At 43.9% G+C, this 61,386-nt stretch overlaps 1 protein-coding gene across 3 annotated transcripts; it reads right to left on the reverse strand.

The window, feature by feature from the left end:
• Positions 1–6,369: 6,369 nt before the first annotated feature.
• On the reverse strand, positions 6,370–46,319 carry LOC115650596 (NACHT, LRR and PYD domains-containing protein 3-like). Of its 3 annotated transcripts, XM_030560782.1 has the most exons (11): positions 46,252–46,319; positions 45,657–45,924; positions 44,416–44,512; positions 43,526–43,829; positions 37,254–37,391; positions 33,853–35,584; positions 28,493–28,582; positions 26,430–26,603; positions 22,937–23,107; positions 22,420–22,590; positions 6,370–7,734 (listed from the first exon to the last, which is right to left on the reverse strand). In XM_030560782.1, the coding sequence occupies exons 3-11, from the start codon at positions 44,416–44,418 to the stop codon at positions 7,461–7,463; spliced, it is 3,057 nt and encodes a 1,018-aa protein (XP_030416642.1). In that variant the 5' UTR covers positions 44,419–44,512; positions 45,657–45,924; positions 46,252–46,319; the 3' UTR covers positions 6,370–7,460. The 3 variants fall into 3 exon arrangements, with proteins under 3 accessions (XP_030416642.1, XP_030416644.1, XP_030416643.1); XM_030560784.1 differs by lacking the exon at positions 22,420–22,590; XM_030560783.1 differs by lacking the exon at positions 46,252–46,319 and having other exon boundaries at positions 45,657–45,979.
• Between the last annotated feature and the right edge of the window lie 15,067 nt (positions 46,320–61,386).

The raw sequence follows: 61,386 nt of genomic DNA on the forward strand, positions 1-61,386 counted from the left end.
TGTGATTAACAGAAATTCTGTGTCTGTGCTGGGAATCCCTTTGTGTGTGGCACGGAAGCAAATTCCCCAAGGTGCAAACACATCCAGAATGAAGCACCCATAGGGACACTATTCGAAGAAGAACAGGAATTTCTGCCTATGGTTCTTGCTTTCCTGGAGTGCTGCCAGAAGGACATGTGAGCAACTTGGTCATAAACATGACACTGAGCCTGTGGGTTTCACTTCACTTCTCCACTTTCAGCTGCCATTTGTAATAGTTTCTTCCCACCAGGTCTCTCTCACGCCAGGACAGGGAGTCTCAAGTTGCTTTATCCTGTCAAGCTTATTACAGCAATCATAATAATGGAACTGAGCCAATTCCAAAATTGACCACTTTTGAAATTGCTAATACACGAGACAAAAAGGGTAAAAAAAAAAAAAGAGTAGACAGAAAATAGAAGGGGGGGAAATGATACACTAGTGTAACCCTTTTTCCAGGTGGAGTAGGCAGCAACAAGGGCCAGATTCAATATCTAGGGGTCTCTCTTAGCAATCCAATAAAGAGCCATTTCCAGCCCCCAACTAGTAATCTAGGGATATTAAACACCAGCCCTGGGTGCATTGAAAAGGCTGTACTTCCTCTCTCATGAGCACTGAGTCTGTGTATAGCAAGAAAACTTTTAATAGAAAGGAAGCAGGCATTAATTTAGGAAAAAAACATAATAATGATTTAAACTTATCTGACCATGAACAAAACTCCCACCCCAGAATATGTTGGGCAGTGTCTTTTGGCTCCGTTCTCACCTTGCAATGTGAAAGTCCAGCAAACAGATGTCCCTTTAAAATGCTACTCTCCTTTCCCTTCACCACACCCCACTTGCAGCAGCTGTGCATGGTTGGTGGAAACTCAGAGTCCAGAAGTGCATTCACAACTCCGTGGGACTGGAGAGGGGGGAGGAGGATGAAAGATGTTAAGCAATGCCTTTGCTGCTGCTGCCGCCACAACTGGCTCACCGTTGTCTCTGCTAACTCGGTGTCTCTGCTTGCTTCCACCATGTCATCGTTCACTGTGCTGCTGTCGTTCGTCATGCCACTGTTCAGTACACCGCACCACTGTCTGCTTCATTGCCTATGTGCACCCTGTCACCTCCTGCTGCCACCTGCCTTTCTACTGTTAATTCTAAGAGTTGGTTTCTTGAGGTTCCACCCGGTGCCAGCCTTAAGGGTCGGCCACATAGGCAATTACCCAGAATGCTTTTGTCAGGGTGTGCTGTGAGCACTGCAGAGGTGCAAGGAATTACATGGAGATGCGTGGGAGGGCATGATCACACTAGTGGCCATGCTGGAATGAACAGGACCAAAGACCATTTGGGGGAAGTTATTCCATTGGGAGGGGATGGGCAAGGATGTTTCTACCTATATGTGGCATTGTGAGATGTGCCAGAGGGTGTGAAAGCCCCAGGACCAGATTATGGCCCCTCTCCAGCCACTCCCCATAATTGAGGTTCCATTTCAGCATGTAGCTGTGAATATTCTGGGTCCTTTCCCTAAGAAGACACCCAGAGGAAAGCTGTACATATTGACTTTCATGGATTTTGCCACTCGATAGCCAAAAGCAGTAGCTCTAAGCAACACCGGGGCTAATAGTGTGAGCCAGGCATTAGCAGACATTTTTGCCAGGGTAGGTTGGACCTCCAACATCCTTACTGATTCTGAAACTAACTTCATGGCAGGAACTATGAAACATCTTTGGGAAGCTCATGGGGTGAACCCCTTGGCTGCCACCCCTTACCACCATCAAACGAATGGCCTAGTGGAGAAATTTAATGGGACTTTGGGGGCCATGATATATAAATTCATGAATGAGCACTCCAATGATTTGGACCTAGTGTTGCAGCAGTTGCTCTTTGCCTACAGGGCTGTATCACATCCCAGTTTGGGATTTTTACCATTTGAACTCATTTATGGCCATGAATTAAGGGGCCATTACAATGGGTGAATCAGCAAAGGGAGGGGTTTACACCTTCTTCAGGACTAACATTTTGGACTTTGTAAACAACCTACAAAACATTCTCTGAGACGCCTTAGCCCTTGTTAGAGAAAACCTAAAAAATGCTCAAAAAGAGCAAAAAGTCTGGTATGATAAACATGCCAGAGAGCATTCCTTCAAAGTAGGGGACCAGGTCATGGTCTTGAAGGCACTCCAGACCCATAAGATGGAAGGACCATTTACGGTGGGAGCTCTTAACTATCACATAGCATCCCCCACCTCAAACCTAAAGTGTACCATGTTAATTCTCTAAAGCGATTTTATTCCAGGGAATTAAAGATTTTTCAGTTTACAGTCCAGGGATGAGATGATGCTGAGTGGCCTGAAGGTGTCTACTATGAAGGAAAAAGTGAGGGTGGTGTGGAAGAGGTGAACCTCTCCATGACCCTTGGACATTTTCAGAGACAGCAGATCAAGGAGCTGCGCACTAGCTTTGCACTGATGTTCTCAGCCACCCCAGGACGGACCGTACTGGCATACCACTCCAGTCACACAGGTAATCCTCGCCCAATTAGAGCCCAACCTTATCGGGTGGCTCCTCAAACCAAAATTGCTATAGAACAGGAGATTCAGGACATGCTACAGATGGGTGTAATCCAGCCCTCTGAAAGTGCATGGGCATCTCCAGTGGTTCTAGTTCCCAAACCAGATGGGGAAATACGCTTTTGCATGGACTACCATAAGCTAAATGCTCTAACTCGCCCAGACAACTATCCAATGCCATGCACAGCTAAGCTATTGGAGAAACTGGGATGTGCCCAGTTCATCTCTACCTTAGGCTTAACCAAAGGGTACTGGCAAGTACTGCTAGATGAATCCGCCAAAGAAAGGTCAGCCTTCATCACCCATAAGGGGCTGTTTGAATTTAATGTGCTCCCTTTTGGGCTGTGAAATGCACCCGCCACCTTCCAGAAACTTGTAGATAGTCTCCTAGTGGGATTGGGAGACTCTGCAGTCACCTACCTTGATGATGTGGCCATTTTTTCTGACTCACGGGCAGAACACCTGGAGCATCTACAAAAAGTCTTTGAGTGCATAAGGGAGACAGAACTAACTGTTAAGGAATGGTTATAGATTCTTAGATTCATAGACTGTAGGACTGGAAGGGACCTCGAGAGGTCATCGAGTCCAGTCCCCTGCCCTCATGGCAGGATCAAATACTGTCTAGACCATCCCTAGCCTCTGTTTGTCAGAGAGTGGAGATGGATGACAGGAGAGAGATCACTTGATCATTGCCTGTTGGGTTCACTCCCTCTGGGGCACCTGGCATTGGCCACTGTCGGTAGACAGGATACTGGGCTAGATGGACTCTTGGTCTGACCCAGTATGGCCATTCTTATGTTCTAAGTCCAAAAAGTGTCAAATAAACAGAGTGACTTACCTTGGACACCAGGTGGGTCAAAGAATTATCAACCCCCTACAGACCAAAGGAAATGCGATCCAGAAGTGGCTTGTCCCAAAGTCAAAGAAACAGGTCCAATCCTTCTTAGGCTTGGCTGGATATTACAGGTGATTTGTACCTCACTACCATCAAATCGCTGCCCCACTAACAGACCTAAACAGAAAAAAAATCCAAATGCAATTCAGTGGATTGAAGAGTGTCAAAAGGCCTTTAACCAGGTTAAAATGACACTCAGGTCAGACCCGGTGCTAAGGGCCCCAGACTTTGGCAAAGCTTTCCTAGTAACCACAGGTGCATCTGAGTGTGGCGTAGGAGCACTTTTAATGAAGGAAGGACCGGATCAAGAATTCCATCTGTCATGTTTCTCAGTGAAAAACTATCTGAGAGGGAAAGCCACTGGTCAACCACAGAGAAAGAATGTTGTGCCATTGTGTACACTTTGGAGAAGCTATGCCCATATGTTTGGGGACGGCATTTCCACCTGCAGACCAACCATGCTGCACTGAAATGGCTTCATACATTCAAAGAAAATAACAAAAAACTTCTTTGGTGAAGTTTAGCTCTCCAAGATTTTGATTTTGAAATACAACACATTTCAGGAGCTTCTAACAAAGTGGCTGACGCACTCTCCCATGAAAGTTTCCCAGAATCAACTGGTTAAAATTGTCCTTAAAATGTGGGAAATACTGTTTAGTTTTTATATAATCCGTAGTATGTCTAGTGGTGCATATGTCTTATTAACTCTGTTTTCTCCTAGAGCTCCAGGAAGAAATCACAGCAAGTGTGGAACAGGCTGTCCAGCACCATCTGTGATTTGGGGGGAGGGGCATGTCATAAATATGGGTGGAAGGGTAGCAACCTTTATGTATGCAGTAGCATAAAATCCCTCCTTGGCAGCTGTACTGGATTGCTTTTCCTGTAACGGGTTAAACAGTCCAAATAACCTAGTTGGCACCTGACCAGAAGGACCAATGGGAAAAGAAGATACTTTCAAATCTGGGGGGAGGGGGAAGGATTTGTTGTTGCTCTCTTTGTTTGTTCCCTCTCTGGATGGAGAGAGAAGCCAAGAAGATACAACATCTCCTGAAAATATACCTGGAATAATCCATCTAAAATCACAGAAATTGTAAATAGGGCAAGGAAATGCATTAGGTTCTATTTTGTTTTAGATTGTGAATTCTCCTATGCTACAGAGATATTTTTATTCCTGTTTTGTAACTGTGAAGCTGAGCCAGAGGGGAATCCTCTGTGTTTTAAATCTTTTTATTTACACTGTAAAGCAGGGGTGGGCAAACTTTTTGGCCCAAGGGCCACATCGGGGTTGCAAAATGGTATGGAGGGCCAAGTAGGGAAGGCTGTGCCTCTGTAAACAGCCTGGCCCCCACCCCCTAGCCACCCCCTCCCACTTCCCGCCCCCTGACTGCCCCCCTCAGAACCGCCAGCCCATCTAACCTGCCCTGCTTCCTGTCCCCTGACTGCCGCGACACCTATCCACACCCTTGCCCCATGACAGGCTCCCCAGGACCCGGACCCATCCAATCCCCACATACACATTCTTTGTCCCCAGACTGCCCCCTCCTGGGACCCCCATCCCTAACTGCCCCCCCAGGACCTCACCTCCTATCCAACCCCCCTGCTCCTTGTCCCTCTCTTCCCGGGAGCTCCCAACCCCCCAGGACCCCACCCACTATCCGAACCCCCCTTCATCCTGTCTTCTGACTGCCCCCACTCGAACCTCCACCCCATCCAACCACCCCCTGTCCCCTGACTGCCCCTGGGACCTCCTGTCCCTTATCCACTACCCCTCTCCCCACCCCCTTACCATGCCACTCAGAGCAGCAGGACAGGCTTATTGAAAAGCCTGGGAGGTGGGCAGGTGCAAGCCACGCTGCCTGCACGGTGGCATAACTACAGGAGAGGGGGGACAGCAGGGGAGAGGCCAGGGGCAAGCCTCCCCTGCTGGGATCTCAGGGGCCGGACAAGACGGTCCTGCGGGCCGGATGTGGCCCATGGGCCATAGTTTGCCCACTTCTGCTGTAAAGTTACCTTCCATCCTCATTTTGCAGGTGTGATTCTTTTCTTTTTTCCCTTATAAATAAAGTTCTTCTTTTAAGAAACATTGATTTTCAGTGTCTTGAAGACAAAGGGTCTGGTATGTGCTCATATTGCTAAGGCAATTGGTTAGTATATTATTCTCAAGCCTCCCCAGGAAAGGGGATGAAGAGGCTTGGGGGGATATTTTGAGGGGATAGGGATTCCAAGTGACCCTTCCCTGAATTTTTGTGTAAATCACTTGGTAGTGGCAGCAATATACCACCTAAAGACAAGGAAAGGAATTTGTGCCTTGGGGAAGTGGAGGGGGAAACCCTGACAGCAAGTCAGTGGCCATGAGGAGAATGAGTTCACTATATCAGACTTAACTAGAGGAGCATCTTTCTGGGTACATGGGACTCCTGCTGGGACTTCTGAAAAAGCCAAGGGACCAGCCATGTCCTTAACCGTCTCTCTGTCCTGCTCCTCTGTTTGTCACACTCATCTGGATGTTCAGGATCTTTTGTGCACACTTACATCACCTTTCTGAAAAAACCAGGAGAACCCAGAGAATGGAGACAAAACAAACAGCACATCTACGCACACACACACACTTTAGCCAGACAAATTGTCACTTTGCCAGCACACGCTTCTGAAAGTGTTGACTGGAATGGATAAGAAACTGCAACCATGAAAAAATGTCTGTGAAACATGCCTGTAGAATGGGAAAATTATTGTGCATTAGCACAATGAGACCAGCAAATTCCCAGTCCCTGCCTGGTCCCTCAGAAATATGCCAGCACAGCTCCTAGAAAGTCCATCTTTTCATCAAAGGAAAATGATATGCACAGACCATGTTTTCTCAAGTGATGGTTCCCAAACACTTCAGTCCAAACACTCTGATTTAGATAAAACTATAAAATGAGTTTATTAACTAGAGAAAGGTAGATTTTAAGGGACTACAATTAATGAGGCATAAAAGTTAGAATTGGTTACAAGAAAATAAAAGTAAAACACAACAAATGCCTAACTTGACAAGCTAAGTGAATTCAAAGCAAAGTCTCTCTCATCACATGTTTCAAAAGTCTTACAGGCTGAATTTCTTTCAGTCAAGTCCCTTACCCTATCCAGTGCTGCTTCCTTTGTTCTTCAAGTGTTGTCAGTGCAACAGAGTGTCTGCTCTCCCTTCCTATAGTTCTTTCTATTCTTCGAGAATCATCTCCAGCTGAGGTTCAGGAAGTAGAAAGTATGTACACAGGAACCTCAAGCTCTTTCTTTGTCAAGGGGTAAATTTTTCACCCACATCCTCTTTCCTGATGAAGAGTGGCCACTTAAACAGGTGATGATGCATTTCATTTTGTTGACACCTGGCTGAAGAATCAGATTCCTTTGGTCTCTGAGGGACTGGTGTGTGGCTGTTTCTTGTCTTAATAATACCATACAGAGGAATCTTACCTCTTTACATGTAATATTGACACACATTTTACCAGGATAATAATGATCATCAAATTATGAGTTTTCAAATGATACTGCATAAGGCATACTTTGTACAAAATTTATCATATTCCAGTAAAGGAGTGAACATAGGAATACATACTGCCACAGAGTCCCAATGTTTGGGAGAAAAAAGAACCCTGAATCTGTACAAAGGATAGAAGCCCCCACTTCTTGGAGAGCCCCCAAGTTCTGTAAGGGTTGGTAGAGCCCCTTAGGTATTTTGGAGGCAGGAAGAGAGGCGCTCCCGATGGTTTTGTAAAAGAAAGTTATTTTTAAAAAGTGAATTAAGAAAAGCTTAGATTCTATAGAATCTGAGTATGTGATGCAGCAACAAAATACATCACATGAACCATGTGTTTGACACCACAGCTTTAAGGGGAAATCAATTCCCACTTAACACCTCTTACACCATTAAGATTTCTTTAAGAGAATCAAAAACTGTTTCAAGATTAATTAATCCTCTATATGGCCTTGTGTTTCATTTTCTTAAATATTTATCAATCAGAGAAGCCAATATGTAGCCATGCTTAACAGCAGAACAAATCCAATCTCCCAGTGCAACACAAAAATATACCACAGAAATTCTTCAATCCCAGACCGCACTCTGGAGGTGTATGTATGGCGCTGAGATAGAAGCAATGCCATCCAGCTTTGTTTTGCACCTAGGCTCTCAGGGCTCAATGCTGCATTATGCACAATCGACAAACCAGGTTTTATCTTCTGCAAAATGTCTAACTCCATGGTTGTTCTTTCATCTATGTGGTTTTCAGACAAGCTGTGAAAACAAAAATGAACCATGACAAAAACTATCAACCTAAAGCCAAGATTGTAATTATTTATCAACAATATAATTCAAATGAATCTTAATAGATAGGCTGATCATATTTCCCAAAGGGAAAACAAGACACTGTGTGAGGCAGTGCTGACCCAAGCCACTCACCCAGGTACCCACCACCACTAGGGCTGGATTAACTCTCCTATGGGTCCAGGGCTATTATATTTGTGGGGCACCCAGGCCAGGAAAAGGGGTTGGGGTGCAGGAGAGAGTGTGGGATCTCGGAGGGAGTTTGAGTGCAGGAGGGGATTCTGACCTGGGACAGGGGGTTGGGAGTGCAGGAGGGGATGTGAGGTGCAGGCTCTAGCCAGGAGGTGCTTACCCCAGGTGGCTCCCAGCCTGCGGTGCAGCAGGGCTCAGGCAGGCTGCCTGCATGCTGTGGCCCTATGCGGCTCCTAGAAGCGGTTGGCTGCTGGCATGTCTCTGCACGCGCCAGGGGCAGTGGGATAGCATGTCTCTGTGTGCTGCCTGCATCCACAAGCGCTGCCCCCACAGCTCCTATTGGCTGGTTTCCCAGCCAATGGGAGATGCAGAGATGGTGCTGGGGGTGGGAGCAGCATGGTGAAACATCCTGCCCCTCCTCCCCCCGCCCGCCAGGCTCTAGTGTCACATATTTTAGGACTGAACGGAATTTTTTTTAAAAAAAGTTATTGGTTGCTTTGAATCTGTGCTCCAATCCACAGATGACATTGTCCAAAGTTGCATCAAAAACATTCCTTTAGAATAAAGACTCTGGTTCATTTTCAGAGATGGTAGAACATGATTCCTCAGGCTCAGATGTTTCATCATGAAATCTTTTCTGTTTCATTCCTCTCATCTTTGACTATTGCGCCAAAATTCCCATGCCTTCTGCTACAATACATGCTTCCTGTAGAGTTCCGGGCCACTGATCTCTAAGTTGTTTTATTTCTTCAATCAGCAATGAGAACTATCTCTGATTCAAGAGATATTCCTCTGGCTTGTAAAAATCTTGTTTCTGTCCTCAGTCAAAAGGCATAAAAATGAGCTGAAGTACCTTTTCAGTGCTTCTACTTGTGATTGAGCTTCAAGTGTCAAGTTTAATTCAAGAGCACATTCCAGTGCTCCCAGAATACCTGGAAGATGCTTTGTGAGTGGACAGACAGCATCAGCACGTGCACTCCAGCGTGTGTCTGACACAGAGTGGAGTTGGCTGCATATCCTATCTGTTATAATCCTACACCTTACAGGGTTGTCAGTGAATAACACAATAAGTTCCTGAACACAACCAAAAAATGTTAATGTTTCAGTACAAGCTGCAGCAGCATTAACCCCTACAAGATTTAGTGAATGGGAACCACAAGCAAATTCATTCTTGGACATAATTCGGACCTGAACACCTTTTAATTTCCCTGGCATATTAGAGCCATTATCAAATCATAGAATCATAGAATATTAGGGTTGGAAAAGACCTCAGGAGGTCATCTAATCCAACTCCCTGCTCAAAGCAGGACCAACACCAACTAAATCATCTCAACCAGGGCTTTGTCAAGCCAGGCCTTAAAACCTCTAACGCTGGAAATTCCACCACCTCCCTTGGTAACCCACTCCAGTGCTTCACCACCCTCCTAGTGAAATAGTGTTTCCTAATATCCAATCTATACCTCTCCCACTGCAACTTGAGACCATTGCTCCTTGTTCTGTCATCTGCCACCACTGAGAACAGCCTAGATCCATCCTCTTTGGAACCCCCCATCAGGTAATTGAAGGCTGCTATCAAATCTTCCCTCATTCTTCTCTTCTGCAGACTAAATAACCCCAGATCCCTCAGCCTCTAGTTGTAAGTCATGTGCCCCAGACCCCTAATCATTTTCTTTGCCCTCCGCTGGACTTTTTCCAATTTGTCCACATCCCTTCTGTAGTAGCGGGCCCAAAACTGGACACAGTACTCCAGGGTGCCTCGTGAGTGCTGAATAGAGGGGAATAATCACTTCCCTTGATCTACTTGCAATGCTCCTACTAATACAGCCCAATATGTTGTTGGCTTTCTTGGCAACAAGGGCACACTGCTGACACAGATCCAGCTTCTCATCCACTGTAATTCCCAGGTCCTCTTCTGAAGAACTGCTGCTTAGCCAGTCGGTCCCTGGCCTGCAGCGGTGCATGGGATTCTTCGTTCCTAAGTGCAGAACCCTGCACTTGTCCTTGTTAAGACTCATCAGATTTCTTTTGGCCCAATCCTCCAATTTATCTAGGTCATTCTGGACCCTATCCCTACCCTCCATCATATCTACCTCTCCCCCTAGCTTAGTGTCATCTGCGAACTTGTTGAGGGTGCAATTAATCCCATCATCCAGATCATTAATAAAGATGTTGAACAAAACCAGCCCCAAGACTGATTCTGGGACACTGCTTGATACTGGCTGCCAACTAGACATCGAGATGTTGATCACTACCCATTGAGCCCAACAATCTAGCCAGCTTTCTATCCACCTTATAGTCCATTCATCCAATCCATACTTTTTTATCTTGCTGGCAAGATTACTTTGGGAGACCGTACCAAAAGCTTTGCTAAAGTCAAGATATATCACATCCACCACTTTCTTCATATCCACAGAGCCAGTTATCTCATCACAGAAGGCTATCAGGTTTGTTAAGCACGAATTGCCCTTGGTGAATCACCTTCCTCTCCTCCAAGTGCTTCAAAATGAATTCCTTGAGGACCTGCTCCATGATTTTTCCAGGGACTGAAGTGAGGCTGACTGGTCTATAGTTGCCCGGATTCTCTTTTTTCCCTTTTTAAAATATGGGCACTATATTTGCCTTTTTCCAATTATTCAGAACCTTCCCTGATCACCACAAATTTTCAAAGATAATGGCCAATGGCTCTGCAATCACATCAACCAACTCCCTCAGCACCCTTGGATGCATTAGATCTGGACCCATGGACTTGTGCATGTCCAGTTTTTCTAAACAGTCGTTAACCTGTTATTTCACCACTGAGGGCTGCTCACCTACTTCCCATGCTGTTTTGCCCAGTGCAGCAGTCTGGGGGCTGATCTTGTCTGTGAAGATGAAGGCAGAAAAAGCACTGAGTACTTCAGCTTTTTCCACTTCATCTGTCACTATGTTGCCTTCCCCATTCAGTAAGGATCTCACACTTTCCTTGACTTTCTTCCTGTTGCTAATATACCTGTAGAAACCCTTCTTGTTACCAAATTTCCACTTCTTGTAAGCTTCCTTTCTGAGTTAATGCTCACAGAAGATTTCACTGTTAAGCCAAGCTGGTCGCCTGCTATATTTGCTATTCTTTCTGAACTTCAGGAGGGTTTGTTCCTGCACCCTCAATAAGGCTTCTTTAAAATACAGTCAGCTCTCCTGGACTCCTTGCCCCCCACATATTAGCCTCCCAGGGGACCCTGCCCATCATTTCCCTAAGGGAATCTAAGTCTGCTTTTCTGAAGCCCAGGGTCTGTATTTTGCTACTCTCCTTTCTTCAGGATCCTGTGCTCAACCGTCTCATGGTCACTGCTGCCTAGCTTCCCATCCACTTCTACTTCCCCTACCAATTCTTCCTGTGATCTGGAGACTTCAGTTACTTGTCTGAAGAAAGCCTTGTCTATCTCATCTTTCTGATCCAGTGGTCTATAGCACATGCCCACCATAACATCACCCTTGTTGCTCTCGCCTCTAAACTTAACCCAAAGAATCTCAACAGGCTTTTCTCCAGCTTCAAACTGGAGCTCTGAGCAATCATACCTCTCTCTTACATACAATGTAACAAGCCAGTCTCTTGGTATCTTTTCTCTCTTGTTGGAAGTTTTATACCTTTCTCCCATACCTGTCCTTCCTGAACAGTTTATACCCATCCATGACAGTGCTCCAGTCATGTGAACTGCCTCACCAAGTTTCTGTTATTCCAATCACATCACAGTTTCTTGATTGCACCAGGACTTCCAATTCTTCCTGCTTGTTTTCCAGGCTTTGTGCGTTCGTGTAAATGCACCTAAGAAAACTAGCCGAATGCCCTACTTTCTCAGTATGAATCAGGCTATCCGTCTTGTACCCTCCTCCTTGTGTTTCCTCCTGGTATCCCACTCCCCTACTTACCTCTGGGCTTAGGTCACCATCCCCTGGCGAACCTAGTTTAAAGCCCTCCTTACTAGGTTAGCAAGTCTGCCTTAACCTCTACAGTCATCCAGAGGAATGTTATGATGCTTCAAGCTGCCAATTAGCATTTCAGCTATCTGTTCTCCTTTTTTAAAATCAAAGTTGATAAACATAAGAAACCTTTCTTTAATGTTAAATGTACCACTGTCTTTGTTGTGAACGACAAATCACCATATCAAAACTTTGTTCATGATGAGAGGCATCAGAAATAGCATCACATATGATAGAATAATAAATGGCCTTTTCTCTCTGCCAGGATGGCCTTCTGCACACTCTTACCACATAATTCAATAAACTCATTCTGATTCTCCCATGAGAGTGTGCCTGTCCTTTCATTGTTCTGCCCTCTGTTTGCTTCTGTTTGACTTTAGTCAAATGGTCACAAGTGATGTCATAATAAACTATAATCTCAAGAGTTCCAAGAAAGTTACCATTGTGTGGGTCACCTATCAGATTATTTTCTCCTTGGAATGATAAACCTCATGAAGCAAGAAATAAGATAACATCCAACAATCTTGCCAATATTTCTTTCCATCTTGTAGCTTCTGTTAAAATTTGTTTTTGAATCTCACTGTCCACTCCATGTCCACATGACAGTGATTCCTGTAATTGCTTCCACTGGCAGCAGCAAGTTTTATGTTCTGTGCTCTTTTCATGTTCAGGAAGTTTAGTATATAGTTTATGCCATTTTTTCACAGTTGGTGAATACCCTTCATTTTTTGCCAGCATACTGCATTGCTTATGCCTCCCTTCAGGAAATAACCGACATGGAAGACAATACAGTGCTGGTTGGTAGCACTCTGAACAAGTCAGTCTCTTGGTATCTTTTCTCTCTTGGAAGTTTTACATTTGAGAAGAAATTCAGGAAAATGATGCTCACCAACCTGCTTTGGCACTGACTTGGCTAGCTTCCGCATTTCTTCAAAAGTCAGGACACCAGATAGAACAATTTTTTGACAGATAGAATCTGTTATGTTTTCAGGCTACCAGCCTGGATCTTTGAAAAGACAAGAATCAGATAGTGTAGCACTACTCTCTCCTGCTTGTAAACCTTCTGAATGTAGTGGTGTTAATGGTGATACTACCTGACTATCTTCAAGCATTAGATTGGAGTCACATGATGGCACGTTCTGGCAACTTTTCTTTGTCATCAATCGCCAGTGCAATACAGACGCAGTCTCTATATTGAAATAATTTTCACCTTAATTTTGTTCATTTGCTTCCCTAGTTAGTATATTGCCTGACTGCAGAAAGGCCTTGCCTGTTTCCAAAAACTGCAGGATAGACTGGTGTCCTTTAGCTTCTTTTAGTTCCCTTTCTTTTATCCCTGGCTGTCTGGTTTGTATTTATAGCCACCATCAGACACGGCAGTATGGGGTATGTGTGTGTGTGACTGTGAGTGAATTAGACACTTACTCACATATATTTTGGGTCTGCAAATACTACCAGAAGCAGCAGCAGCACTGGCTCCCACTGTCTTAGTTAGTTTAACTTCTGTGCCAGGGAAGATAATGGAGCAGGTAATTAAAGAAATCATCTGCAAACACTTGGAAGGTGGTAAGATGATAGGGAATAGCCAGCATGGATTTGTAAAGAACAAATCGTGTCAAACTAATCTGATAGCATTCTTTGATAGGATAATGAGCCTTGTGGATAAGGGAGAAGCGGTGGATGTGATATACCTAGACTTTAGTAAGGCATTTGATACGGTCTCGCATGATATTCTTATAGATAAACTAGGAAAGTACAATTTAGATGGGGCTACTACAAGGTGGGTGCATAACTGGCTGGATAACCGTACTCAGAGAGTAGTTATTAATGGCTCCCAATCCTGCTGGAAAGGTATAACAAGTGAGCTTCCGCAAGGGTCTGTTTTGGGACCAGCTCTGTTCAATATCTTCAGCAACGATTTAGATGTTAGCATAGAAAGTACGCTTATTAAGTTTGCAGATGATACCAAACTGGGAGGGATTGCAACTGCTTTGGAGGACAGGGTCAAAATTCAAAATGATCTGGACAAATTGGAGAAATGGTCTGAGGTAAACAGGATGAAGTTCAATAAAGATAAATGCAAAGTGCTCCACTTAGGAAGGAACAATCAGTTTCACACATACAGAATGGGAAGAGACTGTCTAGGAAGGAGTATGGCAGAAAGAGATCTAGGGGTCATAGTAGACCACAAGCTTAATATGAGTCAATAGTGTGATACTGTTGCAAAAAAAGCAAACGTGATTCTGGGATGCATTAACAGGTGTGTTGTAAACAAGACACGAGAAGTTATTCTTCCACTTTACTCTGCGCTGGTTAGGCCTCAGCTGGAGTATTGTGTCCAGTTCTGGGCACCGCATTTCAAGAAATATGTGGAGAAATTGGAGAGGGTCCAGAGAAGAGCAACAAGAATGATTAAAGGTCTTGAGAACATGACCTATGAAGGAAGGCTGAAGGAATTGGGTTTGTTTAGTTTGGTAAAGAAAAGACTGAGAGGGGACATGATAGTAGTTTTCAGGAATCCAAGGGTGTCATCAGGAGGAGGGAGAAAACTTGTTCACCTTAGTCTCCAATGATAGAACAAGAAGCAATGGGCTTAAACTGCAGCAAGGGAGATTTAGGTTGGACATTAGGAAAAAGTTCCTAACTGTCAGGGTAGTTAAACACTGGAATAGATTGCCAAGGGAAGTTGTGGAATCTCCATCTCTGGAGATATTTAAGAGTAGGTTAGATAAATGTCTATTAGGGATGGTCTAGACAGTATTTGGTCCTGCCATGAGGGCAGGGGATTGGACTCTATGACCTCTTGAGGTCCCTTCCAGTCCTAGAGTCTATGAGTCTATGAGTCTTTATGATGCTTTGCTTTGCCCCTCCCACCAGCTGTCCCTCCCTCCTCCCTATGCACAAGGAACTCTGCGACTGGTAGTTCTTGATCTTGGTATGATAGACTATGTCACATAGAGGAGCACAAATCTCTTTGTCTCTCAGTATCAAACTACTCAGTCCCTGGAAAAATCATGGAGCAGGTCCTCAAGGAATCAATTCTGAAGCACTTAGAGGACAGGAAAGTGATCAGGAACAGTCAGCATGGATTCACCAAGGACAAGTCATGCCTGACTAACCTAATGGCCTTCTATGAGGAGATAACTTGAGTATGTGCATGAGGGGAAAGCAGTGGGTGTGTTATTCCTTGACTTTAGCAAAGCTTTTGATACGGTCTCCCACAGTATTCTTGCTGGCAAGTTAAAGAAGTATGGGCTGGATGAATGGACTATAAGGTGGATAGAAAGCTGGCTAGATCGTTGGGCTCAACAGGTAGTGATCAATGGCTTCATGTCTAGTTGGCAGCCAGTATCAAGAGGAGTGCCCCAAGGGTTGGTCCTGGGACCGGCTTTGTTCAGTAGCTTCATTAATGATCTGGAGGATGGCGTGGATTGCACTCTCAACTAGTTTGCAGATGACACTAAACTGGGAGGAGTGGTAGATATGCTGGAGGGTAGGGATAGGATACAGAGGGACCTAGACAAATTAGAGGACTGGGTCAAAAGAAACCTGATGAGGTTCAACAAGGACAAGTGCAGAGTCCTGCACTTAGGATGGAAGAATCCCATTCACTGTTAGAGACTAGGGACCGAATGGCTAGGAAGCTGTTCTGCAGAAAAGGATCTAAGGGTTACAGTGGACAAGAAGCTGGATATGAGTCAACAGTGTGCCCTTGTTGCCAAGAAGGCTAATGGTATTTTGGGCTGTATAAGTAGGGGCATTGCCAGCAGATCGAGGGACGTGATCATTCTCCTCTATTCGACATTGGTGAGGTCTCATCTGGAGTACTGTGTCCAGTTTTGGGCCCCACACTACAAGAAGGATGTGGAAAACTTGGGAAGAGTCCAGCGGAGGGCAACAAAAATGATTAGGGGACTGGAGCACATGACTTATGAGGAGATGCTGAGGAAACTGGGATTGTTTAGTCTGCAGAAGAGGATGAGGCGGAATTTGATAGCTGCTTTCAATTACTGGAAAGGGGGTTCCAAAGAGGATGGATCTAGACTGTTCTCAGTGGTGCCAGATGACAGAAAAAGGAGCAGTGGTCTCAAGTTGCAGTGGGGAAGGTTTAGGTTGGATATTAGGAAAAACTTTTTCACTAGGAGGGTGGTGAAACACTGGAATGGATTACCTAGGGAGGTGGTGGAATCTCCTTCCTTAGAGGTTTTTAAAGCCTGGCTTGACAAAGCCCTGGCTGGGATGATTTAGTTGGTGTTGGTCCTGCTTTGAGCAGGGGGTTGGACTAGATGACCTCCTGAGGTCCCTTCCAACCCTAATCTTCTATGATTCTATGTTACAAGTCCTAGTTTAACTGCAGCAGCTACACACTCTGTATTCTAGAGAAGGGCCTGGGCTGCGCCAGCAGGCCCAGCAACTCACTGTTCAGAATATGGCTTGAGACTGCTCTAACACACTGCTTCTGATTGGCTCCTGGAAATCTCACAAGATCTGGACAACAGATACATAGATACAGGGAAATAAGTTTCTATAAGTATCCTCAGGCATGATCTACAATAGGGGTCAGCAACCTTTAAGAAGTGATGTGCCAAGTGTTCTTTTATTCACTTTAATTTAATGTTTTGTGTGCCAGTAATGCATTTTAACATTTTAGAAGGTCTCTTTCTATAAGTTTATAATATATAACTAAACTCTTGTTGTATGTAAAGTAAATAAGGTTTTTAAAAATCTTTAAGAAGCTTCATTTAAAATTAAATTAAAATGCAGAGCCCCCTGGACCAGTGGCCAGGACTCAGGCAGTGTGAGTACCACTGAAAATCAGCTTGCCTGCTCCCTTCGGCACACATGCCATAGGTTGCCTACCCCTGATCTACAATTTAGCCTCATTTTTTCCTCATGGTAATGGGGGTTGCAGCGTGGACCTCCTGCCCCCTACACGGGCCTGGCATTGCTGCTTGCCTCTCTTCACATGACTCTGCATTGATCAAGTTGGCAAGAGCAAATGGGACAAATGCCAAAAAAGTCGGGACAGTCAGAACAGGGCTTAAAAAAGAGATTGTCGCAGCTAAAACAGGATACATGGTCACCCTATTAGGAGTACTGTAATTTTAAAACCACAGATGCCAGGAAAGTCAGTGCTAAAGTTACAGTAAGAAAAGACAAATTTGGAAAGTACAGAAATGCAGAATTAAGGTCCCGCAACAACACTAACTCTGCCCTCCTAACCCCTGCCATCCTGTGCACCCTCCGTGTCAGGTAGATGTGTTTCAAAAAGCAACACCAAGTAACATGTTAAATCTCAGACAATTTGGCAGTTCAACCAGGAATATCTCCACACGTCATTGTTGTGTTTTGTCAGCAGGCATCTTAAACCCTGTCCAACACATGCCATGTAGCTGAATATACCTAACCAACTGGCAAGCGAAGAGGAGAAGTCAGACGTTTACCGCAATGGGGAGCTGGATCACTGTGGAGAGTGAATGGTCAAAACGGTTGTCAGACAGCCAGGGGCTGACAGGAGGAATGTCTGTCAGGGAGTGGGATGGACTTGGAGAGATCTTTGATGTGTATAGAAAGAATCAAACCACTGCTTTGATTCCATTTAATGCTCTGGATTTACTGTACAGACATGAATGAATTTAGCCTCACAACACACCTGTGAAGTAGCTCAAAGGTAACCCCATTTAACAGATGAGGTAACTGAAGCACTAAGAAATGACATTTTCAAAAGCCTATTCAGCCAAATCTAGCAGGCTGGGCAGCTGCAAGGGTTTTCTTTTTGCTCCTCTGGAAGTTCAGAGTGTTATTGAAAAGAAGGGGGGAGAGGGGACATTAGTCATACATCAGGGGTCTGGGGGGAGTATGGAACAAAAGGAGAGAACAGGATGTGGTTTAAGGTATAGAGGCTCATTCTGAATTTTCAAAGCCCAAGCAGGGCTCCCATGGTCCCAGACAGGTGTCATTCTCATCACAAGAGACATGGAACTAACTCAGAAGGTGCAAGCTCACACCCTCAGCTCCTGGCCAGGTCTGACAAGATGCTCCATAAGGAGACCGCCCCCCCCACTGAACACTGATTACCAAGGCACAAAACTCACGGGACAATCACAGCTGCACAAGGAGTCAGGGCACTATGGAGAATGACACAGAAAGAGCAGCTGTGGACTCATGGAAGAGAATTGGACAGAATGAGGGGAGAGGGGCCAGAGAGGGGCAATGCACACCACTGGGGGTGAAGGGATGCAAGGAGAGAGGGTGGGGGGCTATGAGGAAAAAAAAGTTACTCACCTTCTCGTAACTGTTGTTCTTCAAGATGTGTTGTTCATGTCCTTTCCAACCAGGTGTGTACATCCTCACGTGCACAGTTGCCGGAAGATTTTTTCTTTAATAGCTAGCTGGAGGCTTGGCCTGGGAGTCCCCTGGAGTTCTGCCTTTATGGCGCTCAATATACAGCCCTGCCGACCTGCCACCCCCTCAGTTCCTTCTTGCTGGCTACTCGGATAGAGGGGTAGGAGAGTGGGTTTTGGAAAGGACATGAACAACACATCTCGAAGAACAACAGTTAGGAGAAGGGGAGTAACCATTTTTTCTTCTTCGAGTACTTGTTCGTGTCGATTCCAATCAGGTGACTCACAAGCCCGAGTTCAGGTGGTGGGGTCGGAGCCTTCTACTGACTGAAGCACTGCTCTCCCGAAGATCACTTTGTCTCACTCTCTGGCCTGCTGGGTGATTGCATAGTGTGCAGAGAAAGTGTGGATCAACACCATGTCACTGCTCTGCAGATTTCCTGAGTAGGGATCTGTGCCAGGAATGCTGTGGACGACACCTGTGCCCTGGTGGAGTGCGCAGTGAGTGGAGTTGCAGGCATTCCTGTGAGATTGTAGCACTCATGAATACAGGACGCTATCCATGACTAAACGTGCTGAGAGGACATGGTTGACCTTTCAATCAGTCTGCCACTGCAACAAATAACTGGACCAATTTTTTGAACAGTTACATTCTCTCAATGTAAAAGGCCAGAGTCCTGTGGACATCCAGAGAGTGGAGCCTCTGCTCCCTGCTGCTAGAATGCGGCATAGGGTAGAACACCGGAAGAAAGATGTCCTGGTTGATGTGAAACTGCGACACAATCTTCAAGAGGAAGGCAGGGTGAGGTCTGAGCTGCACCTTGTCCTTACAGAACATGGTGTAGGGAGGTTCAGATGTTAGGGTCCTGAGCTCAGATACCCTCCTGGTTGAAGTTGTCGCTACCAGGAACACCAAATTGTAAGAGAGGTAGAGCAGTGAGCATGTCACTAACAGTTTGAAGGGCAGCCCCATTAGTCTAGAGAGGACCAGATTGAGGTCCCAGGAGGGAACAGGTTGGTGGACGTAGGGGTACAGCCTGTCCAGTCCTTTTAAAAATCAGTTGACCATGGGGTTAGCGAACACCGTATGGCCAGCAGCACCCAAATGGAATCCTGAGAAGGCAGCTACGTGCACCCCTACTGATGATAACGAAAGCCCCTGCTGCTTCAGATGAAGGAGGTAGACCAGGATAAGTGGCACTGAGGCTAACATAGGGGACGAATGGTGCTGCATTGAACAGATAGAAAATTTCTTCCACTTGGCCAGATAAGTGGCTCTCAGAGGGTTTTCTGCTGCAAAGGAGGACTTATCCGACCTGGTCCAAGCAGGAAAGCTCCATTGGGTTCGATCATGGAGCTTCCATACTGTGAGGTGAAGGGCCTCAAGGTTCAGATGTTGAAGCCGACCATGAGCTTGTGTCAGAAGGTCCTGCCAAAGTGGTAGGGAGAGCTGAGCCACTACTGACATCTCTAAGAGAGACTTGTACCAATGCTGACAGGGCCAGGCTGGTGCTCTCAATATGACCTGCGCTCGGTCCCTCTGGATCTTAAGGAGTACCTTGTGAATGAGCAGTACAGGCAGAAAGGCATACAGAAGATGGTGTCCCCACAGAATGAAGAATGCGTCAACGCTGGAGCCTGGGCTGTGATTCTGGAAGGAGCAGAACGGCTGGCACTTCCTGTTGCATCGCATGGTGAATAAACCTATCTGGGGAAAGCCCCACCTCTAGAAGATTGAATTGCAACCTCCAGGCAAAGGGACCATTTGTGGCCGTGAAATGAGCTGCTGAGGAGGTCTGCCAGCTTGTTCTATTGCCCCAGTGAGGTATGATGCATGCAGGTGTATTGAATGTTCTATACAGCAGTCCCACAACATGAGGGCTTCTCGGCAAAGGGGAGAGAAGAGTGCATCCCCTGTTTGTTGATATAGAACACTGCAGTCTGTCATGACTGATACACAATGATCTATTAAGTGTGTTCAAAAAGCCTGGCATGCTAGGTGTACCACTCTTAACTCACTGACGTTTATGTGGAGAGTGAGATCTGCCTGAGACCAGAGACCTTGAGTCCTGCGGTCTCCCAGATGAGCTCCCCATCCCAACTCTGATGCATCCATCACTAGCAACAGAGATGGTCATGAAGCAGTGAAGGGAACCCCTGGGTAAACCTCCTGAGGGCGCGTCCACCACAGTAGAGAATCAAGGACTGGGCAAGACAAGGTTGCAATTCTGTGGCAATAGACTCCCAAATAAAGTTTTCTGTGGGGAGCTGAAACTCAGAAAGGGCAGGTGGGATGATCAAAGAAAATGTTTCAAAGACACCCTTAGCAGAATCTGACCTTTTGTGGCATAAATATTGACAACTTTGAAGACATAGCCAAGGACAGACCTGAATAAAGAGCTACTATCAATAATGGTTGTGAACACTTTGAGGAAGACAGACGAGAAAAACATATTGAAAAAAGTGGCCAAGTGTCACAGAAAGTCTTCCATGGGAGCCTGCACATTCCTGTGTGACATCTGTTTGTGATCTTGCTCCTCACAGATCAGGCTAACATGAGAATGCATAATGCTGTGACATCATCAGGTATGACAGACAGCCATAAATGTGTTTCCAATAGATTTAGCAACAATTGGTTTGTTTGGTGATAGAAAGGAAATAACACTGCTACTGTGTGCAGTACACAATGGGAGAGGTTAACCCAATTACAGCCTTGTATTATTTGATGAATGTTTTGAAACCCAAATAAATTTAGTTTTTTAAAAAAATGTATTGTAAAGATTTCACTAGTCAAAAATTGACAACAATTCTACAAATTGGCTGTTTAGAAGAAGTTTCCCCACTCCCAATACTCCAAAAAAAAATATGCTCACCTTTTTGCTAGAAAATTCCCCTCAAAAAACAAAAACTATTTTGGTTTTCAGCAGAAAGTTTTTGGGTTTTGACGAAAGACTGATAATTTGAGAGGAAAGTAGATATTTTATGTGCAAATTTTCATTTAGGTCTAAACTCGATTTTCCGTCAAATAATTTTTTGACAAATAACGCCCGCCATTGCAGCATATTGAAAAATAACATTTCCATCCTTTGAGAAATGCCACTATTCTGACATTTGTTTATATCCCAAATTGCAGAGGTCAAAATATTGAAGCTTTTCACATACAAAACATTCAGAAAAAATTGATTTGAGAATGTTGAAAAGTTTTGGTCGTACATTTTTCATCTAAATGAAACATCAACATTACTGCATCAAAACATACTGTGTCAGCTCAGGTTGACATTAGTGAATGTGTCTGCCAGAGCTGCTGCTGTCTCTCTTGGGATCCCTCTGCCTCCCTTCTCCACACTGGCTTGAGCACTGTGACCTGACTGTCTACCAATATGCACCACATTCCTGTGATTGAGCTCTGCAGTGCAGACCCATCATGGGGGACATATACTGGCAGGGGAATGCAGCCCATATGTGAGAATAGGGGTGATGAGGGAACCAAACTACAATTCCCAAGGGGCACTGTGGCAATTCAGACAGACACAATGATTAATGTTGACCTGACCTGAAATGAAATGTTTTGATTTTATTTTCCTGACAACAACAACAAAAAAGCCAAAAGACTTCACAAAAATCAACTTTTTCCCATAGAAAATTTCAATTAAGAGGAAACCAAATTTTCTATCAAAAATATATCAGTGGGAAATTCCAGACCAGCTCTACTAACTGCTATATGAACACTTGGGGAGACACTGTCCTGAAAATCTTACATCTCACGAGAAACAGACACAGGGGAGAATTCTCCCTCCTTCTACAGCAACAGAACCAAACAGGGCAGCATTGTGCCAGTCACAGGCTGCTTTGTGCAACCCCATGTGCAGGAGGTGGGAGGAGGCAGGTTGCCTAAGTTACACTGTCAGCTGTTTCAGGCCCTGATCCGCCTGGAACCAGAATGGCACAAAGGTGGCTTAAAGCTACTTTGTCCCCCTCCCCTGGGTTGCACTTATGTGTGCAGCACCTCCTGGAGACACAGAACACACTCCCGCCCTCAGCCCATACAGATCAGCCCAATTCACCTCATTGGGCCATGCAGGCCAAACCTGTCTCTAGGTGACTGGAAGCCCAGTACACACTGTGATGGATTCTTTTGATGCAGAAACCAGAAGTCACTTACTCGAGCTTCTGTAACTGGCAGTTTGGATGTTTCAGTCCTTCACACAGAAGCTTCACTCCTGAATAACTCAGCTTATTACTGCTCAGGTTCAACTCTCTCAGGGACTGGTTTGTGCTGAGCAGAGAGGAGAGAGCTCCACAGCAAGCATCAGTCAGATGGCAATCCCAGACCCTACAGAGATGAAGATGTGCACAGTGAACAGACAGTGGAGTGACCAGATGTCCTGATTTTATAGGGACAGTCCCAATATTTGAGGCTTTCTCCTGCAGGAAATGGGTTTTCATATGGCTGTTCTGAACATTTGTATACAACCATAAGATTGAATGTACAAAACTCACATTTACCTGCCCAACTGTCTGTGCACACAATTTAGTGATTGTATATCCAGTTGCTCCTGCAAATGCAGGTTATTTCATAAGTGAAAATAGGACATCAAAATATTAGTAGAAAATTAGAGTCCACTTTTGCAAAGGCTGTTCTAACAAGGAAAGTATCAAGGAACCCAGCAATTACTTACACTAATTTTTGCAGTTTACATCTGGGATGTTTCAGTCCTTCACACAGAACTTTAATTCCTGAATCTCCCAGTTTATTCCCACTCAGCTCCAGCTCAGTCACGGACTGGTTTGTACTGAGGGCAGCAGCAAGATCACCACAGCAAGCAGCTGTGAGACGGCACTGCCACAACCTGCAAAGGGAACAGAGAGAACAATAACCATCTCCTTCCATAAAGGGGTCAGTATTCACTTCACTTAGTGCAGTGACACTTCCTTTTTTCTGGTAACTTGGTAGTTCCTGTGTCTATAAAGCCTATATGCATGTCATCCAATGCATTTTAATTATTAAAATTAATTACATGATGAATTCCTGATTCAGATTGTATTTGTACACAATGCAAGAAGATTTTTGGAATATTTCAGATAGTGTCCCACAAAAATACTGGAAATAGGTAATCATCTGATAATGTGACATTCACATTCTGTGCACATATTCCCACCTGCCAAGCTGTGATTGGCTGCTTTGGACATTGAATGTCCAATTGGGCATGTCTTGTGGAGTGGTCTCCCTTTTGACCTTGGATAGATCAGAAGAGTGTGCAGAATGGAAAGACAAAATCTCCTGTGGAAAGGAAGTTTCAGACTATTCAACCTCTGCCACAAGAAACAATATGGAAAATAGGCACTTTAATGCTTAGCATGACACCCTGCAAAGAATTAACTGGGAGCATCAGGTATTTCAACTTGCAATCAAATTCTAAACATCTGTCAATAATGTTACACAATGCACAACCCAGCAGAGGTCATAGACAGGGAAGATTCATATTGTGCTGTACAGTGGCCATGGTTAACAAGCTAAGTTCTTCTCTAACAGCTTTGGTCAGCTCATTAGACTATTGGAGTGCATGACCAGTTCCCCTTCAGGTTTCCCGTTTATACCCAGTGTGACTGGTTCGGTCAAAGAGACCCCCTTGAGACTGTCATTTGATGCACTGGGGTAACACTGAAAACAACCCTCCTGCCAGAACAGGTGCCCCTCCACTCCTGTCTTGCTGAGTCAGACACTCCAGCACAGATCCAGAGGTTGGGCCACACACCCCTGCAGTTCACAGAAACTAAGATTCACTTAGCCCAGGGGCTTCTCAGTTAGCAGGAACTTTCCCAGCGCCCAATGTTCAGCCTTTCTGGGAGCCTAAACCCCAAATAAATCTGTATTACTCTGTATAAAGCTTATACAGGGGAAATTCATAAAATGTCCGCCCTCTATATCACTGATAGATATGCACAGCTGTTTTCCCGCCCCCCAAGTATCAATTACTTTCTCTGAGCTTATTAATAAACAAAAGTGATTTTATTAAGTATAAAAAGCAGGACTTAAATGATTTCAAGTAACAGACAGAACAAAGTAAGTCACTAAACAAAATAAAACATAATACGCAAGGCTAAGCTGATTATACTAAAAGAAATCAGTTACAAATATTAGCTTCTCACCTAAGTTGTTACTTAGGTAAAATCCTTCTCAGACCAGATCCTTTCTCTGACCTGGGTCCAACCTGTTCTAACCCACCACTGTGGTTACAGTCCTTTTGTTTCCAGGTGCTTGCAGGTATCTCTGTGGGGTGGGGAGGCCATCTCTTAGGCCAGCTGAAGACTCCTATTGTTTGCTTCCCCCACTTTAAATAGAACTTCCCTAAGGTGGGAAACATTTGTTTGAAATCTCTCCCCTCTCTGGAAAAGTACCAGCTTCAAGATGGATTTCATTATCAGGTGATGTGGTCACATGTCACTGTAAGACCCCCTAATCTCCATTCTTTCTGGGTTGGCCCACAGGTACACAGGAAGGTTTTCAAGTAAACAGAGCCATTTACAGTTTATTGATTCTGAAGCACCCTTAATAGCTTCCACTTAATATGTTTACATCAGTGATATAAGTTTATATCTTATTCTCCTAACTCCAGATATAGAAATAATACATGCAAACAAATAGGATGAAATACTCAGTAGATTATAAGCTTTCTAACGATATGTTACAAGACACCTTTTGCATAAAGCATATTCCATTTACATCATATTCCCATTTATAAGCATATTATCATAAAGCATATGAAACACAACATCACACCTGGGATCCCTGATTCACTGTCTTATATTTAAATGAAAACATTTTCAGTTGATTTTTAAAAAATAAACACAAAGCCATTGCATTTGAAACTAACAAAGTTTTAATGATTCTGAAATTTTCACAATGTTTCTTTCAGGTTTTTTGACCAGTTCCACTGCCAACCTTGCACCCACAGCCTGGGTCGAAGAGGGAAGGGGGCTCGACCCTGATTAGCAGCATCACTAGCACCCCTGACCCAGCTGAGGGCTATGACAAGGGTAGGTGAGATATAAGTGTAAGTCTCAGTTGTAAAACACCTCAGCTGGGCCAGGATGACTAGAGATGATGAGTAAACAGAAGAGAAGAGAGAATAAGAATTGGTCAGTCCTCTTCTTTCTACACTAACAAATCTCATTGTCATGTAGAATCCCTCACACAACGGGCCAGAAATTAGCACTGTTTTCACTGCATATAAAATTGGATGTGAATTTTTAGTAAAGCTTTTCCCATCTCCTTCCCAACCAGAATTAGCTGGGACAAGGAGCAGCTGACTAGGGAGTTACTTTGTTCACAAACATGGATTTATTTAGGATAGAGGAGCCAGAGCACGCTGGTTTGGGGAGGGAAAGAAACCTGACAAGGGTGGGAGGAGAGAAGTAGGTTAGGAAATGGGGTAGATCAAAGGAATGGGGGTGAGCAGCAAGCAGCAGATCTTAGGCTTGGTCTATATGCAGATTTTGTCCTGGTGTAACTATGTCACATGGAGGAGTGTGTTTTTCTTGTCAGAATCATTATCTTAGTACAACACCTAGTGTGATCACCGTTACACAGGAATAAGTTATACTGGTATCAAGCACAATTACACCTGTATGACTGTGTCCACCTGGGAGATGTGTCTGTCTTGGTAAAGTGGAGAGTAAGCTGGGGACTAGCAGGGAGAGGGAGGAGGCAGGTCACACTGGATTTTAAGGAAGGTTTACAAGGCATCTGAGTTTGTGGTTATGGGATTCAATGAGAATGGAATAGCCGAGCTGCTTGGCTAAGATGGTGGCAGAACTGAAGGAAGTCAGCACGGTAGCTGGACTCCCACCACTGATGCTCAGTGAAGGATCCATCAACACCACTTCCTGCCCTGCATGTGTTAACACATACTTCTCCTCCTGAGTTTGCAAGCTTGGATGGATCTCAGCATATGGTATTTATTACTGATTAATAAATATTTGCATTGCAGTAACATGTAGAGGCTTCAACCAGGTCTAGGCCCAGTGTCCCAGGTGCTGTACAAAAATATGACAGTCTCTGCCTCAAAGAGCTAACTGTCTGAAAGATGGGACATGGCAGGTGGGTGAAACAACACACAGAGATTAGTGAAAAAGTCATATATTAACAAAATACAACGCTGGGTTACTTACAGCAGTATCTGCAGTTTACAGTGTGGATGTTTCAGTCCCTCACTCAGATGTTTCAGTCCTGAGTCTCCCAGTGTGTTAGCACTCAGATCCAGCTTTTCCAGGGACCAGTTTGTAAAGAGCATCTTAGGGAAGAGGTGCTCAGGGAAAGCAGATGAGAGTTTGCAGCTGGACAAGCTGAAGGGAAGAAATGGACAAATCTAAGGTACCTCTGCACTGTAGGAAACAGTTACTAACCATGAATGGTGGGTGAATCCTTCATTCGGAGAGGTTAGCCCCCTGCCCCACCTGAGGTTCACCCCTACCCCACCCCTGCTGAAGCCAGAGTAGCCCCAAGCCTCTCATTGAGGCTTGAGACACACACCCTGGGTCCCGAGCCACCTGCCAGCTCCTGGCCACTGGCCAACCTGGCCCTCAAGCTCTGGGCCACTGGCCCGAGCCAAGCCCCCACTGGCTTTGGGGAAGAGGCGGAGCAAGGACAGTGCCTCAGAGCAGAGCATGGGTGGGGCCATGGCCTGGGTTTGGGGAGGTTTAGCCTCCTGTGGCCTATTGTATCTGCCGTCCATGTTACTAACGGTTCTGTAATGGTTGTTCTTCAAGGTGTATTGCACATGCCCTTTCCACTTTAGAAACATCTGCAGGTCCAGTGCACTGTTGTCAGAGATTTTTCCATCAGCACATCACTGCTACATCAGGAGGTCTTCAGACTGTGCGGCACAGCCTGCTGAGGAGGCATGACCAGGTTATCAGAGGGTGCAAGGTCTTTATTGGTGCTGGACAGAGCCCCATGTTTAAAAAGAAAATGGGCAGGGTGGCAGTACCATTCAGGTTTGGTCTGGTCCCATCTTAAATTTGAGTGAGTGGTGTTGTGACCTGGCACAGATGGTGGCAGCACCACTCACTCAAGTTTAGCCCGGCCAACCCCTATCATCACTGGGCCAAACCTGAGTGGTGCTGTGACCCCATGCACCAGATCACAAGGATTGCAGCAGGGAACTGAGCCCAGCCCTACAGGCACAGAAGCTGCTGTAGGGCAGTCTCCATCTCCAGCCCCGTGGCCCTAGGTCAGGGCCTTATCACGCTCACCAGGAACAGGGGCTCCGAGAGGGGTGCACATGTGATGTGAATCTCTGAAGGGGAGCACAGCAAATATAAGTTTAGGAACCTCTGGGCTATGAGATGCTATGTTCTCCTGTCACGGCTATGCTCGCTGCCCTGCTCTTCTCCCAGTCTCTGAGGGTATGTCTGTGCCAGAGGGGGAGGTGTAAAGTTCATATTGGGAAGATGTCCATGGCCAACTTTCATTGAGCTAGTGTGCTAAACATAGCAGTGTAGCCACGGCACAGGAGATGGGCTGGGCTAGCTATCCAACTCGCTGCGCCATTAACTCTCAGTAAGGAGAATCCGTAATTAAGAACTGTAGTGTTCATAGTAGCTGCACAGAGCCATAGTTTAGACAGGTCACCAGGGAGCCATACATGAGAAGCATAAAAGCTGTCAGCTAGCAGGAAATTAAGGTCACTTGGTCACTTACCCTAGTGTCCCAAGTCTCTGCACATTCAACAATCACCCCACTGTCTCCATAAGACAATTTAAGGAAGAGAACGGAGGACTTTTGTTCACTGAGGGGCAAATCCAGCACCTTTCCCAATGGCCACAGAGCGACCCTTTGTTCCTCTGTACAGGGGCAGGCTGAGTGTGTGAGATGCTGTGCAGAGGGTGGGTCTCTCTCTCTCACCATTAGCATTAAGCTGAATTACGCTCCATGAAGAAACTCCACAGCCACTCCCTGCCCTGGTTGAGGAGCATTCCACCACCTTGTGCATCAGCCCAGCACCTGGTCTACTTTTTGGGTGGGGGCAGAGAAGAGGCTTTGACACATGGTTAGTTTAGTTGTTGTGTGTCAAATACAGTTTGAGTCTTTAGATGTTTACTATGATTTGCAGCTCAGAGATACACTTCAAATGGAATACAGAGTAATACCAGACAATGGGTAGAAATCCATTGCTGCCCAACTCCCGCATAGCAGCAGTAACAAAATGGCTGTAAGAGAGAAATTTGCTTACGATATTGTCTTTAGCCTACAGTTAGGATCCTTCAGTCCTTTTAACAATGAGTATGCAGTTGAAGTTCTCTGATCTTTAATCCCTGGGTTCCTAGAAGAGAGAATGGAAGTTTTAAACATAATTTCTGAAAGACAGATTTCCTGAAGATGATGGGGTAGGTTTATTCCACAGCAGACATTTATTATCCTCTTTAAAAAGAAAACAAAGAGAAGCACCTGAAGACATCGCAGTCCATTGTTCTGATGTCACGTTAGCTATTCATTCCTAACAACCATGTAACCCACACTAGCCCTGTGTAACATTTGTCCCCCTCCAGTGGCTGGGCCATGTAAAAGAGGGTTATGGGTGAGCTGCTGCTTTCAGTGAAAATCCTTCTTCACTTTTTCAGTTTGGCATGGGAGAAGGAATATATCCCAGAAAAATGGAAAAGAGGTTCTTAATCAAACTCCCTTAAAAAGAAGATCTGAGTGATTGTAACAACTGGCACAAGATTACACTGCTTTCAGTCCCAGGGACAGTTTTCTGTGCAATCATCCTAAATCAGAACTAACGAAAAGTGTGAATTTGAAGTAGATTAGTTAAAACACATTTAATTCTTATGTGGACACTGTTATTCAGAATTAAAATGGCTTTTGGAAGTGAATTAAACTAAATAAAATTAAGGCCACTTTAATTCTGCATAACAGTATCCACACAGGGATTTAATATAGTTTAACCAGTCCACTTAAAATCTATATCTTTCGTTAATTCAAATTAACTTTCCTGGATGTCTTCATGTAGACAAGCCTTTAAAAGCCTTAGATAGCAGTCTTAGACAACAACAAACTGTTTTTTGCCCAGGTAGCACTTGTGTAGACCATAGAACAAAGTAATAAATGGCAACTGTCAGTAGTCTTGAATTGTGTGTGTTTCCAAAAGGCATTTGACAGTCTAGTTAGGGTAGCAGAGAAAATCATTCAAATTATTATGTAAGCAGAATCTGAATGAGGACTTCAGGGGCTGATCTCGTTTGCATGGACACACCCACTCTGCCTAGGTGCTGAGCATGATGGGACTGCTTGCCCAAATAATCACTTGTGGCTGCTGTGGGTTCCCCAGTCCCTTTGTTTTGGGGGCAGGAGTAATAAAGTGTTGTTATCCTGGTTGTGTGAATCAAGGACAGCAGAACCGTACTTGGCATTTCCTGATTGAGGGACTCGCTAGGCAGGGAACATGGGTTCTAAAGCCCAGTGAGTTAAGAAAGGGTGGGGACAGGTACTTGTACCTGGTGGTGTGGCCCTTGCCTAAGGGCCCCAGACACCATTTAACCCTTCCTCTCTCCATTGTGTGATAACAGAGCTAATTTAAACTCAATTGAGAGTCTTGTTACACACTGCAGAACTGTAACCACTGACACCTAGGTTTATGTATTAGACCTGCTTTGGGACAGTGTCTGTGATGCAAGAGACTGCCCAGTGTGCACCAGCAGTGAGGTTCCCTCACTAACAGCTGAAATCACTGAGAGCTGTTGTAAGTGGGGGGTCCTGAAGACATCTTGGTAAGTGGCCAGCCGATGGAGAGACGCAGGCAGCTGGAGGAGAGGGCTGGAGCAGAGCCCCGCAGAGAGGCATGGCAATTGGCTGTTGGGGCAGTGAGTGAGTGCCCGAGAAGCGGAGCTTGTGAGGTGCCTTTTTACCCTGCCTTCTGCTCAGGCTAGGAGGTGGACTCTGTGGATGCATCTCTGAACTCTGGGTCCGCACTGTCCACGGACAGCAACTGTGAGTGGGGTACAGAAAAGGGACACATACATTAACGGGACTTTTGGGTTGCTGGGTTTAAGGACCCAAGGGGAAAAGGACACTGCCCAGCTTAGTTGGTGGTGGGTCTTTTGCTCACAGTTTATGTTCATAAACCGGTTTGTGGTGTTTTCCCCAAATTAACGTTGCATTATTTCCCTCCTTTTATTAAAAGTTTTTGCTACACTCAGACTCGGTGCTTGTGAGAGGGGAAGTATTGCCTCTTAGAGGTACCCAGTGAGGTGGGGTGTAATTGCCCTGGGTCAGGGTTTCAGCTGGTTTTGCACTGTATTGTTGAAAAGGAAGGCCCGGATACTGAACCCGGCCCTTGTTGCTGCCAACTCTGACTGGCAGAAGGGTTACAATTATAAACCAAGAGTTAGCAGACTGGTTTAATGTTAATTCTGGTGTCAGGCAAGGTTGTATCTTGTGCCTCATCTTGTTTGGAGTTGCTATTGACTTTGACAGACTGTCAGTATGGTAATGGGCATTGTGTGGCTAGATGGGGAGTTTGGAGACCTAGATTTTGCAAATGACATTTTTCTTATAAATAAATGAGTTGAAGATATGCAGTGAAAGACAGATGGTCTTGCAAATGCTGCCAAGCAAGTAGGTCTTATTATTAATCAATTAAAGACAGATGCAGTCAAAATTAACTTATGTACCAATAATTTTATCTATTTGAAAGATAAAGCTTTGAAAAACTTAATAAATTAACATATCTGGGCAATTAACAGATCAGGCTAATGTGAGAACAGGTAATGCTGTGACATCGTCAGGTATGACAGACAGCCATAAATGTGTTTCCAATAGATTTAGCTAGGTGGGAGGTGGGGATGCATTGTGGGTCCTCTGCCTTCCTCTCCTCCAGAGCTAGGGGGTGATAGAACAACCCTGCACACTGCCCAGGTGGCCACCTGGCAAAGGTTTTGTCAATTTCACTAACAGAAAATGAAACTGACAAGAGCTTTCCAGGCAAGCAGCCACTTTCTGTTTCCCCAAAATAAAACTTCATTTTGGGCAAAACTGAAATCCTCACAGAAAATTTCAGTTTTGCAAGCAGAGCACTTTTCATCAGAAAACACTTTTCTTCCAGATCTAGTTACCTGGACACAGATTCCCATCTGCTACATTGATCCTTGTCTGCAGTTCTGGCCTCTTGGATCCATTAGCAGCTGGAGTGAATTAGTGCGCTATTTGGTGAATCTCTGAATTCTCAGATCTGAAAGCAGTACTGGAAGCAACCCTAAAGTTTTGCAATAGTGACAGCAGCCTATGAATTGCTCATTGCTGCCAGCACCTGCCTCTAACTCAGGACCTGGATCTATGTAGGAGGAAACTATCCCAAATAATGCCCCTTTCACATTGTCCCATAACTGAGCTGAGGGAAGGGGGTAGGCAGGAAACATCTGGTGCACACATTATTACCCAGAAGAGAAGAAATTAAGGATACTGCCCAGCAGAGCCTACACACAGATCAATATCTCTCCTCTCCAGTAACACCTTTATCAGCTGCAAGGTGGTGCTATATTGTAAGATGTTGACTAACAGTAGGGAATGCCTGTGATATGGCCAGGAACTGGGTAGTGCAGGAAACAGCATAGCTTGGATTGTAGCCTTTGGGAAGATGCTAAGGCTGGTGAAGAGACAACAAGAGCTGATTGCTTGAGGGCTTCAGGCAGCTGGCTGAGTACCTGTGCAGAGTCCAGGAGCAGCAGAAGTTGAGCTACAGTCAGCTTCCATTTGAGAGTCTTCTGAATTGTTCATTGCTAATTCTGCTGTAAGAGATTGAGGAGCACGTGGTCTGACCTAGCAGTAACAGCTGGGCTGAGATCTGCTCACTAGAGATGATAGTTACCAGGCAGGAGTTGGACGAATCGCAAGAGCTGGGTTCCGTGAGTCAGGGTCAGGCCAGAGTCAGAGGCGGAACCAGCGTAGATGCAAGAGGCAGGAATCAGCATCAGAGGTAGAATCAAACTGGAGTCAGAGACCAAGAGATCTAACAAAGTCTGGCATTGCAGCAGGCCAAATCTGTGTGGTTTGCCAGATAACTTCCTGGGGAAACCCCTGGGGTTAAACAGAGGCTTGGCCAATATAATGAGGTTCAGCCTCACCACTGCTGGCGCCTCCTGCTGGTCGCTCAAGGAATTAGCTCTATCCTGCTGTGGAGTGCCCTCTGTAGGTGGTGTCCCACCCATTTTCTGCTCTGCTGTGCTGTCTGGGACCTATGTCACTCCCCGGCTTACAGTCTCCTCTTCTGGACACAGCCCTCCTACTGTGTCTCTGACCATATCTATAGGCACCAACCTGGGGTGATAGAAGATAACAGAGGGGCCTAATCTAGCAGACACAGGCAGCACAAGATCAATGGGTGCAAATTGAAACTTGATAGATTGGAGTATTGGAATAGCCTTCCCATGGATATGGAGAATCCTCTATCACTTGAAATCTTTAAACTAAGTCAGACTGTCTTTCTAGAAGATATACTCAGGCTCACTAGGTGAAATGTTATAGTCTATGGTATGCAGGAGGTCAAACAAGATGATCCCAAGTGTCACTTCTGGCCTCAAAATCTATCAATATTGATCAGTTATTACTGGGGTGGGGATGGAGAAAGGAGTTGCTGCAGTGATGTTAGTGAATGGGGCAACTGCTCTGTTTTTTTTTATTTAACTCTGACTGTTCAGTGTGAGGATTACACTCTCAATCACTTCACTGAAATTCACTGTAGTTGAATTTTGAAATGATAAATGTCACTAAATTGTTAAACAACATAGCACTAGAAATTCAGAGTTCAGGTGGTGCTAGCTGAGTTTCAGTTCTGGGATGTGAGCACTTAGAACAACTGTATTGTTTAATTAAAAAAATATGATTATGCCATTGTGTGGCAAGTGATCCTTTGTTGGGCTGAGATACACCAAATGTGTCCAAGAGCCTATTGCATTCAGGATCTAGCAATGAGTTTCTGGTTACTTCTCCCTTTAGGACAGAGAGATCAGAGTTTTCAAACATATTTTTAAATTCAATGGTCTTAGAAATCTCTCTTCAACAGGAAGCTGATTTTCTTCAAGGCAGACAGGTACTTAGCTATGCAACTACTGCCAGCCCCATAGCAGTTTGCTTCCTTCTTCAATCTGATCCAAGCTAGTTCCCTATAAAGCTAATGGGCCCCAGCTGTTTCTGAGTCCTTCTGATTAACCCTCACTTCCCTTTTCCTGCCTACTCTGTAATCATGAGATTTTCTGACCCAGCTACTTCAACCCCATCAGACCCAGAGGGACAGTGTACTTAGCTATCCAACTACGGCCAATTCAAGGCACCTTGCTTCCTCATCGTTCTATCTGATACAAGCTAGTTTCCTAGGAAGCTAAGGGGCCCCAAGTTGTTTCTAGGTCCTCACTTCCCTGTTCCTCCCTACCCTGGAATCATAAAATTTTCAGATCCACCTAGTGCAACCTCATTTTACTGGGACAGACCAAGACAAATCTGCAAATATCTCAAAAACCAAGGCCATTATAATTGTGACATGACGAGATGCCATTCTAAGGATTTACAGATTTATATTAAATAAACTATGATACTTACAGAGGAAATAACCATTTCCGTAGCTTTGCTATCCATCCTTCTTCTCGTTCTCCAATCCCAAGCGTACAATTACACAGGTAGAGTGACTGCTTACTACAACAGTTCTTTACACAGAATGAAAGAGCAATTTCATCCATTGTTGAAAGCCTGATGTGTTCCAATCTAATTTCTTGGAAATTATCCATTGCACTTTTTGCAAACTCTTCTTCCTGGCTCTCATACAAACAGTGAAACAACTCAAGCTGGTCAAGCAGTTCCTCAGAGCCCTTATAGGGCATAGAGGAGATTTTTTTAGCTTCTGCTTCAAACCACTTCAATAAATCCAGCTTGATTGCAGATGATGTTTTACAATGTAATTTTTTCTCCATGTCATTTAGTCTCTCTTTATTTAAGAGACCAAACAAGAAACGTACTGTTAACATCAAATAATTATTTTTAGATGGTCCATAAATTTTTAGCAAGCTGTTCACATCTTTCTTAGAAGACAATGATTTTTTCATTGTCTTTTCATCTTCCTCTAGCACATAGAACAGAGCTGCAAAAAACTCTTGGAAACTCAAGTGAATGAAGCTGTAGACACTTTCACATTCTGTATCTTTCTGAAAAATACTTTTATTCAGAAAGAGAGTGTGAATGGTAGACAAGGATAAATTGTGTTTCTTCAGGTCACCTTCTTCAAACAGTATTTTCCGTTCTAAAATTCCATCTGCAGCCAAGGAGCAAAGCTTCCACAGAGTAGTTTTAGACTGTTGCACTGAGTCAGTGAAATGATCAGTTAGTAAACTGGTCAGAAAGAGCAAATATACTGATGTGGTTGTTTTTGAAGTTTGTGCAAGATCTTCCTTTCTTTCCATCTGTTGCTTCATAACCGTGCAGATGATCCAACACACAATGGGGACAAAGCACATGGTGAAGAGCATTTCATTTTCTTTGACAAAATTAAAGGCTTGTGTTGCTTTCTTTTCATCACCAAAGAATTTATGAAAATATTCTTTCCTGTCATCTCCAGAAAATCCCCTTATCTCTGCATAACATGGAAATTTCAAATTCTGCTTTAGTTTCTCCAGAGCAGTTGGTCTTGAAGTGATCAGTAAGAAGGATTTTTGAAGAACTTTCTTTCTCAATAAACTGCACAGTACAGTTTTCACTGGCTTCTTCTCAAATGGGTCAGACCACAGACTAACTTCCTCCATACTTAGCACAGAATTCAATTCATCAAAACCATCTATTATAAACAGGAGTTTTTCTGGCTTCTCAAAGATTTCTTTAGTTGGTCTTACGTCATCAGGAAAATTATTTAAAAGCAAATCAGCCATACTTTGCTGTGCAGTAACAAGATTAATTTTTCTACAGTTTATATAAAAAACATAATCAAACTTTTTCTGATAGAGTTTTCCAGCTGCCCAGTCCAACATGATCTTTCTTGCTGTCATTGTTTTCCCAATTCCAGCAGCTCCCAGCAGCACAACAGTTCTTGGGCTTTCCCGATTTCTGTCAGGGTCAAATAAAACACTAACGGTAGTGAGACTGGTCTGGTGAGCCATCAGCTCTGCGTGTTTCCTTCCTCTGGTGATTATTTCATGTTCTTTCTCCTCCCGCTGCCAATGTTCCTTTACAATAAGCAGTTTTGTGTATCTCTTGTCTAGACTCACATATTCACCCAGGCGAGCATTCCTGTCTTCTATTACTTGGTATTCTTCTAGTATATGTTCTCTATATTTTTTCTGGTAATCTAATTCAATGATAACAGCATGAAGCATTAGACATACTGAGTACAATTGTTCAAACAAAGGTCATTTGAACTGCCACTCATTGGTTATATCCAAAAGTTGTACAGGACAAGATATTGGTGGCATTTTATTCTTTCTGGTCTCCCCCATTTCACCCAGCATTCCCACCAACATGTGACTTGACATTTTGCTAGAATTTTACATGTTAAAAATAGTCTTTTGTCTTTTATAGTTTAATTATTTTGTAGCTGATCATTTCTCACCTTGGTTCTGATTTAGCAAACCACTTAAGCACAGATTGAAGTCCCAGTACAATAAATGAGATTTGAGCATGCACTTAAAGTCAAAAATTTGATTAAGTGCTTTTCTGAATAAGGATAATTTGGCTCATTCCTTTTTTTTTGTTCCTTCTGATCTTTTCTTTTAGTTTCTGTGTTATTTCTCTATTCTCCTCCCCCTCCCCCCAGTACCTTTGGTTGTCCTTATGTGTAACTACTTCTCTTCTTGTTCCCTGGTTATGTTTTCTCTCCTCTCCTGTTTGCTAGCTCTTTTAATCCTTTTCTGTTTTTCTCACCTCTAGATACCCTTCTCTGCTTCACTTTCCACCCCCATTCCTCACTACAGCCACTCCAAATACTGGAGGATAGGATTGGACACTGGTATTTAGGCGGGGCCCATCTCTAATCCTGAGTAGTGCAGTATGGGAAGTAGAGTGCCAGTGTTTCAGTGGATAGCTGACTTGCTTATGAAGGTCCTGTCTCCTCTATGGGCCACGATCCCTAGCTTGTCTACATCTTCCATGGTGCCCTATGGTTTTCTCTCTCGCTGAGCAACCATGGCTCATGGTGGGAGATGTAGTCCAGAGAGGGCGCCTGACCCATATTGGAGAAAGGGGTCATGAGGCACATGAACTATGACTCCCCTACAGCATTCCACTATCATTTCAGAATGCTACTGTAACCCACACACCTCCTGGGTGTGGTGTTCTGTCCTATCTAGTGACACTGAGACCACTTAGAGAGAGGGAGAGAGAGAAAGAAAGAGATAAAATGCATCTGCTCTACAACCTTAGCTAACAGCAAGTTGGTGTTTAGCTCATGCAGTAGAGGTTCATGCACTATGCTCCAGAAGTAGCAGGTTCAATCCTGCCTGCTGATGACTGGGATCTGTCAGCACCACACTGTGTTAAAAATTGTGTTAGAAAGACATCCTTTAAAAGATTTTAAACCACGGGCACCATTAACCCAGTTTATAGGCTATGTGCATAGGGCCAAACCATATGAGTACACTTTAGAAAAACAAAAATGTGTTCTAGCCTGAGTATGAGCACACAGACCAACCACAATGCATTAAATGATTTAGCAGTATTCACATGTTGACCATTTCTAGAAATGGTCATCACACAATTCCTAATACAGTGTAAGTCGATCCAATAAGAGCACAGCAAATGGCTTCTTCATAGGAAGCAGCCCTGTATGTGTGAGTGTGGGATTTGTCCTGCTATAATATTTTGGACATAACAATTTAGTATATTTGTTCATTCTTTGTAGGTCAGTAGTGTAGTCCTTTAATTACATTTATTGTTGTTCTCTGAGTTCCCCTCATTTGAGATGCACCTTTTTGTCATAATTGGACTAAGAAGTGGATGCAGTAGTCTAAGTGCAGTCTTACCAGAGCCTTTCAGAGAGGGATTATCAACTCCCTGCTCCTTGGCATGACGTATCTCTGCACATGGTCTCAGATCCCATCGTCTGTCATTCCCTCTTGTTTCTTCAACTTTTGCTGTTTTCTCCTTTTCCTGTGATAAAACTAACAAGGGAAATTAATTGCAATAATACCATAGTGTTTTAGGCCAGAAGGGAACCACCCGATCATTTAGTCTGACCTCCAACCAACACCCCCAAACCCCTGAATGCTAAATTCAACAACCAAAATGAGACCAAAGTATTACAGCCCACAGGATACTAGACTATTATGTGCCATAGACAGAGAATAGGAGGGACCGAGATGCACCAGTGTCTGTGGCCCCAGCAGTGGCAGGGAAATGATTAAGTGAGATATACCCAGGTAATCCTGGCTAGCGACCTGCACCCACACACTGCAGAGGAAAGGAGGGAAACAAACCAAGTTATGGACAATCTGACCTGCTGGTTTATATGCACAAGTTAGAAAATCCTACCCAGAGTTTTATCGTGGAGTTGCCACTTCATCCATAACTACAGTATCACTGACACTGTTGTTATAATAGGGCTAGACTGGACCTGGCGTTTACACAGGTGTGGAAGGAGAAGGCATGGTTCTAACTGCACACCCTTGGAATTCCCACACAGTAACCAGGGATAATTGCAGTACCTGATCTCAGGGGAGCATGGGAACTGTATCTATGGGAGAACCAGCACCCCCAAAAGGTCAGTGAGAAGCAGAGAGGAGGTAGAGCCCTGACTCTGTTCCCTTCCACATCAGACTGCTGAGATGGAGCAGCACACATGGGATAATATTAGAACTGGTTAGAATTTCTTTTTTCCCCACCATGGAAAATTTTGAGGTTTTGGTAGAAAAAACAAAACAGTCAAACAAAAAACTGTGAAAGCCAAAAAGTTTTGGCTGAAAACAAAAATTTTGATTAAAAAAATGCTGCTGCAATGTGTTATGGGAATTGTAGTTTGTTTGCCTCATGCTCCCATTCTCTTCTATGGGCAACGATCCCTAGCCTGACTACATCTTCCATGATACACCATATTTCTTTGCTCTTGCTGAGCCACCATGTTGCATTGTGAGAGATGTAGTCCAGAGAGGGAGCCTAGCCCTTAGAGAAGAAACAGGTCATGAGGCACCTGAACTATAACTCCCATACAGCACTCCAGCAGCTTTTCAGAATCAAAATTGTTTTGTTTTCATAAGAAAAGATTTTGTTTTTCCCATGGAAAGCAGGCAATTTTCACAAACAAAATTTCTTTTGACAAAAAGACAATTTTCTGTTGACAATTTGCTGTATCCTATTGGTCACACCTCCCTTGCATGCCAGGGAGCTCATGAAGATGTAGTTGCTGGGATTAAAGGATTGAATGTCTCTTTGATCATTGCTGGCCAGGAGCAAGGCTTACAAAAGTTTCCTGAGCCTGAAAGCTTATCTGTTTCCTGAGCATCATTCTCTCCAAAGCATTTCTTTGATCCAAGAATTCACAAAACATTGGCTATTGAAATGCAGGTGTCATTTATGTTATCTGTTATGGTTTTTTCCTCACTATTTTTTATATTAAAATAATGTAAAAAGTCAAAGTTTCACAAATGTAAAAAATATTTAATGTGTCCCTTAGCAGTTTCCCTCTTCCAGCAAAATCAGAGTTCCCCACTGCTGCTGTCACCACAAGAGATGCCATGCTGGCCAAGGAGGTTCAATGATGAAGATATTGCAAAAGTCTCTCTGAGACATGCAGATGTGCCGTCCCACTCTGTCCTGCTCCCCCCATTCCCCGGCAGCACAGCTCCAATGGAGCCACATTGTCCCAGGGATCTGCCGGCATGGACTAAGCCCTGATAAACAGCCCATACAGCCCCAGGTCAGTTAGTGATCTGTCCAAAGGGACTTGGAAAGGAATGTGTTTTCCCCCCACCTCCCTCCTCCCTCCCTGGCTGTGCTCTGGCCTTAGCCCTACTCCTTAGTTTTATGCCTGAGCTCACCTCCCCCTCGCTATGGATCCCATGCCCACCACAATTGCACCAGCATGCACGGAGCTGACCTCCGAGCTCTGGGAAGGGTTAACCCATAGGTACATCTTAGGTACATCTCAAACAGAACAGATATTGTTATTAAAGCATGCTGGCTGTATTTTTAAGTCCCTTCAGCTTTCTGCTACAGAAATGCAGACAGCTGCTTCATCCTTTCACCCCTAGTGATTAGTTTGAGGTTTAAAGGCTGTCCTCAAGGGAAAAAAGTTTAGAAACAACTAACAAAAACAAAAAGACATGAGAGCTCCCTGATTCTGAAGCTGGTGGGTAGTTCTAAAATGATCTGAGCTTGAGAGTTGTTCTAAAATTACATCAACTAGTGATCCCAAGAAACCAGTATAGTTGCAGGATTCACTGGAGTACAATAGTGCTCGTTCCACGGCCACGCCCCTCCTCGGCTAGGGACTGCATGAGATGCTGGCACAGGAGCAGCCCAGGCCAATTCTCTGCTAGCTGGGGATTCCCCTTCCAGTTTCTGCTACATTCTTTGTGCCATCAGACCACGGCAAAGCAGTAGAACCATGGGATATCTGGGCTGCCAGTTCCCTCAAATCGCTTGCTCTTTCCCCCATTTCTCATTCTCAGATTCTCCACTAAGATCCAATCTGAAAACTGAACAGGTTTGCAATTTGCATAGGGTAACCAGACAGCAAGTATGAAAAATCAGGACAGAGTGTGGGGAGTAATAGGCACCTATATAAGAAAAATCCCTGAATATCGGGACTACCCCTACGAAATCGGGACATCTGGTCACCCTACGTTTATCACAGTTTTTTCTCCTGATGTGCCTTGTCAGTACAGTATCTGTATAGCAACTTGTGTGTTCCCTCTCATGCCAGAACGTCCAATTTCACATGCGCACTAGGAAAATCTTGCATCTCTGCTTTGGATCACTCCGGCTTCCACCGGCTTTCCCTTCTGTCCTGGAATCTATTCAATATTATTAACTGACTGCAGCTGTTACTGCTTCTGCTGTATCTTTTTTGGTGTTTTGGGTGGGAGAGGGGAAATATTGAAGAAGAGTTTCCCAGGTGTCAGAGCAACTTTAGGCTCTTTACCCATCTTTGTTTCTTCCATGAGTTTAGCAGCAGACTGTCTCAGGTCGATCTAAGAGAGGATTACTGGGGTTACTTCCATCACATCTTCCCCATAGTATTCTAACCGGAGAGGCACAACCTCTAACACATTGGTTTCTCTAGCTCACCATGGTGCATGTTGTTTCCCCTCATCATCGGATAGATTATGAGTATAAAAGATTTAAATACAAACTGAGAGATTGCCCAATCGCTGCACAAGGACATATCTGCCTGACAGAGCTCACAATCTACAACAAATAAATACCCTGCATTGCGCTATCCAGGCTGCCAAACTCTCCCCCTGGGGGACTGTCCAGGTCAGTGAATTCCAAAGGCCTGTAGGGAGAGCCCCACTGCCAGCCCCGGAGCGTTCCATCCCAGGAACCCTGGCAGAACCAACCTAGCTGAGCTCCACTGTCACCCTGGGTGAGAGGAACAGGAATGACTAACAGGAGATTGAGTTTAACTCACAACAGAGCACATGGAGTCTGACTAAAGAGTGGATGCCCATTGACATTGTCTCTTACACTCATATGGAACACAGCGGAGAGGCTAACAGAGGGAGTTTGACTGGGAGTTCTCCTGGGGAGAGCCCACTAAGGCTTTCATCTTGCAGGGTTCTCTGAGTACTTACTGCAACAGCTGAGGAAGCTCTTAGAAGAAGGTAATATGGATGGTGAGTGATCTGCTGTTGTGACCTGCACAGAATATGCCATGTTTGTCTTTTTTCCACAGAACAGAAGTGACTTTATCTATACAAAGTGCAAGCTGGTCTCCATATTGGAGGAGAAGGTTCAAGGTCTGGAGAAACAAATATCAACTCTGCATTGCATAAGAGAAAATTAAGATTTCTTAGGCAGATGTCAGGAGATGCTTCTATGGGCACAGCATTCTGAAGAATCAGAGCAGGCTGCGCAGCGAGGACAGAAGGATGGTGAAGAAATTTGACAGCATGTGACTTCCACAATGCAGATACAAGTGACCAACTGTTTTCATGTTCTCTCCACAGGTACTACAGATACTCCCCAGGTTACACAAGACCCAATTTATGCAAATTCACACTTATGGAAAAAGTTCCATAAGTTAGAAATAGGAGGTTTTGTTTGTTTGTTTGTTTGTTTTTGTGTAATGGTCGGGTATACATTTCCAACTTACGCACAATTTAAGTTACTCAAGGCATTCCAGAACGGAACACTTGCATAAGTCAGGGAGCATCTGTAATGCGGAGAGTGGACTAGATGATACATCTGAGGGAAGGGAGCAGAAGTAGACTCTACCGATTGGAGGGCATGAGATGCACTTTCCTGGGGATGGGGGTTCCACAAACACCACTCTCAAGAGAAGGATGGGGGTGGTGGTGGTGGTTGAGGACTCCCTCCTCAGGGGAATTGAGTCATCTATCTGCCATCCGAACCAGGAAAACCAAGAAATGTGCTGCTTGCCAGGAGCTAGGATTCATGATGTGATGCAGAGACTGCTGAGACTCATCAAGCCCTCAGATCACTACCTCTTCCTGCTTCCCCACGTGGGCACCAACGATACTGACAAGAATGACCTTGAGCAGATCACTGAAGACTACATGGCTCTGGGAAGAAGGATAAAGGAGTTTGAGGTGCAAGTGGTGTTCTCATCCATCCTCCTTGTAGAAGGAAAAGGCCCAGGTAGAGACTGTTGAATCATGAAAGTCAACGAATGGCTACACAGGTGGTGTCAGAGAGAAGGCTTTGGATTCTTTGACCATGGGATGGCATTCCAGGAAGGAATGCTAGGCAGAAACAGGCTCTACCTAACAAAGATAGGGAAGAGCATCCTTGCAAGCAATCTGGCTAACCTAGTGATGAGGGCTTTAAACTAGGTTCACAGGGGGAAGGACACCAAAGCCCTGAGGTAAGTGGGGTAGTGGGATACCAGGAGGAAGCACGAGCAGGAGAGCACAAGAGAGAAGGACTCTTGTCTCTTACTGAGAAATGAGGGAGGCAACCTAGTGACAGAGGATGTGGAAAAAGCTAATGTACTCAATATTTTTTTTGCCTCTGTCTTCACGAACAAGGTCAGCTCCCAGACTACTGCACTGGGCAGCACAGTATGGGGAGGAGGTGACCAGCCCTCTGTGGAGAAAGAAGTGGTTCAGGACTATTTAGAAAAGCTGGATGAGCACAAGTCCATGGGGCCGGATGCGCTGCATCTGAGGATGCTAAAGGAGTTGGCAGATGTGATTGCAGAGCTATTGGCCATTATGTTTGAAAACTCATGGCAATCGGGGGAGGTCCCAAATGATTGGAAAAAGGCTAATGTAGTGCCTATCTTTAAAAAAGGAAAGAAGGAGGATCCGGGAAACTACAGGCCAGTCAGCCTCACCTCAGTCCCTGGAAAAATCAAGGACCAGGTCCTCAAGGAATCAATTCTGAAGCACTTAGAGGAGAGGAAAGTGATCAGGAAGAGTCAGCATGGATTCACCAAAGGTAAGTGATGCCTGACTAACCTAATTGCCTTCTATGAGGAGATAACTGGGTCTGTGGAGGGGGGGAAAGCAGTGGACATGTTATTCCTTGTTTTGTTTGTTTTCAATGAAAAATAGCCTTGAAAATAAAGTTCCTGCTTGGAATTCCAGAAGAGTCTCATCGAGCCATTCAACTGTTTGGTGAAAATCTACTGGGCCAGACTCTCTGCTGTGATCAGTTTCCAAATTTCAGATCCTCAATTCTATGTCTCAGCTGCAGCACAGGTTACAACAGCCTGGGAGCTGTTTTAACTTGCACCAGCTACCAATGGTCCACAACGAACAGTCCCCTGGCTGGAGATGCACTGCAATTATTCTTCGTCCCCACCTCTCTCTGTCTGTGACACTCTCTCTGCATCGCTATGTTGGCTCTACACCCACTGGGGACACCCCCACATTGGGGATTTCCTCAGTTGGAGAGTTACAGGCTGACTCTGCTCCCCTTGTGCCAGCTGAGTGGTGAAAAGGGAGTGGAGCAGATCAGAGAATCTGCTGTGGCCAATTCTGCTCTGAGTCCCCCTCATTTCCAGCTGGGATTGAGAATTTGTCATTCCTGCCATCAGCCTGTTTCTCCTTCTGCTCTTGCTGCTGCCCTGGGGGAGACTATCAGGTTTTTAGAGTAACTTTAGGTTTCTTACCTTTCTTTCTTTCTTCTCTGAGCTTTTCATCAGCCTCTCTGAGGTTGAGCTGAGTGAAAACATCTATGGTTACATCCAAGGCAGCCTCTGCACCATAGAATTTCATCAGGAGGTTCTTAGTATCTATCCTGTCGGCATTCTCCAGCTGACCCTGGGGAATGTTACCGTTTCCCTTAAAGTCAAAGTGTGATAGTTTGTCTTTAAATCTTTTGAAGTCTTCCTGAGCAAGGTTGTCAAGGGCACGTACAAGCAGATCACTGATGCTGCTTCGGTTTTCCATCACCAGTATCAGGGGGAAAAAACCCTAAAATACAATGTAAAGTCCCATTATTAATAGTTAATATGGAATAACAACTCTTATTCCAATATAAAGGGAAGAAATGTAGCCTAGTGGTGAGAGCAGGTCACTGAGGCTTATAACTCCTCAGTGCTTTTCCTCATAAGTGACTCACTGGATAGCTAGTTTTGTCTTCCTGTGCTTCAGTTTCCCTGTTTGTAAAATGGGGACTATTGTACTCCTCAAACTCACAGGGGATGTCATGCAGCTTAGTTACTGTTTGTAAAGCCAGTGGAAGTTTTAGGATGAAAGGTGCTAGAATAGTATTTATCATCTGAATAGATTTCCAAACCCTGCAGTGGGGATATCTAATTCAGAAAATATCCTAGCACAATCTTGAATCTGTGCATCTGAGTCTTGGAGTATCAGGACCTGTATACTGAGAACCAGTCCTAGTTTTGAAAGCCTCAGGGGTATTTTGAACATCAGTGTAGCAAAGGAAGGGTAATTTCTGACATACTGATCAGCCTCCACAATCGAATGGATAAACTATAACAACATCAGATTGAAAATAGCCCAACTCTAGGCAAAATGCAGAGAGTGATGAACTTACCATTAGCAAGAAGGCTATAAACTAGATATGGTGGCCTCGTTTGATTTGTTTCTCTCAGTTTTCTTGGTGATTAAACACAGATGAACACAAAAAAAATCTAGAAGGAACAGAAAAGCTTTGAGAAAATAGTTATTTCCTCAGCAAAGAAACTAAAACATCTCCAGTTAAAGCAAATCTTCAATGCTCCCATGATTTTTATAACACTGGTCTACAATTTTTGAGAAGTTGTCTGCTTCAGAGATAAAATGTGCTATTTATTATGTATTTTGATGTGCTGAATTCAAATATGACAATTAAAACAACTGATTGGCTACTGTTTCTAAGATATTTCAGTTTTTACATTTTATGTCTATGTATATTGTGTAGATAGTAGAGTTATTTTTGTAGGAATGTGTGAATGAGAGTAATTTGGTCACTGGCAGATAGCCCTGTCAAAAATCAGGGAAGCTCATTAATTACTGCTTCTGAGGCACTCCAGGAATGTGCTCACAGTCACTATTATAAGCACTGGTGCAGCAAAGTTCCTTGGTTGAGTTGGAACAAACCCTTGTGTCCCAAAAGGGCTGCTGCAGCTTTTGTCGGAACATAAATTTTCACTTATGATAAAAAATGGGAAATCACTTAAAAATGCTCTCTTTTTTTTTAAGTGGCCCATATCTGAGAGATTCCTGTAAATGTGTGTGAAAAAGGTGGGAATTTGTGGTATCTGCAATTCATTAGCAAGAGAGGTAAAACAGAAGTGAGGCTGTTGGGTCAAAACTTCCAAAAGGAGCTTTTTAAAATGTTTCCCCTGAACACGTTGCTAAATAGTTTAAGGGGCAGGGGGATTATAGAAAATTCCAATTGCTTAAGGAGTGGCATTGAGTTTTGAAGATGGAATTCAGACAATAGAGTGCAGCAAAGGGACTGAAATGCTCTTTTAAGTGTTTTTTCTGAATCCCAACTTCCTCCACACATTTACATTAGGAATAAAGTTTTATTTTTCCCATACACAGATCTGCAAAGATGTTTGCAAACTAGAGCAATAGTCACAACATTTTTCTTCCTTAAGGTTTAAATACAAGACATGTACCTGGAGATTAAATTAAGACACAATTATGACATTACAGTCACTCTATTTCTAGGAGAAAACAAACAGCTCAGACCTCCTCTTCTCTCCTAATAAGAGATTTAGAATTTCTTCATAAAGCTATACCTAATATGATTTAGTTCAATTGAAATATTACTCAGTCTGTGCTTACCTTGCATCTCTGAAGAGAGCTGGTTTGGGGTGAATTCGACTTTTAAAATTCATCCCCAGAAGGAAGCTTGTGGCTCACAACTATCACAACAGAAAACATGTTCACATTTACAAGCAGCCCCTGTTTCCTGTCTGCTCACTCAGCTTGAAATAATTTCACCTTGATTTTATCAATAAGCTGTGAAAGTTCTGTTCTTCTTCTGTGTTTTCTTCATGGTGCTCCTTCTGCAGTGCAATAGGATGAATTTCATCACCAAGACTCTTTTGGACTGCGTACATGTAGGAAAAATAAGGAAGGATGCGAGTAATTAGCTTATGATACAGGAAATGATTACACTGCAGCTGGGAACATTTTCACATATAGTTGAAGCTGAGCAGCTGCTGCTACTGGGCTGAAGAGCTAATTCTGATGACTCTACCAACAAATTAGGCTGTGTAGCCAATAAGACAGCTTACTACAGGCCAGCTGTGCTCGTTAGGTGGCTTGGAGATTTGCTCTGCAGAAAGTCCTGATTCCTGACAATGAGCAGAGTCCCAAACAATAACCCACCCTCATCCTCAAAAAGCAGCCTTTATCAGAAGGAGAGATTACTTACAGTATAGATACAGTAACTTGAATTCTTTGAGATGTGTGTGTCTGCAGATGCTCCACTTCAGATGTGTGTGTGCCTCATGTGTCTTCCATCAAAGAGTTCTTTCCAGCAATGTCCAGGCAGTCTGCACATGTGCTGTAGCTATCCTCATCCCCACACTTCATTTATTTCTGTACCACGGAATCCCCACCTGGGTAGGGGATTCTGAAGCAGAGAGAGAAGGACGATGGATAATGAAGCACTCATAGGAACATGCATCTCGAGGAACTTCAGTTACTATTCAAGGTAAGTAACTGTGACACCCTTTACTCCATGTTCACCCTTTATAAGGTTATGATATATTTTGTACAAAGTCGGCCTTGTGAGGTATCATTAGAAAACTCAATCTGCTGAACATCATCGTCCTGATAAAATATATGTATCAACATTGTATGAAAAGTTATAAGATTCTACTGTATAACGTTGCTGTAACATGTACCAAGCTTTGAAAAGCAGGTACAAACCAGTTCCTCAGAAACAAAAGAAAAATCAACATCTAAGCCAGGTGTCAACAAAGTCAAGTGGACTGTCACCTAGTTAAGCAGCCAATTTTTGGCAGGAAGAAGGATGTAAGTGAGATATTTACATTCTGTATTGGCAAACAAATAGTTGGGGTATCCCATCCCCCACACTTCATGTCACCTGGCCCCCAGCTGTGGGGGAGGGATAGCTCAGTGGTTTGAGCATTGGCCTTCTAAAGCCAAGGTTGTGAGTTCAATTCTTGGGGGGCCACTTAGGGATCTGGGGCAAAATCAGTACTTGGTCCTGCTAGTGAAGGCAGGGGGCTGGACTCGATGACCCTTCAGGGTCCCTTCCAGTTCTAGGAGATACACCTATCTCCATTATATATATATAATCCTCAAAGTGGGAAGTAAGTAGTATATGGCTCGATAGCATTCATCATCATGCATTTTTGACAGGTTTCCATGCCCCATTTCGGGTTTATGTCCCGCCTTCACACCCTGTTTCCCTTGGCACTGAAGCTTGATGCCGTCTGTCGTTTTGAAAAAATGTGTGTGTGTTTGAGTAGGGGAAGTGTTGTGTGTGTTTGTGCTTGGGTACATTGAGAGAATAAGACTGAAAGAACAGAGTGAGAGAAGTTTAAAGATGAAAAAAGAAAGTTTGGATAAGGTTTAGAGAAAAAAGGAAATTTGAAAGAAGAGAGGTAAGTTATTCAAGAAAAGAAAGAGGATGGTAAAGGGCTAGTTTGGTAGGCTATTAAAGAATAGAAAATTTTTAGATGAACATAAAAGGTGTATTAATATCAGGGTGGGTTAAGAAAAAAGTTAAATAATATTGACAACTAGGTTTAAAAAGGGAATTTACTAAGGCAGAGGCTATTTAGTAAGCACATGGTAAAAACTATAAAGGGAGGCTAAGAAAAAAACACATTTAGTGTAGGTTAAGAAAAAAACATTTAAAAACATTATAAACTAGGTTTAAAAAGGGAATTTACTAAGGCAGAGCCTGTTTAGTAAGCACAGGGTAAAAAGTGAATAAAATACAATTAAACTATTCAATACTAGGGTAGATTAAGAAAAGAGCATTTAAAATATTAAAAACTAGGTTTAAAAAGGAAATTTACTAAGACAGCCTGTTTAGTAAGCTGATAAGAAATATAACCCCCTCCATGGCATGGTTCTCATTAAATAAGCTTTGCCATTATTTTATAGTTAAATAAGCTTTGTAATTGTTTTATAGGCCCTATGTGCGGACTTCAGGCTCTAACAGACCAAGTGCTAAAATAAGGTGTTTGTTTGTTGGATCCCGAGGACTGAGCATGGAGTTATCAGCATATCAAGCACTGAGGCATAAAGAAACTAGGGTGTGATGAAACTAGATATGAAGAAACAGGGTATGAAGCACTGACAAAAGAGGAACTGGGCGGGGGACAAGGAGTCCCTTAAGTGCCAGCTCAGCTATAGGCAAAGATAGGATGATAATTATTGCTTGCTCAGGGTAACTTGAAGGAGGGGCTACTAAATGACCATCTCAATCACTGCCAAAGCACATGAAATATGTTAAAATAGCTTGCTGATTTGCAATATTTTATACGATAATGGCTTTTGCAATATGTAATTGCAATTAGGGGGTTATAGAACAGTCAGCATAATTGCAAAATAACAACAACAGGAAATACCTCAAACTGAACTTACAGTAAAATAACCTGCTGATTTGCAATATTAATTTACCAGAAAAGGCAAATAACTTGTGTAATCAATATGACATTTTGCGGTTTTAACCTTTATAAGCTTGGTAAAAATTGTAAAGGGCAGAGCAGCCTGCCTCTTGCATGGGGTTATGCTGTCTCTCCCTGCATGCATACTTGTAATTTTGTTATAGTAACAAAGAAGCCTCAGCTTGTCTGATTCAAAATCAGCTGGGTGGTCTTTTTTCCCCCCACAAAGCATATGGTAAAAAAGTAAATAAAAAAACATTTAAACTACTCAATACCTGTGTAGGTTAAGAAAAAAGAGAGGTTAAAAGAGAGACCAGGGCAAGAAAAGGGAAAAGAGAGCCCCTTTGCAAAGGGCTAAGGTAGACAGCACATAGCTGAATAAGCCCACGTCCACACTACAGGGTAAAATCGATGTTATTAAAATCGATTTTATAAAGCAGGCTTTATAAAATCGATTTTGCGCGTCCACACTAGAGCTACTTACATCGATGTTGAGCGTCCATGTTCCCTGGCGTCCATGTTTTCCCTGAGCGTTGCACTCTGGGTACCTATCCCACAGTTCCTGCACGGGTCCCTGCCCTTTGGAATTATGGGTTACTAGCCCAGTGCATGATGGGATCAAAGTCCCCGTCCTGGGTGGTTCTGGGTACAGCCCCCCCCCCCCTTCCTGTAAACGGCACACAGTCAGTTCGCGCTGTTTTTACTGGCTGCAGTGAGGGAAACGCCATTTTGCAGCAAGCATGGATCCAGGTCTGCTCTTGTCCTTGATCGCGAATGCTGTAAATAATTCACGCATTCTCGTTCTATCACTGCTGACCCATGATGCAGAAGTGCAAGAGAGAATGCTTGAATGCGGGGACGACAGCGATGACGAACTGGAGAACGAGTTTTCTGACACCCCGGGCCCCTGCACGTTGGAGCTCCTGACGGTTATGGGTGAGGTTCTACCCGTTCCGCGCCACTTTTGGGCACGGGAAACAAGCACTGACTGGTGGGACCGCATAGTCCTGCAGGTGTGGGACGATTCGCAGTGGCTGCGGAACTTTCGCATGCGTAAGAGCACTTTCTTTGAACTTTGTGACTCGCTTTCTCCTGTCCTGAAGCGGCATAACACCAGGATGAGACCAGCCCTCACAGTGGAAAAGCGAGTGGCAATAGCCATATGGAAGCTTGCAACGCCAGACAGCTACCGGTCAGTCGGGAATCAATTTGGAGTGGGCAAATCTACTGTGGGGGCTGCTGTGCTGGAAGTATCCAAAGCAATCATTAAGCTGCTGCTTCGAAAGGTTGTGACTCTGGGAAACGTGCAGGCCATTGTGGATGGCTTTGCTGCAATGGGATTCCCTAACTGTGGGGGGGCCATAGATGGAACCCACATCCCTATTTTGGCACCGGAACACCAAGGTGCCCAGTACATTAACCGCAAGGGGTACTTTTCGATGGTTCTGCAAGCCCTGGTGGATCACAAGGGACGTTTCACCAACATCCACGTGGGATGGCCAGGAAGGGTTCACGACGCACGTGTCTTCAGGAGCACTACACTGTTTAAACGGCTGCAGCAAGGGACCTACTTCCCTGATCAGAGAATAACAGTTGGAGATGTCCAAATGCCTATAGTTATCCTTGGGGACCCAGCCTACCCCTTGATGCCCTGGCTAATGAAGCCATACACAGGCAGCCTTGACAGTGCTCAGGAGTTGTTTAATTACAGGCTGAGCAAGTGCAGAATGGTGGTAGAATGTGCATTTGGCAGGCTTAAGGCGAGATGGCGAACGCTTCTCACTCGCTCAGATCTTAGCCAAACCAATATCCCCTTTGTCATTGCTGCTTGCTGTGTGCTCCACAATCTCTGTGAGAGCAAGGGGGAGGCCTTTATAGCGGGGTGGGAGACTGAGGTAAACCACCTGGCCGCTGATTATGCGCAGCCGGACACCAGGGCAATTAGAAGATCTCACCAGGATGCTGTGCGCATCAGAGAAGCACTGAAAAGTAGCTTCCTCATGGGCCAGGGTACAGTTTGAATGCTGATTTTCCTTTCAATTGATTGCTGCCCTCCCCGGCTATGCGGTGTTGCTGCTGCAAGATACTTTGCCTGCAGCATTCCTCAATTGCTTGCTTAGGTTACTTGCGAGAGCTGTCCATTGGAAAACATATAATTCTGTATTTCCCAATTATTACCTACCTCCACCATTAGCTGCTTCCGTCTGCTGCTAGGCACAGGACCTGCAACCTTCCTTAACTGCTTTTTTATTGAAAATAAAGTTACTACTATGTGTTACAAGAATTGTGTTCTTTATTTAAAATCAGATCCTTTCATCAATCAAGCATCAAGCTTGTTGTTACAATACTGTGCTTGAAATTTCATAACTCAGCGTTCTATGGGGGACGGAGCGAGGGAGGTTTGGAGGAAGGGGGAGGGAGGTTTGAAAGAAGAAAGTGCATCAGAGTAGACAGAACAAGAATTCTCATGGACCAGGGTACGGTATGGCTGCTTTCTTTGTTTTCCCTTTATTACCCATATCCCCAATTGTCAAATCCTGATGCTGATAACTAGCTTCCGTGCAGCTTTCCAAAGCTGCTTGCTTCAGTTCATTACCAAACTACAGTCACACTTCCTTAATAGCATGACCTGAGAGTAAAAATAGGCAAAGGTGCCATGGGAGAAGTTTGGATCATTAGAGGAGGGAAAAAACAGGACACAAAGGGCTTTTCAATCTAATGAAAGCCTTCTGGTTGGAGTGTCCGCAGCAGTGGAGGGGGCTGGTGTAGAGAGCCTTCCCCCACGCGTTCTTACACGCCTGGTTCTGGAAGGTGTGGGACAGGGTGAGTACTGAGGGAGGTTATACACGGGCTGTAGGGGCATTCTGAAACCACGGAGCTCTTGCAGCATATCACGGAGGATGTCAGTCTGATCACGAAGAAGATCCAGAGTTGCTGCTCGCCAGCGCTGATCTTCCTGCCACCTGACATCATTTTTGGCGTCCCTCCTGTCTTCGCGTTGACTGGCAGCCTCCCTGTACTTTGCGACCAATTGCTTCCAGTCTCCCTGCTGAGCTCTCTCTGTACGGGTCACTGCCATAATTTCGGTGAACATGTCCTCACGCGTCCTCCTTTTCCTCAATCTTCTTATGATACCCCCCCCACGTGGATGAGAAGCGAGAGGGAGGCTGGAGAAATGTGCAGCTGTGTGTGGGGGGGTGGGGTTTGGAAAGAGTGATAAAAGAATCATGAGACACATTTCACACAACCATTCATACAGTCTTTCTCCTCACTGACCTGTGCCTGTTACCGAACCTTGAACATTTTACTTTACCACAAGGTCACCTTAGGATTCCTTTAATACTTATTGCTTGTGGCTGAGGACAGAGAGTTCTGCTCAGACGCAGGTCAGGGAAGCACACAGACCTTGTCCGGAGAAAATGGGAAGTTAATAATGGCTAGTAATCCCTGTAGTAGATTGTACTGGTAATCAAGCTACTGTCCTTCCCTGCTTTGCTCTCGCGTTCCCCGAACAAGCAGGTCTCCTTGCCTGCGGTTTGCTGGGTGGTTCGTGGAACGGGAGAGCAAACCGCGGCGAGGCTGCTCTCCTTCCCTGCTTTGCTCTCGCATTCCCCGAACAAGCAGGTCTCCTTGCCTGCGGTTTGCTGGTTGGTTCGGGGAACCGGAGAGCAAACCGCGGCGAGGCTGCTCTCCTTCCCTGCTTTGCTCTCGCATTCCCCGAACAAGCAGGTCTCCTTGCCTGCGGTTTGCTGGGTGGTTCGTGGAACGGGAGAGCAAACCGCGGCGAGGCTGCTCTCCTTCCCTGCTTTGCTCTTGCATTCCCCGAACAAGCAGGTCTCCTTGCCTGCGGTTTGCTGGTTGGTTCGGGGAACCGGAGAGCAAACCGCGGCGAGGCTGCTCTCCTTCCCTGCTTTGCTCTCGCATTCCCCGAACAAGCAGGTCTCCTTGCCTGCGGTTTGCTGGGTGGTTCGTGGAACGGGAGAGCAAACCGCGGCAAGGCTGCTCTCCTTCCCTGCTTTGCTCTCGCATTCCCCGAACAAGCAGGTCTCCTTGCCTGCGGTTTGCTGGGTGGTTCGTGGAACGGGAGAGCAAACCGCGGCAAGGCTGCTCTCCTTCCCTGCTTTGCTCTCGCATTCCCCGAACAAGCAGGTCTCCTTGCCTGCGGTTTGCTGGTTGGTTCGGGGAACCGGAGAGCAAACCGCGGCGAGGCTGCTCTCCTTCCCTGCTTTGCTCTCGCATTCCACCAAAAAAGCAGGTCTCCTTGCCTGCGGTTTGCTGGGTGGTTCGTGGAACGGGAGAGCAAACCGCGGCGAGGCTGCTCTCCTTCCCTGCTTTGCTCTCGCATTCCCCGAACAAGCAGGATGGAGACTTTTCTAAAAACCACCTCATGGGTCAGTGTTTTAGGAAAGGTAAGAAAAATTACACTCACCAGAGGACGGTCCCTCAGCTTCATTTTCTGGAGTAATGCCTTGAGATGGCTGGCAGGGAACCTCAGTAAGGGTGAGGAAAAGATCCTGGCTGTTTGGGGGGATAAAATGCTCTGTGCTCTCTGCTGGAGCCCCCTCCTCTTGGTCCTCATCATCCTGATCATCGCCATCAAATAAATCTTCCGTAGTTGCAGGAATCACGACGCCCACCTCTGAATCAACAGACAAGGGGGGGTTTGTCGTTGCGCTGTTCCCCAATATTGCGTTAAGCTCGTCGTAGAACCGGCATGTTTTGGGGGCAGAGCCTGACCTGCCCTTTGCTGCTTTGGTCTTCTGATACGCCTGTCTGAGCTCTTTCACTTTCACTCGGCACTGTAACGAGTCCCTGGTATGTCCCCTCTCCCGCATGGCATTAGAAATTTTTTCAAAGGTTTTCTCATTTCTTCTGCTCGAGCGCAGTTCTGAAAGCACCGACTCTTCTCCCCATACAGCTATCAGATCCTGTAACTCCTGTGTGCTCCATGCTGGAGCTCTTTTCCTATTTTCAGGAGACTGCATTGTTCTCTCTGCTGCTGAGAGCTCCACGCTGTGCAAGCAGGAAATGGAATTTCAAAGTTCCCGGGGCTTTTCCTGTTTACCTGGCCAGCAGAAGAGTACCTTTACCTGTGTAGAGCGGCCACTAGAGCACTGTGGGATACGTCCCGGAGGCCATTAACTTCGATGGCCGTCCACACTATCATAAAATCGATTTTAAAAAATCAATTTTGGGGTTACTCCTCTCGTTTTGATGGAGTTCCAAAATCGATTTTAGGGACCCTTAAAATCGATTTTATGCACTCTGTAGTGTGGACGGTTACAGCTTAAAATCGATTTAAAGCTCTTAAAATCGATTTAAAGCTCTAGTCTGGACCTGGCCAGAGAGAGGGAATTCTTACCTTTCAAGTCTTTCTGTAGAATGAGGCAACTTCCCTGGTTCAGACCCTCTCAGACTTGTTATCATCACCTTTGGATCAGCCCAATCAGAGTTTGTTTTACAACAGCGTCATAGAATTCATTTTTCTGAACCAATCCTAGAGTTTCAAGATTTTAAACAAGAGCCAACTCCCTTCTCTTCCCTCTCCCCTCCTCTTCTCCCCTCCCATTTAACTGTCTTATTCTTATATAAAGAAACAGACCCTCTAGCATTTTCCCACCATGTAGCCATTTTACAGAGGGGTATTCATAAAAGTTAAAACCATAAGCTTTTAGTAACAAATAATTTTAAAAGTTTTTCCCTAGGTTTTAGACTAACGTGTTACTTTTAGTAAGCGCAATATGAAACAACAGGCTTTTGCAGCAAAGCTCTTGTTAGCAAAGCAGCCTCTGTGAGTCAGTGGATCACAGAGAAGGAGTTTGCTTCTTTACCTGCTTTTTAACAAACACATGTTAAAGTTACATTAAATTTTGAAAAGGTATAATTACTTGAAAAGACAAACCTAAGACACATCCCTTTTGTATGTGTTGTACTAAAAAAAGAGCAGGCAGAAGAAGCCCCGGTTTAAAACCTCAGGTTTTTAGTAACAGACAGTTTATAAACCCCTTATTTTGTAAACTGTTAGATTAGAGAGAAGAAGGCTGCTTCTTCCCCCACTTTTAGTCTTGGAAAGGAATAAACATTTGAAAAGATATGACTATCTGAAGACACATTCCTTCATTTAGCCCCTTAGGCATAAGTGTTTTAATAACATGTGAATTTGCAGAAGGCACCCTAGGATTAAAAACACAGACAGCCTGTTTATAAAAGTAATAAAAAAGTTTTTCCTAAGTTTTTCGACTAACCTGGTTATTTTTAGTAAGCCCAGTATGAAACAACAGGCTTTTTCAGCAATGCCATTGTTAGCAAAAACAGCCTCTGTGATCAGAGATAAGAAGGCCACAACATAACAAGAAAGCCCTAGGCATGTTTTTAAAACAAAATGATACCAAAGACTTGTTAAACTAAACATTTTCCTTTTGTTATGTAAAGAAGGCTTCGCTATGTAAGTAACCTTATATACAAGGTAAAATAAAAAAGATATTACCTTAGGGTTAAAGCCACAGCCGGCTAGTTTATAAAAGTAATTTGTTGACAAATAGAGGTGAACGTTTTGTAAAGGCCTTGATCAACACTTAAAAAGACAAACCTATCTGAAAACACAACCCTTTTGTATGTGTTGTAATAAAAAAAAGCATGCAAAAGCACCCCAGGGTAAGAAAAAGTTTTTTTCCCCAAGGTTTTTAGTGAGAACAACTTGAAACAGCCCCTTGAAGGTAATGGATTAGAAAAAAAGAAGACTGCTTTGAAAAAACAAGGCTATCTGAAGACACATTCCTTTATTTAACCCCCTTGGCATGCAGTGTTTCAATAAAATCAGAGTTTGCAAAAACAACCCAGGGTTATAAAAGTAATGTATGGTGATAAAAATGTTTTCCCCCTATATTTTAGGCTAGCACTGGTCATTTTTTAGTAAGCACAATTTGAAACGGCAGCAAAGCCATTGTTAGCAAAAACAACCTCTGTGATCAGAGATGAGAAGGCATAACAAGAAAGCCCTAGGCCTGCTTTTAAAACAAAATGATGCCAAAGACTGGTATTAGAAATAACAGTAACTTTAACCGTAAATAGACTTACTATGTAAAATAAAAGCTTTTTGACCATTAAAGTTTAAAGAAGCTAAAATATGTAGCCAGAGGCCCTCCTGCCTTTTTCCCCAGAAAAAAACAAGGGGTCCCCTGCACTGCTCTTATCTAAACAATTAGGACCTTCTTTGCTTTTTTCCACCATGTAACAAATGCTGGCCAACACATAATATAAACCATTTTAATGTGTGTTTTTTAAAGTAATGCCAACCCCCCCCCCCTTTTCAACTTACTAACAATAAAAAATAATAAAAAAATAACCAAACCCAACCCTCATGGCCTGCAAAAGCTTTAAAAGCCAGGGGTCAGTTACAACCCATGCCAACGGTAACTTTTTTTAAAAAGGGTTAGAACATCATAGGAAAAAATTTTAAAACCCACAGTAAAACACAGAACACATAACTTTTTAACAATGTAAAAAAAGACTTGTAGGGGTTTTTAGTAATAAGTGTAACAGGGATTATTTTTAAATGAGCAAACTTGTTTTAAAAAGCCAAGGCCATAAAATGAAATAAAGAATACAGGTTGCAGCTTTTAAAGACTTAGTTACAGAGATGTTAATGAGTATATTATCATTTACAGTGCCTTTTTAGTAACTGTTTAAACACATTTACTATAGAAAATAAGAACTTTTTAACTATTAAATTTTAAAGAAGCTAAGGTATATAGCCACATGTGTTTGCCCCCCCCACCCATACCTACCCACCTTTTTTCCTAGAAAAAATGACTTTTACACACCCTAGTTTTTTGAAGAAACTCCTTTTTAAATATTAATTTTTAGGGGGCCCCAATACCCTCTTTTTCAACAGGTTTAAACCTATAAATAGGGACAGTAAACTGGACAATACTGTCAAAGAAATATTGCTGATACAAGACTTCTACTGTTATGGGGAGCAACGATATGGTAAGAAAAGTTACTATGGTGGTGACCGTCTGTGTGTGTGCCACCATGGTGTTATACCTGTGTTATGCTTAGTTAAAAGGTAATATATTTTCTTTTAAATAGGATGAGACCTTTTTCCTTGACATGCCAGATTCTGCACTAGAAGCTTTAAATTTTGGTAAGCTAATTAATAGGCTACACAATTATGGTTTATTTTTAAAAGAAATGGTTTTAAGGATTTTATTTTTTTAATTTAGAACAAGATGGAAGTCAAAACCAGCAGACAGGTTTTCCTGAGATTACAGAAGATAGTATGAACTGGTTTTTAAATATGTGTTTGAAATAACTGTTATTGGCAATAGTGTACATTTTTTTAGGGGTTGTGCATTAATATGGGTATTGGGGTTTATGTTTGTTGTTGTTAGTAAAAAAGAAGCTGCCTTTGCCCCAAAGGTTTTACTGTAAAAAAAAAAAAAGTTTTGCTGGCAGTTGTTGAAAATTTGGTGCTGTACTGCCCCCGTATGGCGGGAGCGGGAAATGCGCTTTATTTTTTACATTGTATTTAAACGAAGGTTTTTAGACCCCCCCCCTTACAATAAAGAAGAGTTTCAGTGGGGTTATGTGTAATTTTTTTTAAAATATATTTATGGGGGATATGTTTGTTGCTGTTAGTAAAAAATAACATACAGGCTTATGTGCTAAAAACTTTTTGTTTATGTGTATTGGCAGACTTCTCAAGTGTTATCCCTCAAGAAGAAATGTTGAAGGAGCGCTCACTTAAAGGGGCCAAGAAATTTCCCTCTGAATCAGCTACAGTTGGAAACAAGGGAATCAACCCCCGCCATGATTTTGAACAACCTTGCACAATCAAATCCCTCATTACACAGTCAGATGGTCTTAAAAAGGGCCAAAAAATCTACCTCTGAAACAGCGACAGTTTCCAGGGGTGGGGAAAAGGGGCTCAGACCCCCATATGTTGAACCACTCTGCACCTCCAAAGCTAAGACATCTACCTGTGCAGCTTCCAGGGACATTGGTAAGCAATTCAAAAGGGTCAAAGCCCCTAGTTCTCAACAACCCTATTCCTTCCCAGCCCAGAAGGTATTAGCTTTTTTAAAAGGTAAAGGCAAACAACCCTGTAGCAGCAACCATGTCCATTTTTGAGCAGGGTGAAGGGGTCAGCCCCCTTGCTTCTGGGCCCTGCAGAACCCTTGCTACAAATAATCTCCCTGTAGGGTTTGCTGCATCAGTTGTTGTTTGTAATGAGCTGTTTAGTGTTTGTACATCTCTTAAGAATTTAATAGATAAAAAAATTTGGAAGCTAATTCTTGAGGTGTTTCAAAAGCAAAATTTTCCAGAAGAAAGGGTGGTTTTAGACCAAAAGATAACAGATACCCGTGCACTGACTGAAAAGGTGGAAAGCGTGTTGAAGGGGGAAGGGAGGGGGTGACTAAACATGAATGTAAAGAGGGGTTGGGGAAAAATGGAAAAAGCTAAAAAATTGAGAAGGCTTTTGTCCAAAAAACTTAAAAAAGCCAGAGCTACTTAAAAAAAAAAACAACCCTCCAAACAAGAAAGGGAAATAGAGACCCTCCGACCCCCGCTTCGGAAGGTCCAGATTCTCCTGCTCCTAATACACCTCCTCAGGTGTATTTGGAATGTGAGAGTCACTGGATAAGACCCCGAAAAGAGTTAATGCTTATGAATATTTTCAAGAATTTCGGTTCACTAATTTGGACAGAGTAATTGGGTTCACAGAGGCCATGGCGGCCGTTGACACCAGTATTCAAAATTTGCAAGATGATATTAATAACCAAGTGGGCACTGAAGATTTTGTTCAGCTACACTTAGATGCTCCGGGGCTAAATCACTCGCTCTTTTCTTTACAGAGGCCTTGGGAAGATTTAAACATCGTAGATTTTAAAATAACACAGTGTTGCAAAGTAACGTAGAGATTGTGGGATCCGGAACTCTAAGACTGGTTGTTACAATTATTAGAAACAGGGCTGGTAGAGGAGGGTCTGTAAGACCCTTAAAGACTATCACGTACAGTAGAATCATTGAAAAAAAAAAAGAAAACATTTAATTGATTTAAATAACCAGGGTAACAATCTTTGTTTTGCCGGTAGCGTGCTGGGTCTCTTATCAGATGAAAAACTTACAGATGCCCAACTGTTAGAGAGGGACAGACATCTCCATCAGGAGTTGGGGCTTTCAGACCAAAAAATGATTAGCTTTACAGACATGAGCTCTTTTGAAGAGCACTTAGGTGTGGCTATCACCATCATGTGTCATGAAAATGAAAATTGGCGCTTTTTTTACAACGGATGGTGTACACCGCCCTAAAACTGTTTTTGTTCTGTTACATGACAAACATTATTATGGCATCCTAAATATTAAAGCATTTAGAGGTGCACCATATTTGTGCAACTACTGTTACGCCACGTACAGCCACAAACACCAGCATGCCTGTAAAAACCACTGCTGTACGTGTAATAGTGCTGAGTGCCTTGAAGTGGTCAATGAAAAGAAGAGATGCCCCAGCTGTAAGCTATTTTGCAGGTCCAAGGACTGTTTAGAAAGGCACAACGCTCTGGCAAAAGATGGTAAAGTTGATTGTAAAAACAGAAGTCTTTGCGATAAGTGCGGCTTTTACGAAGTTAAAAATCACAAGTGTAAAAACAAAAAATGTCCCCACTGTTATCAGAAAACCGACAACATAGATGGTCATGAGTGTTATATGTGTAATATCTGGTCTCCAGAAGAGGGGAAGGATTAAGTGTTTTACGATTTTGAATGTATGCAAGAAACAGGGTACACATGCCAAATTATGTTTATGTCATGCATTTAGATAAAGAAACTAGCTGGGAATTTAAGGGGGAAGAATGCGTTAGCGAATTTGTTCGAACCTTTGTAGACAAGCGCTTTAAGGGATACACTTTTATTGCTCATAACGCTAAAGGTTACAACTGTTATTTTATCCTTAGACAGTTGATTAAGGAAAAAATGGCTGTTAGCCCCATAATGCAAGGTGGAAAACTCATGTGTGTAATGGTGGTGGACTTAGACATCAGATTTATAGATTCTTTAAATTTTCTTCCCATGAAACTCAGCAAGTTACCCAAAGCTATGGGGTTTGAGGAAGTTAAGGGATACTTTCCACACTTTTTTAACACTGTTGAAAATCAGAACTATGTGGGGCCTATGCCTGGGATAGAGTATTTTGGAGCAGAATACATGATGCCTGAAGAAAAAACGGAATTTCTAAATTGGTACCAACACAATCACCAAAACAAATTTGATCTCCAGAAAGAACTGTCAAAAAGATGTTGAAATTTTGCCAGATGCTTGTGGCTGGTTCAGAAATAAAGTCATAAAAATGACAGAGAAGCAGATTGTTAAAAACCCAGGACAAGATAATGAGGAGCTGGTTACTAAATGTATAGATCCCTTTCAGTACCTTACATTAGCCTCAATTTGCATGGCCATGTACCAGTTTAATTTTTTAAAACTGTGAACCATAGCCCTTCTTCCATTAGACAATTACCACAAGCAGCAGAAGAGATATTCCACCCCGGCCATTCAGTGGTTGATGTACGTATCCCACACAGAACATTTACATCCAACACGCTTTGCAGGGTGGGGAGTTTAAAGCAGGGTCCTATTTTTTGGATGGTTACACCTACGGCCTCTGAATTTAACGGCTGTTTTTTTCATGGCAGCCCCATCTGTTATTGTGAAAATTATTTCAATTCATTGCTTAATGTGCTCTACGGGCAACTGTACAACCGAACCATGATTAAGGCTGAATTTCTAAAAATGCAGGGGGTTGAGGTAAGGACCATGTGGGAACACGAGTGGCAGGCTATGCTAGCTAACGATAACCGGGTGGGGGATTTTTTATGAGAAAAAAAGCTGCCACAGCCTTTGATTCCTAGAGACGCCCTTTACGATGGTAGAACAAATGCCATCTGCCTTTTTTTACAAATCGCAGCCTCTACCCTTTTGTTAACAAGACAGAACAATACCCTGTGGGGCACCCCGTTATCGTGTATGAGGGTTTTGGGGATATCAGACTGTACTTTGGCATTGCCAAGTTTAAAGTGTACCCTCGGAGAGGTCTGTATTTCCCTGTATTACCACACAGGGTCGGTGGTAAACTAATATTCCCCCTGTGTGCCCTTTCTGCAGAAACAAGACAAAAGGATCCCTGCAGACACCATCAGGAGGAGAGGGCTTTAATAGGGACTTGGTGCACAATAGAGTTGGTGGAGGCTTTAAACAAAGGGTACAGGATCACTGAAATTTATAAAATCTGGCATTTTAACTGCTCTTCAGATGACCTGTTTTCAGACTACATTAAAACACACCTGAGACAGAGACAAGAGGCCTCGGGGTTCCCTCACTTGTGTAGCACCAAGAATATGCATGGCCCCATGATATTAGCACTTGTGCAACAAACAGACCTGGGAATTGAAGAGGAATTAGGTAACTTCATTTCTGTGAATAAGGTATGTCCCGGTTTCAGAGACAACTGCAACTTTGATCCCACTCCTGGTCTTCCTCGAGAGTGCCCACTTAAGGTTCAGGCTCCTAGCCATCACCTCCCTCGGGCTGAGACCTGTGTCTCTCTCCCACCAAACTGAGGTTAGGTATTTCAGTGCCACTGCACTTCACTTGATTTCCCCAGCAGTTCTGCCTGGAATCCAGCACTTGTGTTAACCTTTCTCGAGGGGCAATAACAACATATACCTGTTAAGCACCAGTCTTCCAAAAGCAAAGCACCTTTTTTCCTACGGTGAAAGCATTACAGCAGAAACATTTACAAAACAATAACAGTCCCTATACATATGCTAAAAGCTTACCAGAGGTCACCCTCAATCTTATGGGGTCCTTGTCAGCCCAAGTCTTTCCAACCCTTCTGCAAGGGTCGGTGCCCCCTTGGGCAGAAA

This window comes from Gopherus evgoodei, chromosome 4 (assembly GCF_007399415.2).
Source record: "Gopherus evgoodei ecotype Sinaloan lineage chromosome 4, rGopEvg1_v1.p, whole genome shotgun sequence".
In the NCBI taxonomy this organism is placed as follows: Eukaryota; Metazoa; Chordata; order Testudines; family Testudinidae; genus Gopherus; species Gopherus evgoodei.

Coding starts and splice junctions, on each gene's coding strand:
- LOC115650596 (XM_030560782.1), bottom strand. Junction 28,583..33,852: donor CGGAAATGGTTATTTCCTCT/GTAAGTATCATA, acceptor TCTCTCTTCTAG/GAACCCAGGGATTAAAGATC. Junction 7,735..22,419: donor TGCCAGTTACAGAAGCTCGA/GTAAGTGACTTC, acceptor TTGTTTTCACAG/CTTGTCTGAAAACCACATAG.